The following is a 72,089-nucleotide window of genomic DNA, read 5'->3' on the forward strand; positions in this document are numbered from 1 at the left end:
TAAAGACAAAGTTCTCCCTAGCCAAGCCAAAGCCGAAGTTGAGGTCCTTGCCAATACAAGCCACTTAGCACCTCCCAGCAAGGATGATACACTAACACTCTCTTCAACCAAAGCCGAGGTCACCACACAAACCTCTACCACGGCCTTGAGAATAGTGGGCAAATGATGTAGGTGCCACATGGCAGGCCCAATGGAGCGCGCACATGTGGCATCCTAGCTGTCCACTCGTAACTAACTCTAGGCAGGTTCAAATATAAATGAGTGGCATCACAATGAGGTAGGACATCTTGGCATTTATTGCTCCCAGCTCTCTAGCTTTCTGGTGACCTCGTCTGAGCTACCTTACTTAGGTCTCATCCGCCCTCTTCACTATGCCTTTGCTAACTTGACCGTCAGAGTCTCCGCCCCTAAGATCATGCTTGGGACCCCTGACGTGCTTCTTCCTCTATAGGCCAGACTTGTAGGCACTCAGCTCTAGCAGCCCTCACTTAGACTCATCAGCCAGCCCTCATCTCTGAAATGAATTTACATTATTGCCCTCGGCCCATTCCATGCAACAACACTTCTCCTGGTTTTTCTATCTAGAAGATACAAAATTAGCTTGTAATTCTTATGGCTTCTCCCGGTTTCTCTGTAATTGGAAATGTTTTCAAGATGTCCATTTCACCTTCCACCTAAAATAAGGCCCTGAAGCTGGTTCATCCCCATAATGGAACGGGCTTAAGGGAATGGATTTCATGAACAACATTGTGAGTTATACACTTGAAGAAGGTATCTCAGTGATGTCTTTAGAAAGCCATCTCCACCGATTACGGTCTGTGTAAAGAGAGGTTCAATATTTGAAATCTTAACCAACGATGGCTTACTGTTGACTTTAATTTAGACTTGATACATGGTACCGTACTCCAGGTGGTTTTGACTCCTAAACAGAAAATACTTCAAGTGGATCTATTCAGGTAGTGTCTTTATCGTCAAACATTATATGCAAGTATATTGGTCACTGAACTTCAGTTATGGAGTTCACATCTGCCCCCCCCACAGGAGGCACCCCAAAAGCGCCTCACATGCTTATCTCAGCATGCAATGAGAAGTCATTGGGAGGCAAATGTGACTTCTCAGTTATGCATCATTTGAATTGTTTTAACCATCATTCTGAATTTCTGATTACTTTAGAATTTAGATATATTGTAAAATCCATGTATCACCCTTCACTTTTATGTGCAATGTCAATGTCAACTTTCACTTCAAGTGCCTTTTCATTCACTCACACCATTAAGGGAGAATAAAGGTTCAGCCCAGCGTCAAAATTTGTAGGCCTAAAATAGTGTTGGGGCAGGTGCCAGTTCGGAATTGATGTCAATTCACAAGGTGGGCGTTGGTGCATAGAATGTGGATTGTTGACATTTTGACTGTTTATAGCTCCATGGAAATCAGAAATCTGCATTGAGTCTATCGGTACTTTTCCATAACATTAACAACATAGTGAATACAATCATATTCACAGTGTGCTTAGCACTGTTGGCTTAAATACTACTGTACTCATTTGACATTAAACGATAACCAACTCAATGGATGAAATGAGGTCTTTGGGTCAAATTGGTAGAGTGCTTGGGAAATGAATAATGTTTATCTCAAGAGGATGGTGGTTCAAATCCACCAAGATCCTTCTTTTTGCAGTCGATTAGAGTTCTCTTATCCACCAAAATTTTCTAAGAGTTCAGTAATTTTCCTCCTTAACACTGATTTCCTTACATGGATAGACAACAAAAAGAAAAGTTATTTTACATATTTTCATAGTTGATGCTCCTTCATCTCCTACCTTCTTCATAAACGATTAAGTACAGGTGATCTGTACAAATATAGACCAAAAACAAAAAGATGGATTTCTTTGCAGAAGTCGGTGAAGCTCAAGTACTGCTGACAAATGCATTGAAAAGTTTCTCATGTTTTGTTATCTGGTGGAATAATTTGGCATCATCCTCCACTATTTGCCTCAGAACGTCATCATCAATGTTCTGGGTTTGTCTGCAAGAAGGATCCTCTACAAGGGCCCCATTGAAAATCATACTTGAGACCCACTCTTTATATATGGTTTTTCCATATTTCTCTTCTTCCCAAGTCCCTGATGCCAAGAGTTGATAAACATAAACTACGCGTTCCTGACCAGGCCTAAATGCCCTTGCAATAGCCTGTTTTGTCTTCGATGGGTTCCACTCAGAATCCAACAAAACAACACGTGAAGCAGCAGTTAAACTAATTCCTTCGGCACAAGCTGTAATAGAAGCAAGGAGTAGCCTTGAGGCCCCACCTGGTTCTTCGAACTGATCCATCACTCTTGCACGTTCAAATAACTCTTGATCACCTTTAAGGACCAAAACCTGTTCACCTGCCTTCCACCCAAAAAACCTCTCAAATATCTCCACAAGAAAATTAATGGGTGCAATATTATGACAGAAAATCAAAACCTTCTCCCTCTTGCTACTGCACCCATGCACAAGGCTCACCACAAATCTCAACTTTGGACCTTTGTTCACGTCAACCCTATTTTCTGCAAGATTTTCTAGTTCCTCCGAACTTAAGTATTTACCTGCACCTGCTACAGTTTTTATCAACCAAGGGTGTATCGACCCCAGTGTGATCAATAGGTCCAGTTCTAGAGGATTTCCCCTGCATGAATCCTTGTAATCCTGTAGTTTAGATAGAACCTTTTGTTGTATGGATGTTGGTTTCAATGACAAAGTATAAGTTTGCAAATCAGGAAGCCCATCCAATTTCCCACCTTCATAGACATCAATAAACCCTTTTGTAATGCTCATCAACATATCAAGACCATGTTTCCTAACCTCTGCCACTCTTGAGTTGATTTTCTTTGCAATATTCTCTATGAACATGCTTCTTGCTTTGCTCTCTTCCAAAGAACTTACATTCTTCTTCCCTTTACGATTTTTAAATTTTGAATCAAACTCCTCTAATACCTCAGAAATAAAACTTGGTCTTGCCAAGCAGAGGGTGTTGAAGTATTCCACAAAATTATTCTGGAACAATGTCCCAGAAAGTAAAATTCTGAAGCCAGTGTTCACTCTCATCAATGATTTCCTTAATCTTGATCCGGTGTTTCTTGGGTTATGCCCTTCATCAAGGATAAGAATTCCTGGACTTTCTCTTAAGATTCTACCCATGCATCTCCTGTATTCATGCTTTGAGTCTTCTCGGGTCAAGGAGAGAAATGAAGTGTAACCCATGAGAAGAATACTTGGATGTTCATGCCATTTTTGTATTTTCTCCAGGCAATCAATTGCATGCATCACCACCTGGTTAGCTCTACGACCACCAACAGATTCTCTGCATCGCTGACTACGGATCTCATTTATGTAGTTCCGCCGAACGTGGATCTGGTGAACTGGAAATGATACATCCCACTTCTTAAACTCTTTACACCAGGTGTACAGAGTGGTCTTTGGAGCAAGGATCAAAGGCTTTTTTCCGGGGAACAACTTCAGGTAGCTTTCAAGGAATGATATTATGAGCAGGGTTTTTCCAGCCCCTGGTGAATGAGAGATTATGCAACCACCTGTTCTTCTTAATGTGGGTTGCATATCTGCCGGTATTAAAGATCCTGCAATATTTCTCCACAGAAATTCAAATCCTTTCTTTTGGTGGAAATGTAATTTCATTTTGAGGTCTGGTACCAAGGCCCAGACATTATCATTCCTTTCTGAAAATGATATGTCCCTAGAAGAAACAGTAGCTTGGAAAAGATCCAGGTTGCCATGTTTGGTCAGTGTTGTCCCTGATTTGTCTCCATTGTGCAGCTCCTTGCTCGTGATCCAACCTGTTCTTTGCAACTACAAGAAATTTTGAAAAAGTAAACGAAAATTAAAACCACAATTTAATCAAAGATAAATATCAAGATATACACTGGTCACTATGTCTGCATGAGTACAATTGACAAGTTTTGGGAAGAGGCCACAGTTTGATGGCCCCAACAAGGAAACCCTTGCAACAGTTTACCAAAGCATATAATTCTAATACTAATTTTTGGAGTGCCATTTAAGATATTGCAACACTCAAGAAAAAAAATTGCAGAGAAATAAATTGGCAATTTGCTAGAAGATCCACCGGATCTTGTTAGGCCCCATTCCATTTCCCTGCACGTACAACCAATAAAGATGTACTTTAAGGGATCACTGTAAGGGAACTTTGAATTATCAATTATAATAAGTAAAATACATTGGGATTTTTTATCACAAAGTTGACTTACAAAGGGAGGTGATATATCTCTTATTTCAGTGCTCACAAAGCCACACAATTGACATATAATCCCAATTTGTTCATCCATCTTATATTCATGTTGGCATGATTGTCCATCTCTGCTCAAGTTTGGAACCTCACTGGACAATTCAATATGTGAACCCTGGCATTTTTCAACCATAAAGGATCAGTTCATAAAAAAGAGTAGAAAGTATATTAAGACAAGTAAGGATCATATTCTCTGATCCTTCATGATATGAAGGTCTGGGAAACACCATCTGGTTTTGGGTTCTCTGCCAACATATCCAACTCACTATCTGCCTTCTTGTGCACTCAATAAAGGCTTTAACATTGCATACTAAACTAACATCTTGTTTTTAAAACCAAATCCTGTCCACGCCTTGGTTCTTCATCATAGAAAAAATAAAAAATTAGCAGGCGTTTCATCAGGGATCAGGAAAACTAATGTACAGCTAAGCTAAGATAATTCAGCAAGGAAGGCATCACAATAAAATAATGAAAAATATGTAGAAAAGCGAATGCATATGTGCTTCTATGCATGAACGCTGAAGCATTTTTATTTATTACTTTTTTATTGGAAATGGTAGATTTCATTCAATGATTAATTTAAGTACAACTGTCAAGCACCCAAAATAAGAGGTGCTGCAAAGGAGTCCACTATTATAATGCAGCCCAACAGAGTTCTTCCCTAGTAGTCCCTTGTTTGGATAAGCCAGCTAAACTATTGTCTAACCTTCTAACCCATCGAAAGATTACACCAATCTCCCTTGTTAGACACCTGATTTTCTTCACAACCTGTCTGTAGGTCCAGATTCCCAAGTTATTTGCTTGCATCCACCCTATTACCAACATGGAGTCCCCCTCTTCAATCTGTTGGAGAAGGGCCAAAGCTTTAGTTCTTAGTGAATATCCCACCTATTGGTTCAGAATATAAAGCCAAGTATCTTCTTTCTTCATCTCTTTAGACTCCTCCTATGCCCGATGGTCCTGGGTTACCAAGTGAACTACCATCAAATTTCTACTTAACCCTTTGCTGTGCTGATAGGGCCCAACTCTCCTGAATTGCAGGTTTTGAAGTTGGAACACACAAGTGCACTCCATCCCCTGATAATATCATCAATTGAGAACTCCCTCCTTGAACAAGTCTAAGTGTTTTGTGTGTGTCTGTGTGTGCCTATGTACATGAGTTTATCTATGTGTGTGCATGAGAGAGAGAGAGAGAGCAAGAGTGAAACAGTTGCAAGACAAGGAGGAATCCTAATAACAAATCTAATAGCATTTGCAAGTTGAACTCCACATGGTTAAATAAATAAAAACATGAAGAGTTAGCTAATCCTGTCAAACAAGTGGGGTCATTCTAAATATTGCTTTATAAAGATTGAATTAAATTTTATTTATAGAAGTAGCCATGAGGTAATAATAACAAAACAGCAGAAACATTAATGAATATATTTTTATCTTGCATCAACTAAATAGCCAATAAGTCAGGAATTCAGAAACATGATAAGAATTAAGGCAGCATACCTGATTCTCTGCTAGAAAATGAAATGTTGCCATTGAAAGCTCCATTTCTTCCCACATAACTTTAAGCTCTGGCTCTTCCACTTGATCAATTGTTATAGATGTCAAGTTACAGAACCACCTCTTGCTTGAAAGATTTACTGCTTTAATTGCTTCCCACTGATCAACAACAGGCAGGTGTTCCCTCTTGGTCTCAGATTCTATGTTCTTCATGCACCTTTCGATCATTTCTTTGTACTCACTGGTACTTAAGAATATTTTCCTCCTACTGGCTGCTTTACAAAACTTCTTCCCATGTGAGACCGTTGCCTTCCATCTATTTTCAACCTCCCTACGTCTCTTATCAGGTACATCATTTCGCTTTCTGCTATGATGCCTACTTATGATCTTAGAAATCTCTTTTACATGATTAGCATGGGTTTTCTTACAAAGATGGTTCCTTTCATACAGCTCAGGTTCAATTTTGACAGTAACAGGCGTAGGAATACCAGGGAAAGCACAGGGGATTGAAACATCATGGTTAGTTGATGAAGAATTTTCCTCTCCAGTTGTTCTCTCTGGCACTTTCTTGAAGCATGAAACACCTGTTGACAAGCCCTTGTTTTCTACATGTCTTTTATATGCAGCAGCAGTTTTATGCATCTGGTAATTCTCAACAAGTGGTTTCCCACTTTGCTTTCTATTAAACATGCCTGACTTGACCTCCCTTGTCATGTTTTTGGCCACCAGAAACTTCTGATCTACATCATCCCTATTAGCATGCAACATATTTTCAACAGCAACCTGCTCAAAGTGGGAACATACTGAATGACTTTTACCAGCTTCACACGATATATTGGGCAATATTTCTTCTTCTTTCAATCCAGTTTTTTTGCTTGTTTCTGCTTTAAATGAACAAGGCTTTGCCTTTGAAAAATCACAATGGCTGACAAAACGCTCAGGCTGCACATGTCTGCGTTTGGAACGCCGCAAATCCAGGAAATTGTAAAATGGAAAAGGCTTATCTTCTTTCATATCATGAACAAGATCCACATCCATAGGATCATTTAAAACAAATGTATTTACAGGAACCACAGGGGAAAAGTTCATATTACTGGGCTTCATAACTTCATTATCGATTTGGAAGTTTATGGTCTTTACATTGTTCAAGGAAGTTGGAGGACACATGTCATGATCACTATCAAGAAGTTGATAGACCATTTTATTTTGCACTGTTTTGACATCAAACCCAAGTCCTTTCCAAATGGACGCAACCAGTAGCCATGATATATCAGAAGAGAACTGACCGCGATGTAGTATAGCTCTATGCATGAAGGAGCAGTCTTCAGAGTATCTCCAACGATAGTAGACATCTTCTGAAGGTTTTCTCTGAAGTTTTTGTAAGATACCAATATTTTCAAGTTTTACTTCTCTGATTTCTTCCCCAAGTGTCATCTTCGCCATGCTGTGAGGTTCTTGGGCTCTATAGCATATTACATAAAACCGGCATGCACAACCAGAGTCATGGGGTTTCCTCTCAATTGAACTTATCTTAGCATCAACATGTTCCTGCATAAGAAAAATATTTTCTTTAAATTAAACATCATTCTAAGACCAACCCTCTGTTCAATGGGTTGATCATCTGGACCAATATTATGGCATCAAAACCATTATTGAAATCAAGCACATATAAAGAAAGATGTAAACCATGTTCCATATCCAAATAAAATTCACAAATGCGCAGGTGAAAATAAAAATAAGAATTAATTAGTCATCATTGAACAATATAGCACTCAGTAATGTTTATTAGCTATTTAGTTATGACAGATGACTGGTTGCAATATTTTGCCACTTCCCTACTTGTTGCTAGCACCGAATGACAATGTTAGTTTATTAGTTATATTTTAGTTAATTCTTTAAATATCTTGATGCTACTAGAAATAAATGTGATCATATAATTCATTGGTAATGTCTACAGCAACAATATCTCAAATACCAGCCAAAGATAGTGGAAAACAGTGCTAGAAACATGGACATCCAATTTAGTGCTTTATTTGACAAGGAGAATTTGAAAGCTGAGAAATTAAAAAATCATTCGATTTCAATTTTCTTTGAGCAATCCAAAGTACCATAGGAAGGACTGAATCAATTTTATGATTTTTTAGTACATAACAAAATAAACAAGAAAACATGACCAGGAAGCACTACCATAAGATTAACTAGACTAATCTAAATGTTAATATTTGGAAAAGGCAGATTGTAAAACTTGAAACCATTACTCTTGAGATATAGAAACAATTGGCTTCAGCAAACTATGGGATCAGTTTTGATATTACATACTGCAGAAAGCCTCTCCACAGCATTCATCCTCTGCTCACTAAGAATGTAGAACATGGAGTACATGTAAAATCATAAAGGTCAAACTATGCTGCATAAAAGTAATACGAGACAAACATACCAAGTGTATACCTCCTTCATCTGCAGCTTTATCAGAATGTGATGGAAGTATACATACATCTAGACCAGGCCTCAAGAAGCATGTGCAATCAGAAAGGCATGCTCTTCTAGATCGTATGCGAAGGTTACTGATAGAGATTGTATCTTCTATCTCATAAGCATGATTCTTAAAATGCATTGCCATACTTCCATCCCGGATTCTTAAATGCTCTACAGTCTTCCATGATCCATGACAAAATGCTTCAAAAGCTGTAAGATCATACTATTTCAGCAATGACATTGATATATAATAATCCTGAACTAAAAATGACACTGATTTACAACTTTTTCATGAACTGGATGTGTAGATAGGGTTTGGGGGAACTAAATCTTGGAAAGAGTAGAAGTTATTACTAAGAATCAAGGTTTTTAAAACTGAACCGGACAGGGAACTGTTCTGGGGACCAGTTCCCAGATCGAATGGTCCGACCGTCTGGTCTGAACGGATGGCCCATTCTGACAAAAAAATAAAAAAATAAAAAAATAAACAAAAAACAGCCAAAAACCATTGTCTGGGTCGACGGCGCCCAGGTCAGCAGTTCACTGACCAAATCAATGGTTTTTTGGCCAAAAAGCAGTTTTGGGGTGAAATGGAGGTGACCAATTCCTCGTTTTTCCGGTCTGACCATCTGGTCCGGTCCGGTTTTGAAAACACTGCTAAGAATTTACATTTGAAATTTGAAAACAAAAATAGATTTGAAAAAAGACATCTTAAAATTGAGAATCATCCCAGATTCAAACTGGTCTTCGACCATGTCAACTAATTGAGACCCTCAAGGTTTTCCTTGCAAATACCTTAATATATTAATCAAATGGTAAAATCCTGGGCTGACAAGCATCAGAACGCAAGTTTGAGTCAGAGAGCAGCCACTTTGTGCAATAAAATGCCAAATATTTGGACCATATCTGGTCTACCCCTCCCAAGACCCCAGATAGCTGAAACCAATATTTGGTAATAGCCTTTTTAAGTCCAAGCAGTGAGTTCTTACTAGGTTATATCAAGCAGGGCACAGTCAGTGATTTAGGTTATGTTTGGCATGCTTTCAGAGAATTAATTTTGATAAATTGTGTGACTAATTATCATATTTAACGTTCTCTTATCAGTAAAATCACTTTTAAGTTTGGATTAATAAAACTTGTTGGAGTCAATTCTTTTCTGAGCTCAAAAACTCACTCTAAGGTCCTATTTGCTTTTCGGTAAGTTACTTACCCGGGTAAATGCAGTTACCTTTCTTCTTGGGAAACAATTACAAGTGCATTTATCCATGTTCTTTAATTTCTCATGTAAATAAGGTAATAACCATTTTAGCCATAAAAATCCATTATTAAAAGGGGCATTTTTGTCCCTTTCAAGTGTTGGCAACTTCTCTCTAGGTGAGAAAGTTATTTACCTGGTAAGTGATAACCAGGAAACTAAACTTTCCATGATCCCCACATAAACCTGAAAAAATAACAGGGGATTCTTGGTAATGGGAACCAAAATCCCATTGACCAACTTCCCCCTCTCAAAATCCAGAAAAAGTACACCCCCTACGATTTGATTCTTTGAAGCTGAAAATTTTAGTTTCAAAAGAAAAAAGAATAATTTTTTACTCAGAACCCATTCTTCTGCCAGAGTCAGGAAGATTAAGGTACTATTCAAACACGTTTGAATCATAAGTCCATGATAATCAAAGAAGTTTTGTGCTTACAACATGCATGTATCTATCAATCTGGGACCTGCATGTAGATGTAACCCAGCAAATTATCATTGTCAGGCAATGAAGACAGTATTAGAACTTAAAGCTACGAAACCAGAACCAGAGCCGCACATCATATAACAAATGAACTTCGTGATAGAGCTTGAGTTAAGATGCTTACGATATTCACCGATTGGATGCCAGGATTGATACAAACGCCTCCTCACCATGGCTGTGAGAAAGCAAGTGCGAGTCCTCCTCCCACAGATTGAAGCTGGGTAAACAGTAACTCTCAATTCATTAGCACAGAGGAACATAACATATAATGAAGCAGAAGCACCATTACTGAATAATCTAAGTTCACCACCCAGATGGTTGAAGTTAAATATTTCGCTAAAATCGCCTTTTTTTTTTTCTTTTTGAGTAGCAAAATGGAGTGTAGTTTAAATAGCATCACCATAAAGAGCGTACGTTAGCAACACATAATGGGGCATGCATTCTAACTCCTCAGTCACCAAGAAAATAAAATTTTTCCCAAAAATAAAACAAAGGAAATGAGAAATCAGAAAACACAAACCAAATGCCAGTGGAAGGTATGACGAAGTTGTAGTGCCAGAGAAAAGCACAGATATGTTGATAAACGATAGAAAGAGACGAAATTAAGGGGACAGAGAAAGAAAACTGAAAAATGTGAGCAAATGCAGATGATGAATGGTTGAAGCAGAGACGCCTGAAACTGCTCTTTCGGTTTCAGATGAACGAACGTCAGTCAGATGCCGGCGATCTTCCAGCTGGGAAACAGTTCCCGGTGCTGTTCTGTGCTGCTGTTGCTGTCTGTGGAGGAGATATCAATTTCCCCTGGATTCTCGGATTTCATTTGATTTTCTTGCTCTACTTTTTGTTCATGCATGAAGTAAAAGGCGGGCCCGGAAAATGCTGTAGTAATCAATGTACGGATGGAAGTTTTCTGATGAATCTGATCACTGAATCCTTCCTGACGAGGTTGAAAGTTCCCCTTGTGGCTGTCGCACAGATTCTCCGTTCTCCTCTCATTAGAACCGTTGGATTGAGACATGATCGAGAACTAGATGGCATGAGAAATTGAACATATCAACATAAGGTTCCAATGCAATGGTGTTTACATATAACTTATGGTTATTAGTGAGCAACGAAACACAGCCTATCAAAATTCATCCGTTTGACTGTTTTATCAGTGAACTTTGAAGAACTGACCGGCCGGGGTCCACGTAAAGTGTATAAGACCAAAAATGAAGCCGCGGGTGTTAAGCCAGGTTTGATGCTTGGGAGTGGTTATGTTAAAAATAAGTGATTATTCGGATAATAATCATTTGACGCCCAGTTTTTTAAAGTTTTTATTTTAAAAAATAAGCTGGTAAGGGCAAATTTTGAATCTTAATATCAATAAAAATATAATTTTTAAAATAAGATAATTTTTTATAAAATATATGAAGAAAGAGCAAAAATACTGTTCATTTTCTTCTTCCTCCAAACTACTTTCGCCTTCGGTGCTTTGTGAGTGGGAGGGAGAGAAAAAGAAGATGATGAACACCTCTAACAACGCCAATCCGCCGCCCACCTCCGCCCACAAACACTACTTTCGCTTTACAAATGTTACAAACAGGGCACATCTCCTGCGAATTGCTCGGGATAATGGAAAATTAATAAACAGGGGATGTTCTTGTCTCTTTAAAAGTCTGAAGCACCAACCACGAAAAGTGTAGTTTCTTCCAAGTTCCAGTGCTGGATCCTAATGTCTCGTGAATTCGGCAACGGTAACCTTCGAGGAACGAGCAAATCAGTCACTCTATAGCATAAACTCTGAAGTAGATTCATATGGGGAAAATGAATAACTGGTCTGGAACAAAATGAACCAAGGTAACTCGATCAGAACTCTTGGAATTCACATTTATAGACCGTCTTTCTGTGTAGATGAGAGATGATGAGGACCCACACCACCAAGGGATCTAGAAATATTGTCATTCTTTATACTTGCCTCAATATAGGCAAACTTGATTTAAAACTTTCCCTTTGGGTTAAGCCTCCAAATGAGTTTGTCTTATTGATCACTCAAGGGAATAAAAATAGCCATAATCTTTTTCCACATTGAATGGGGAACTAGGATCCTAATCAGAGGCTCCTTTCAAATTTTCCTCCAATGGTCTATTGTATCACTGACTCTAAGATCTTTATTACCAATTAGACTATTCTCTATTAACTCTTGGATGGGCTCCTCAGTGGCCCATCTATCAATCCAAAATCTGGTAGAGGAGTCATTACAAATAAGTCGACCCTTTCCTCTTTTAATTAATTCTCTTGTAGAAATAATGCCTTTCCACGCCCATGAGTGGCTTTTCTTTGGATTGATATCCCAAAAATCACTATTCCTTAGATATTTTTTGGTCACAACTTGCACCCATAAATTATCTCTCATTTAGGATTTTCCAACCTAATTTTGTCAAGCATGCCTTGTTGGTCCATTCTAAATTCTTGATACCAAGCCCACCCCAGTGTTTGGGAGTGCAAACATAGTTCCAATTGATAAGGTGAAGAAGATTTTTTTCCTTATTATTTGTCCATAGAAAATTCCTTTGCATTTTATCTATTCATCAAGGACACCCTTAGGAATTTTGACAACCCTCATTAAATATTTGGGAATTATGCTAGTAGATGCTTTGATGAGGGTGACTTTGCCCGCAAGGGAGAGGGAGTTTTTTCCATCCAGCAAGTTTGTTACTAATTTTTTCATTTAGAGAACTACAAGTCTCCTTACAATATTTATTTTTAAAGATAGGGGCTCCCAAGTAAATATTGTTTTTACTCCCTAGAGGAATCTTGAGAATTTAAGACAAAATCTTTTGAATTCTAGGGTGGATATTCTTTGAAAACAAAATACTTGATTTTGTGAAATTAGGGGTTTGTCCAAATGCTTTAGCAAAATTATTAAATATATCCCTAATTTTGATACATGCCATGATGTTGGATTTTGTAAAAATAATGCAATCACTCGCAAATTGTAAATTTGGTATGGGTGGGCGGCCATATTTAAATGTTTTACAACCAATGTTACTACTCGTAGTGGAGGCTTTTTTAAGCAATTCTTAGTAAGAACTTCAACACACAATACAAAAAAAGAAAAAAAAATCAGGAAAAGAGTGGGTCCCCTTGTCTGATTCCCTGAGATGGGATTATTTCCCTCATAGGAACTCCATTACTAAAATTTGGTTTGACAATGATTTAATACACTCCATCACCCCATCCACCCATTTGCCGTGGAAGTCATACTGGAGGAGAAATTTCTCAATGAATTTTTATTCAAGTCTTCATATGCCTTTTCCATATTAATTTTACAAGCAATCATTCTCAATTTGCCCTTTTTCTTTATCATGGAATGCATAATTTCATGGACAATTAGGATATTATTAGTGATTTGCCTTTTAGGGATAAACACACTTTGGAAAGGAGAAATAATGTCACCTAGGAAAGGTTTTATTTTGTTAACCAGAATCTTAGAAATTAATTTGTAGATCACATTGCACAAGTTTATCAGTCTGATGTTGTTGGCTGAATTTGGCTTTTGGCTTTTAGAGATAAGGAGTTTTATTCATTTACACTAAATGAAAGAAAGCCTTGACCACATTGCAAATTGTGTGTCCAATAATGAGCTAGAATTTTTTTGAAGAAAAGTACGTTGAGCCCATATGGACCTAGGTCCTTGACCTTTGAGGTCCTTTAGAGAGAGGAGAGTGGAAAAAATTTCCTCATTAGTGATTTTCCCAACAATAGACAGGTTTTGTTCATTAGTTATGCAAGGGTGAATAACTCCAACAAACTCGTCAATACCCTTAGTACCTTCAAATTTAAATCTATCCTCAAATTTATCCCTTAGGCGCTCTACTATTTTCTATTTTCTCTTGGTTGTCTATACATTCACCCAAATCATTTTTTATTCTAGTGATTTTGTTTTCCGTCTTCTAATTGTAGCTATTGTGTGAAAGAAGCTATTATTTTTGTCTCCTAGATTAATCCAATCAATCATTGCTTTGGGCTCAATAGGTTTCCTCATGAGCCAATATGGCATTTAAACATTTTTGAAGTGCACTTTCTGAATTGATTAAGGCTATATTAGAGTGGTCGTTCAAAAGTTTCAGTTGGATCTCCCCCAACTGATTAATGATGTTCTACTTTAGTTTGAATATATTGCCAAAAGATTTTCTATTCCACGCCTTAATTTCTTGAACAAGCAGGTTTCTTTCCTTTATAAGTTAAATCACTTTCAATCCATTAAAGCTGATGTTCCAGGTACTCTGAATTACCTCCTTAAGACCCGGGTTTAGGCAGCACATAGCTTCAAATCAAAATGATTTTGGGCCTAGGAAGGTCACTTATTTTGTTTGGAGGAGTGGTCAGAACCAAAAAGTGGAGGTTTGTTAAGGTAAAAATAAAAGGTAAATATATAAGTTAACATTGTATAATTGAATCTAATTTTTATGATTTGCACTAAATGCAAGAGAAGTATCTATCAACAATAGACTACAATAATTTGAAATATACTTTTCTTCACTTTGTACTAAAAATCAGTAAAAAGCATCAAACAATCAAATACCTTTAAAAAATATGCTCAGTCTAGGATCATAAAGTTTAGTAAAAAATTACATTTTATAATATTTTAAGAAGTTGGGAAAAGGTTGGGTTTGGTTTGGTTAGGGTTGAATGATTTTAGGTTGGGTTAGGGTCAGGATTAACTAGATTGGGTTAAAGTTAGGGTTGGGAGAGGGTTCAGAACCTCAAGTTCGGTTAGGGTTGACCATAAGGTCCTCAATCCATTCTAACTATGCCCAAATTGCACACTAAGTTTTAAGAATATTAAAAAGGAGATAATAGGGTGCAATTCGAGTACCAAATTTGAAGAAATTACCATGGTGTTTGGGATCATCGAGTTCAATATAGGCAAGTGTGCAGAGAGGCTAATCAAATGTTGCAAAGGCTGCAAGTTCTTTCCCAATGGATCTTTATTTCTTAATCTTTCTAAACTTATTTTGGATTTGGACCTCATTTGTTTGAGTGATTGTTGGAGACATGCTAACTGCGACTTGTGTAGCATCTTCGAGTTCTATAAAAAAAAATATCATTTTCTCAAAAAAATAGTAAACAAAAAACATTGTCATTTAAAAAAAAAAATCCTGTCTATATTAGAAAATGTCATTTTTAGTGTTTTCCTTTTCACACATCATTTCTGGTATGATGGCTGATGTGGTTCCATTTTATGAGAAAACACCAATGGAACTAAATACACCATAAAAAAAAAAGGGTAAATTACAAAGACCCCTGTATTATGAGGTCTGTGACAAAGACCCCCTTCTACTTTATTTTGCAACAAAAACCCCCTGTACTATGGTACATCAGATTCTTTCGCATTTCTCTTTGTCCTTCTCTCTCTCCCCTGATTTCTCTTCTTTCCCTTCCCTTTTCTCTTCTCCTTCGTTAACGCCCAGGCTACTTTCAATAATAGCAGCCCAATTCCAGGAGCGTGAGCAAGAAGCTTCTTCACAAAAGTTCTATCCCTCTTGCATTCATCCTTAGAACCACAAAATCCCCAGCTGTCACAGTGTCTTTAAACCACACCAGAAAATCATATCCATCATCTGACAACGGGGTCAAATCTCAAACACGACTAGCAGTGACCTTATTCTCAGCCAAGCCTGGGTGGTAAACAAAACTAATACCAAGTTTCTTCACATAGGAAGAGAGGACAGATGTATCATGGTCGACAATGTAAACATTAATGGTTCGAGACTGTGCAGGGATAGAGAGTCGTTGATAATTTTGGATTTTATGGATTCCCCTACTCCTACATCAATGTAGATTAAGTTGTTCCTAGAAGAGATAACCATGAAACTCGATAAATAGGAAATATTTCTATAAGCTCCTATTGCATTTTCATCGGTGATAGGCTCTAAGCATTCATGAAAGGCTTGTTGTTCGTAACAGAAGGGCATTCATCAAGGAGTTGGTAGTTTTTCTAGGAATTGGCACCCTCAAATCTTTTCTTGAATACGACCAGTGTAAAGGAACTGATTCTGCACACTTGGATGACATTGGAACTTTTCAGGAAGGAGGAAATAGGGGTAGCCGATTTTATAAGACCACTAGTGATATCCATGAGCACAAATCCAACGCCACCTGGTCTTAAAACACGTTCAATCTCCAGCACGAGAAGAGCAGGTACAGATACCCTATCAAGATCTCTGGAAAAAACAAAATCGAAAGAATTGTCCTTGAACTCCAGCTCGTAATTAGTAAAACTTTTCCTCATCAGAGAGAAAAACAAGTCTCTTTCGACACCAAGAGCAACCGGGAACCCTAATTTCCGTAGAGCAGAAACAGCCAAATCTGATCCTTCCCCAACACAGAGAGCTTTCGCACCATATTTCAACAATTTCTTCCCATTCAGCTCTCTAAACGGATCAAGTGTGAAATTTACCACTCTCTACACAGATTAGTTTGGGTGAGTTGATTAAGATCTGGAGAGAGAACGGCCGAGAGATTTCTTGGGAAGGTTGATGCTGGTGGCTCGTTTGTTGTCGCAAGTAATGCAGGTCCATATGGAAGGGTCGTTGCCTGACCAGTCTGAAGAGCGCCCAGAAAGCGAGGTGGACCATAGCATTATCGGGCGACGGCTATAGAGACGAGATTGAAGACGGAGAAGAGAAGAAAAGGAAGATGAGAAATGGGTATATTCCGTCCTTTCATTTAGAAAGAAATAAGAAAGGACAACGAGGGAGGGGAAAAGAAGAAGAAAGAGAAAACAATAGGTTAAATAGGTTTTAAGAGAAATAATAATAAAAAATAAAACAAAATAAGTTTAGTAGGATATTTTGATAATTTAATGCACGATCATAACACAAGGGGGTCTTTGTTATAGATCCCATAATAACGGGGGCTCATTGTAATTTATCCTAAAAACATGTTTTCTCAAAAAATCGAAAAATGATGTTTTTTTAATAGAAAACCAATGGTCCCCAAAACCCCTACCCGTACATACAGTTACATTCAAAATTTAACAAGGTTAAAATACAAAGACCTTTCTTTAATTTTCTGACAATTATAAAAACTTCCCTTATAATTTTATTTTAACAAAAACCTTCCTTAAACTTTTAAAAAAATTGACAAAAATAAAAAACCTCCCTTCCATTATTAATCCAAAAAAAAACGTTTACCAATGTATAATTTTTTTTATAAATACCCATTTTACCCTATTGTAAATCTGTGCGTGAATTTCTCCACTTTAGCATCCAACTCCGTTTACATTTCACGCAGCTTTCTTCTCTAGTTATTGAAAATCTCTTGTTTTTACGAAAACTTGTAAAGCATTTCCTTATCCTTGTCACTTCGTTACGAAAACCTCCCCGTAGTTAATGAAATTTATCTGAAGTTTTTACTTAGGAGATGGGCTCTAATCAATTCAAAAGTTTACTATTCATCTTCTTTGTTGAAAGAGCGGCGGCGAATAGACTTTCCAACACCAAGTAACAGTAGCGACCCCCTCCAACTCTCCCTTTCCTTCTCTGTCCCTCTACTTTTTTTTTTTTCCTTTTCTTTCTTCTTCTTCGTCCCACTCCCTGCCACTGTCACCATCCCTGTTTTGTCCCACTCGCCACCACTGTCATCGCCGCTGTTTCGTCCCACTCCCCATCATTCCCTTTTTATTTTGTATAATTTTACTAATTAACAGGACACAGAATCAAGTTAATGTTATTTTCGCAAGAAACAAAATATTATTCTCTGCGCTTGCAGCCAATAAACCCCTTCAAATATAATTTTGCACATTTTAAAGATATTTTCTCCAACACCTCTCTTCTTGGACTTGCATCATTATGATGAACTCCATAATCGGATTGGTGGAGGAAAAATAAAGATCACTGTAATCAACTATAAAAGCTGCTGCAATTCCATTAATGGATTCTTCAAAGATACTTTATTGTAATCAAGTACAAAAGCCCCATCAATGCCATGGTCCCACAAGACCCCTCTTCCTCGTCACAGGTTTTTTTGAAGATTTATTTATTTGGATCTTCATTTTCCAAGTCACTCAACCGCTCCAATAGGTTCTAGCTTCAGATTCTACATTGACGCCATTTCAGACTTTTGCTGCTTTAAATCCCCTCTCCATGCCATGCCAGGTGATGAAGGAAGATTTGGCCCGAGCTCACTGTTACGCGATACGTGGCAGAAATAACAGCTCGGCGAAAGGGGCAAAGCCTAAGGCGGGAACAAGGGGATACCAGCGGTCTGAATTCCCTACGGGGGGCCCGAATTCACCCTTGGCCCAAAACCAAAGTAATCCGAATTGGCCAACTTTGTAACAACTCGGGATACACCTCACCGAACTGACCCACCTTGTAACAGTTCGGGATACACCTCGCTGAACTGGCCAACTTTGTAACAGCTTGGGATACACCTCGCCGAACTAGCCACCTTGTAACAGTTCGGGATACACCTCGCCGAACTGACCTGCCCTATAGATACCTCCGAGCTTAAGACTTCGCCTCGCTCAGCACTCTGCATCACCTTCTGGGCACCAAACCAAACAAGTCGTACCATGCCTGACACTGAGGAAGTCCGTGCCCGAGGGCGCCGCACCTGACTGACTTAGGATCTGACGTTTGGCGGCCGCACTCTAAACGACCACCTGCCACCGCCATCTCCAGTTAGAGAGACGGTTAGGCAGTGACAGTTCTGTCCCAACAGAAAGGACGACGGCCGAATTGACAAGCACAAGGGTAATCATACCCGACCTGACAAGGGCCTCGGGGCGAGTGCACGAAGTGATTATAAGAGCCCCCTGCCCCCAACAAACAAGGTGTGCAAACTTTGCGCTATCCGGTATTATCTTGCTTTTAAAGGATTATAACTTGAGCTTCGGAGCCTCTACACCGGGTTCCCCCCGGAGCTTCCTCATCTCCTCCGTTTCAGGTTCCCTGCTACCCCGTTCAGAAGCAAGGTCGTGGACAGCTAAGACCGGCCGGATCGCGCTCCATCAATTGGCGCCGTCTGTGGGAACGCTTCAAAAAGCCTCCCTCCAAACTTCCATAATCCCTTTTCTTCAAAAAACCCAACACTCGTGGCCTCCTCCAGCAACACCGGACGTGGCACGGAGACAAACACCACCGGGGAACAACTTCAAGTCCCCGTGGTGTGCGTTGGACAATTCACCATCCCCCTTTCGGTGGATGGGATCCCCAGCTTGAACGCGCCACAAGTAGTGGCGCCCGTAAACCTTCCTGCCACAAGCATCCCCTTTCCTCTCCCCATTGAGACAACCTTTACTGAACCGACTGTCGTCCCCCTGGCAGCCAGCCAAAACCGGTTGGACGTCCTGATGCAGTGCATGCGAGCAATACAAGCCCAAATGCAACAGTTCCAGCAGCACCAACTTCACCAGCACCAAGTACTGCACAACATCTCCCAGTATCACTATCAACAGCAGTTCCCCCAACCGCCACTGAACCAACCACTACTTCCACCTCGCCACCCCACTCCGAGGCCGATCAAGGCCTCCCCGCAGGATGGACGCCCCCACCAGGCGAAGGCCTCTCGGCCCCAGAACCCCCCTAACAGCCAGGCCTCGTCCCTAGGCCGAAGAGAGAAAAATATCATCCCCGCCTTGCAACCCGCAGGTGGGTCGGGAACCTCGCCCGCGAGGTTGGCACCCCGGCGCTCCAAGCCCGAGTTCCCGCTCACCGAAAACCGATTCGGCCCCCACCAGGCGAAGGCCTCCCGGCCCTAGAAACCCCCTAACAGCCAAGCCTCGTCCCTAGGCCAAAGAGAGAAAAATATCATCCCCGCCTTGCAACCCGCAGGCGGGTCGGGAACCTCGCCCGCGAGGTCGACACCCCGACGCTCCAAGCCCGAGTTCCCGCTCACCGAAAACCGATTCGGCGCCCTGGCGGCAGACTACCAGTACTCTGGGCCCATCGAGCTCGGTAACACGGAGGCCAGCAGCGCCAGTACAAGGCCCGCTCAACAACGAATGCGCCGGCGAAGTCGCCGAATCGCCACCCGTGCCTTGTCAGAACTCAGAGGCAAAGAGACGAGCTCGGACGAGGTAGGAGCTGCCCCGATTCTCTCGAATCCTTCCCCCTTCGCGTCAAAACTCCTGGCGGTCCCCTTACCCAGAGATTTCAAGCTCCCACCTCTAGACAAGTACGACGGGTCCTTCGACCCCAACGACCACATTGACGCCTTTCAGTCCCAAATGCACCTCGCCAGGGCCAGCGAATCGTGCATGTGCGTGCCCTTTACCACCACCCTTTGGGGGGTAGCCCGCACTTGGTACAGGAACCTGGCCCCCGGGTCGATAAAGTGCTGGGCCCAGTTCATGTAGGTCTTCACCGCACACTTTGTCACCAGCCAACGGTGCCCCAGAACAGAGGAAAAGCATCTTCGGAGTAGTCCAAAGAAAAGGAGAATCCATCTAGGGTTACATCAAGCGATTCAACGAAGCATGCTTGCAGATACCGCGGTTGGACCCCGTAGTGCAGCTCACGGCAGCCAAAAGAGGGGTGACGCACAAAGAATTCAAATGGCACATGGTGGCTAACCAGCCCGCAACCATGGCCGAATTCCTCAAGCTCGCGGATAAGTTCATGAGGACAGAGGAAGAAATCAACCAACGAACCGAAGGCGGGAATGAGAAAAGAAAGAGAGAAGGCGAGCTCTCCAACCCGGTCGACAGAAAGAACCCGACTCGGGAGCCAAAGCCGAACCAGTCGTTCCGGGCTCCCCTAGTAGTTCTGACGGACTAAACGCCGTTAAACACAAGGTGGACCGAGATCTTGATGACGATCAAAGGGGCTCATCCATCGCGGATACTTGAGAAACTTTGTACAGCACAACAATAATAACAATAAGGCAGGTCGGAAAGGGGAGCACGAAAAGGATGGCCCCGAGTCTAGCAACAGACCTGCCGAACCGTTGCAGCGGCAGTCTCCGGAAGAGAGGCTAGTTCGGGGAACCATCCATGTAATTGTGGGAGGTTCGGTGGTAGCGGGGTGTACCTCGGTAGTGGCTCGGACTTCAGTTCGCGAAGCGGCCCTCGAAGAACAGAACCCCCCAAAGAGACCAAAGACCGAAGAACCAATCTTCTTCACAGAGGACGACGCGCGAGGGGTCTGCTACCCCTATGATGAAGCGCTTGTCATTAAACTAAGGATCAGCGACTTCGAGGTCAGACGTGTACTCGTAGATTCGGGCAGCTCAGCGGACATCCTCTTTAAATCAATCAGCATTTGATCAGATGCAGTTACAGAGGAGCGAGCTGAAGCCCGCGAACACTCCCCTGGTGGGTTTCAGCAGAGAGGAAGTCAGGCCCCTCGGAAAAATAACAGTACCTGTGGAAGTCGGCACATGGCCTTGTGCAGTCAGACTCAACCATGATTTCCTGGTAGTCGCGACCCCCTCCCCATACAATGCCATAATAGGGCGGCCAATCACGCATATCCTACGGGCGGCGGTCTCCACCTACTATTTGGCCATGAAGTTCCCTACGGACTTCTGTGTAGGGGTAGCGCGGGGCGACCAGCTCGAGTCCCGCAAGTGTTATGTTGCCGCCCTGAAGGGAAAAACCAAAGCGGCCGACGACCTCGAACTGGAGCGGCCTGCGGAGCAAGGTGAGGAACGAGCTTCGCCCACGGAGGAAACGGTCGCAATCCCGACTTCGGCTATGGACCCAGCTCGCACACTTCAGATCAGAGCTTCCATCGAGGATCCCCTACGAACCGAACTGGTGAGTTTTTTACTTCAAAATTTAGATATTTTTTCCTGGTCCGCGGCCGACATTAGCCCCGGCCTGATAACTCACAAACTTAATACTAACCCTGTAGTCAGACCCGTTAGACAGAAGAAACGCAACTTAGCCCCAGAACGCTGGAGGGCGATCGACGAAGAGGTCGAGAAGCTCCTCGCAGCAAACTTCATAAGGGAAGTCCATTACCCGAGTTGGGTGGCCAACCCGGTGTTGGTAAAAAAGGCAAACGGCAAGTGGCACATGTGCGTCGACTACACCGACCTGAACCAAGCTTGCCCGAAAGATTGCTTCCCCCTCCCCAGAATTGATCGCCTAGTGGGCCGGACCTCGGGAAATGAGTTGCTAAGCTTCCTGGATGCCTACTCGGGCTACAACCAAGTCAGGATGGACCCATCCGATGAGGAAAAAACCAGCTTCATAACTGAGTTCGGCCTATATTGCTACAAGGTCATGCCCTTCGGACTAAAAAATGCCGGGGCGACTTTCCAAAGACTTGTAAATAGGCTATTTCGGCCCCTGATTGGCACGAAGATAGAGTGCTATGTAGATGACATGGTCGTCAAGACTCAGTTTTCACAAGACTTAGATTTTGTCTTCCAAATCCTGCGTCAGTTTAGCATGAAATTGAACCCCAACAAATGTGTCTTCGGCGTCACCTCGGGCAAATTCCTAGGGTACATCGTCAATCGGCGCGGTATTGAGGCCAACCCGGACAAAATAAAAGCCATTCTAGATATGAGACCACCTCGGAAAGTAAAAGAGGTTCAGAGGCTAAACGACCGCATAGCCGCTCTAAGCCGCTTCATGTCCAAATCAGCAGACCGCTGCCTACCCTTCTTCAAGGCAATCAAAGGAAAAGGGTTCGAGTGGACCCAGGACTGCCAGCTCACGTTTGACGAGCTAAAAGGTTACCTCGCTAGTGTGCCGACCTTAGCCCGGCCCGAGGTGGGCGAGGTCTTAGAACTGTACCTCTCGGAAAGCGACGAGGTGGTTAGTTTGGTACTAATAAAAGAAACAGATCGGGTCCAACGACCCATCTATTATGTTAGTAAAATTTTGTAGGGAGCAGAGACAAGGTACCTGCAAATAGAAAAACTAGCATACACCCTAGTGACAGCAGCTCGGAAACTCCACCCATACTTCCAGGCTCACACCGTCATCATCCTGACTGACAAACCTCTGAGACAAGTTTTACTCAAACCCGAGGTTTCCGATCGACTGATGAAATGGGCCATCGAACTCAGCGAGTACGACCCCTAGTACAAACCAAGAACCACTATTAAGGCCCAAGCTTTGGCAGATTTTATCGCCAAGTGCACTTTTAGCCACGAAGCCCCACAGGTCGAACCCGAGGTCCCCGGTTCGGGCGAACCCGGAGCTCCTGAGCCAATAGAGTCTGAACCCCGTGAAGTAGCAGCTAGTGTGGCATCTCTCCTGGTCAGGCGAAGCGCGAACTGGGATGAGGAGCCCTGGATCCTTCACGTAGATGGTTCCTCGAACTGGCAAGGCAGCGGAGCTGGAATAGTCTTGTGCGACCTGGGCGGCACAAAATTAGAATACGCACTACGCTTTGAGTTCGCGGCATCCAACAACGAGGCAGAGTACGAAGCACTGATAGCTGGGCTGGACCTAGCGCGAAAGGTAAAGGCAAAACACTTGGTCATCTGCAGCGATTCTCAGCTCGTGGTCAACCAAGTTACAGGCGAGTATGAAGCACGCGAGCTCTCCATGATCGCATATTTGGCCAAAGTAAAAGAAGCCCTGCCCAACTTCCAGTCACACTTCATCAGGCAAATCCCGAGGTCATAGAACACTGAGGCTGACACCCTGTCCCGGTTAGCCAGTACAAGTCACAATAACATGAGAACTGTTTACATAGAGGACTTACCTCGGTCTAGTATTCTCGGGGGGACAGAGGAGGTCGCTCCCGTCTTGGAAGCAGAGCCGAGCTGGATCGACCCACTCGCGAGCTTCTTGATAGACGGAACCCTCCCTGCAGAATGCAATGCGACCAAGAGGGTGCAGTGCCAGGCAGCCAAATACGTCATAATAGACGAACGGTTATACCGACAGTCCTACACGCTCCCCTACTTGCGTTGCCTGCGACCTGCCGAAGCCGAGTTCGTACTCCACGACACTCATGAAGGCCTGTGCGGCGGACACTTGGGGGGCAGAGCACTCACCCAAAAAGCACTTCGACAAGGATACTACTGGCCAACGATGAAGGCAGAAGCTGTCGAGCTCGTCAGAAAATGCGACAAGTGTCAGAAGCACGCCAATATCCACCATCAACCTGCCTCCGACCTCAAATACCTCACCAGCCCGTGGCCCTTTGCACAATGGGGCATCGACCTCCTGGGGCCATTCCCACCAGCAACAGGTGGAAGAAAATTCCTAGTTGTTGCAGTAGATTACTTTACGAAGTGGATAGAAGCCGAACCTCTAGCAACTGTTACGGCTCGAAACATACAGAACATCTTTTGGAAGAACATAGTATGTCGCTTCGGGTTACCTCGAGTACTAATCTCCGACAACGACAAGTAGTTCGAGGATATCAAGTTCCAAGAGTGGTGCCAGAACATGGGGATTCGGCAAAACTTCACATCAGTCGCGCACCCGCAAGCAAACGGTCAGACGGAAGTAATGAACAGAGCCATCCTGCGCGGATTGAAAGCACGTCTGGATCGAGCTAAGGGATTGTGGGCCGAAGAGCTACCTAGTGTCTTATGGGCTCACCGAACTACAGAAAAAACTACCACGGGAGAAACCCCCTTCAGCCTCACCTACGGCATTGAAGCAGTGATCCCGGCGGAAATCGAAGTACCAACATTGCGACTAGAAACATACGACAATCGGACGAACGGAGACGAGTTACGTACCAACCTTGACCTATTGGACGAGGTAAGGGACCTCGCGCACATCCGAACAGCGGCATACCATCAGCAGGTAGCTCGCTACTACAATAGCAGAGTAAAGCAACGAAGCTTCCGAGTCGGCGACCTAGTCCTTCGTAAGATTATGGTGCCCGAACCCGGCGTGGGCAAACTTGGACCAAACTGGGAAGGGCCCTATAAAGTAAAAAGAGCGCTCGGGGGGGCATACGAACTCGAAACCTTGAAAGGCAAACAAATACCTCGAGCGTTGAACATCGTGAACTTAAGGCGATACTACCTATAAACCACCAAGCGAAGTGGACGAAATCAGGTCCTATGGGCCACGATGCAAGCCAAGAGGAACCTCGGCGTAAACAAGCAAAGAAGTCGAGCATATTATCAGCTCGGCAAAAAATCAGTTCGCTACAAAAAAAGCCTTCGCGGCAGAACAGGTCGCGAAAGTATAATAACCCGGACAAAGAGGCATCGACAAAGAATCAGTTCGGGGAAAAAGAACACTTGGGCAAAAAGACTATCTATTCCGTTGCAAGAAACAGGAGTACATTGGCCATCAGAAATTACTTACAAAAAAAAAAAGTTACATGCCCGGAGCTACTTCTTCGCCATCAGAAGGCACTTCAACAACACCCAAAGGCCCTGCCTCTCCTTCAGAGTCCGGCTCGCCATCGGTAGCATTGGCCATCTCCTGAGTTATACGCAAAGTGGATATGACACTAACATCGAGGTCGGGGTACGTATTCCGGATCATCCACCTACTCAATTTGAACCCCCTCCTGTAAGAATCCACCATCAGATCGTCAAAACGCGGAGAGGCAATGTAGTCCTCAATTGCCTTCTTCTTGGCGTCTTCAATGCCTTGGGAAAAAATCTGTGTTCTCTCCCTGATGTCCTCCTGAAGATATTCGACTTGATGCTGCAAATCCAACTTCAAGTCCGCCATATGCTTGACAACTACCCCCATGGCCTCGGCGTCATGCTGAGACCTTGCCTGCCTAGCCATCGCGACACGAGCAACCTCTTCGGCAGCGTAAGCGGCCGCCTCAGCAGCCCGGGTATTTGCCTCTGCAGCACGGAAAGCTTCTTCAGCAGCATGAGCGGCAGCCTCAGCAGCTCGCGCCTGTCGCGAGCTCCTCTCCACTTGGGCCGCTAAGGCATGAATTGAAGAATTCACCTACCAAAAGAAACAAGTGAGCAATAACAGTAGAAGCGACAGAAAATGAAAAAGGCAGACGGAATCTAACTTACCACCATGGCATGTGTTACGGCGCGGCAGGCGACCTGATTAAAGGGAAGATCGGTCCACGTCGCGACCTCCTTAGGGAAAGTAGCCTCCCCACTCTTTTGAAGAGCGTAGTTCGGCGTCAACACGCTCCTAAACTCCCCTTGAGCTCCCGAGCCCGAGGGCCCAGCCCGCGTATGAGTGGACCCGGAGTGAGCAGGAGCACTTGAGTATGCAGGAGCGCCCGTATGAGTGGTCTCAGCATAAGGTGCCCCGGCAGTTTCGTGCATCGGTGGAGTCACCTCGGGCTCCCTGGGCAGATCCTCCGGCGTGTGGTCTGGAACTTGGGAATCCTCATCCAGGGGCAGCTCGGTATGAGTTCGCTTAGCGACCCGCTTCCTCCTCTTCATACCTTGGAACAGACTCCCCCCACGAGTTCTCTCCGCGTACATCACACTTGTAGAAACGAGTTCGACATTAGAAAAAATGAAAAGAACAAAGCAAGCAAGAAACCGCATAGCTAGAAACCTACCCGAACTCAGGCCGGCCGCAATAAGCTTGGCCTCCGTTAAGTAGTGGTGGCACTTTAAACCTTGCCGTGCCCATTGCCGGAGGCCCTTCATCGTCTCTTTATCGAGAGTCACGCCCAAATCAGGAGCGGCCTCACCCCACCCAGTCTGAAAGGGCCATCCTTGTGCACTTCGCACGCCGAAGTAGTCCCGCTTCCACGCCGGGACCTTATTAGGAAGATCGTGCAGAAGCTTAAAACCCTGGTGAGGAGAAAGGTAATATGTCCGTCTTCCCCCAGGAAGAGAACCCGCCTGTCTCTTGAGCATCAAGATAGAGGAGAATATCTCTAAGTCCAAGGGGAAGTTCTGCTCGCAAAAAAGGGAAACTGTCCCCACCAGGTTCCGAATAGAGTTCGGATGAAGTTGACCAATGGTGACACCGAAGTGGTTTATGACTTCGACGAGAAGGGGATGGAAAGGAAGTCGCAACCCCGCAGTGAGCTGCTCTCGAAAAATCACGATCTCATCAGGACCGTGTTCCCAAGGAAAGCTACCCGAAGGAATAAAATATGTATACCCCCCAGGAAGGTTGTAAGACATAAGTATGGATTGAAGCCCCTCAGGCTTCATGGTCGAAGGACCAAACCTGTCTAGCATCTGACCTCGGCGGGAGGTAGACGCCAAACTGCCCGAAGCGGCTCGGCCTACTGGTTCATAGTCCTCAAGTTCCACCTCAGGATCATTGAGGCAGTCGGGGGACATGGCTCGGTTGGTGGAACCTACGTCGGCCCTACTTGAAGAATTGTCTGAGCTATCAAAGTTAGACATTGGGGAAAAGATGAATTCAGGAAAGTACTCACCGAAAGAAAGTTTGAAGGCTCCAGAGACTAGAACAAACCAAAGAACCGTGAAGGCTATATAACCAGCCTTGACGCGAGCTAGAAAGTTGGACACGAGCCCAGTAGACAAACCGCAGAAGTGACAAATCGACTGGGGTCCCCCACTATTTATAGCTACAGTAACCAAGAATCGATCGTGCAGATCGAAGACGATCCGACGACCCACGTTTTCACTGACCGCACGTTCCATAAGGCCGAGACGTGATTGGCGCACGTCTTTCCGAAAAAAGTGAAACGTCAGTGCACGTCTTTTTGAAACCGACGTCGCTTCGACACTCGTCTTTCCGAAACTGATGTGCCGCACGTCTCCCTGACAGCCGCCCGCGCACGTACAGTAGTGGCACGCCTTTTTGAATGACCCGCTGTCACGTCCCAGCGGCGTGAATTTTTGAAATTTAAAACGCGCGCTGTCACAACCATCAGCATTCATGAGTAGGCACGTTTCCAACCTTCTCGGAAACTGAAGAACCCTGGCAAAAGCAACTCGCGCAATCAAGATTCGAAGGACGGGACAAATCCACCTACTACCTCACGAAACTCCCCGCACCATGGCAAGACCCTTGGCGCGAGGAGTGGGGGGCAATTGATGAAGGAAGATTTGGCCCGACCTCACTGTTACGCGACACGTGGCATAAACAACAGCTCGGCGAAAGGGGCCAAGCCTAAGGCGGGAACAAGGGGACACCAGCGGACCGAACTCCCTACGGGGGCCCGAACTCACCCTTGGCCCAAAACCAGAGTAATCCGAACTGGCCAACTTTGTAACAGCTCGGGATACACCTCGTCGAACTGACCCACCTTGTAACAGCTCGGGATACACCTCTCCGAACTAGCCAACTTTGTAACAGCTCGGGATACACCTCGCCGAACTGGCCAACTTTGTAATAGCTCGGGATACACCTCGCCGAACTGGCCACCTTGTAACAGTTCGGGATACACCTCGCCGAACTGACCTGCCCTATAGATACCTCCGAGCTCAAGACTTCGCCTCGCTCAGCACTCCGCATCACCTTCTGAGCACCAAACCAAACAAGTCGTACCATGCCTGACACTGAGGAAGTTCGTGCCCGAGGGCACCGCACTTGACTGAATTAGGATCTGACGTTTGGCGACCGCACTCTAAACAGCCACCTGCCACCGCCATCTCCGGTTAGAGAGACAATTAGGCAGTGACGGTTCTGTCCTAGCAAAAAGGACGACGACCGAATTGACAAGCACAAGGGTAATCATACCCGACCTGACAAGGGCCTCGGGGCGAGTGCACGAAGTGATTGTAAGAGCCCCCTGCCCCCAACAAACAAGGTATGCAAACTTTGCGCTATCTAGTATTATCTTGCTTTTGAATGATTATAACTTGAGCTTCGGAGCCTCTACACCGGGTTCCTCCCGGAGCTTCCTCATCTCCTCCATTTCAGGTTCCCTGCTACCCCGTTCAGAAGCAAGGTCGTGGACAGCTAAGACCGGCCGGATCGCGCTCCATCACCAGGCATCTCTTCCTCTTCTCTCTCCAACTTTAATGGCTGAAATCGCAAAACTCTAAAAAACCAAAACCAAGAAGATTAACACCTATTCCTGTTTTGCTTTAGATTCAAAGGTCGAATCTTCGACCCCAACTGACACGAAACCAATAGAAACTAACAGTGGTGATTGTGGTCAGAGAAGAAAGTGCTGGCTCTTCTGGTCAAGTCCGTCATTAGCTTCAACCTTCTTCAGATATTATTATTGCCTGATCTCTCCATTATCTAATCTAACCATCTTACCCTGAATCTGAAAAAGGCATGCAACCAGGATGAGAGCAATGTCGATGCTCTTTAATGGCAGCCTTGCATTGGCGGTGAATTAGTGGCTTAATTCCCCCGAGACCAGCATAGAAAAGCTCATTTTCCTTTCGTTCGCCCGCTTGTCCAAACTATCAACAACTGAAGGTGGTGCATCAAGCATCCCCATCGATATCCTCAAAACCCCATGGCGTATATATTCTATAAACGTTTTCAAGTCCAATATACAAGTTACAACGAAGGATGACTTTGTGATGGTGATACGATGCACCAACAAGAGAAGGGGGAAAAGGGTAGGGATGAGGGAGGGTGCAAATACATGTATGGTTGGAGCCTAGAGATGAGGGAGGGCACTTCATTGAAGACCACATTATGTTTTTCGTGAAGAGCACCGACGGGAAAGATTTTGGTGGCGTTGGATTTCTTCATTCAGAACACATGAAATGGTAAAATGGGTATTGAAAGAATAATGTATCAATTAACCGTTTTCCATCTAACCTATTAACGGAAAGGAGGTTTGTGTTCAGTTTTTAAAAAATTCAAAGAAGGTTTTATTAAAATAAAACTTGAGGGGAGGTTTTTATGATTAAAAGAGAGGCTTTTATATTTTATCCCTTTAACAAAACCCTCAACATTACCAGAGCAAGCTGCATCCTGAAGCCAATGGATCTGCTGCACCTTGTAGCTGAAGGCAAAATGTTTTGTTCAGTAATATATGGTGGGACTATCAACTTCAGAGTCCAGAGTTCGGATCTGCTTTCACAAATACGTCTCACACCGACCTCATAACATGTTTTCGCCGTATATCTAGAGCATCTCTGTGCTTGAAATTTTTTCATAAGGAAATGTTGTATATGCATGGTGAAACATGCTGTGAGATCGGTATGAGGCGCGCTGTTCAACGCAGCAAATCTTGAGTCTGACTTGAGACGAGGGAAGGTAAAGGCAGCCTGACAGGATCGTCGGCCTTGCTCTCAATTACGAGTTACCATTGCAAAACCAGTGAGAATTCCAAATCCTCGGTCAAAAGACATCGTTTCGCTTGATGGGCCATTACAGGGAGATCATGGGCCGGGGGCCTGATCTACATGAGCGAGACTTTTCAATTGCGGGCCGGGCCAGCATTGACCACCTCCTCTCGTCAGACAAGAGGAAAATTCCCAAGTGTGCAATTGCAATTGGACTTTTCGTCTGCAAGTGAAGAAAATGAATGATTGTTGATTGATTACTGAATATTGAAATAAAATTTCTATTCTACTTCTCGGACGCTTTTGATTCCTCAGGCTTTATTAGATTCTTCTATTTTATTTCCCTCACAATCCTGATCTCTGTTCTGTTTGTGTTCCTCGTCGTCCTCGTCTCTCTTGCCGATGGCATAGCGCTAAAATCCCGACGACCCTCTCTCTCTCTCTCTTGCTTTCCATCTTACTCTCTGCGATCTAATCTAAGTTGGGGTATTTGATTGAAACGTGGAGGTTAGAAAGAGATCGTCGAAAGTAGTTGATTAACAAAGAAGTTGGGGTATTTGCTTTCCATCTTACCTGCGGCTCCTTTCTCGACTAAGCGCGTTAAGGTCTGTTTCTTGTAACCTGTTGTTACTCTTGGTTTTCAGTTCAAGATTTTCCAGAGAAGATATACAAAAGGTCTCAGCGAGCTTGCTAGGGTTTCTCCGGAGGTTTTAAGATCAGCAACCGCTAGAGATCGAAGCCCAGAATTTGGAGCCACTTAGAGTTCCTATAAATATATATCTGATCTGATCAGAGATTATGCGTATTTGTATAGAGAACGAGGGAAAGGAAAGGAAGATGAATGGATTTTCCCGGGAATTTTAGGGTTTTTTAAGCTGGATTGTCTTGGTGGAGCCTTTTATCTTGTTTAGTGTTTTGCTTTCTATGCAATTCGTTGGAATAGGAAGATGTATAGCAATTTCAAGGAGCAGGCTATAGAATACGTGAAGCAGGCGGTTCACGAAGATAATGCGGGGAATTACAGCAAGGCCTTTCCCCTTTATATGAATGCCTTGGAGTACTTCAAGACCCACTTGAAGTATGAGAAGAATCCTAAGATTAAGGAAGCAATTACTCAGAAATTCACTGAGTACTTGAGGCGGGCTGAGGAGATCCGGGCTGTTCTTGATGAGGGAGGAGCTGGCCCTGGTTCGAATGGTGATTCTGCCGTTGCCACAAGGCCGAAGACAAAGTCCAAGGATGGAGATGGGGGAGATGGAGAGGATCCCGAGCAAGCAAAGCTCAGAGCAGGCCTTAATTCAGCTATTATAAGAGAGAAGCCAAATGTCAAGTGGAATGATGTTGCCGGACTTGAAAGCGCTAAGCAGGCATTGCAGGAGGCAGTTATATTGCCTGTGAAGTACCCGCAATTTTTTACAGGTTAGTACTTAATTAAGTTAATTGAGCATCTGGTTTTTGACCCAACTAAAAACTCAAATATTTTCTATTAGTTTTGCAGCAGATTGATATGAGGTTCCAGAAATTGTTTGTTTTTCTTTTACAGATAAGAGTAGTCTAGTAGTCTCATCAGCAGTTTAATTGTATAAAGCCCATGGTGATGGCAACACTAAATCAAACATATATATATTGTGTATTATGAACAGTGAAAACCCTACTTTTTTTTCTCTGACCTACTATTATTAAATACTCATGTTGTATGCTTTGGAAGGGAAGTTGTCGCCCAGGCTACCATGAAGAATTATAGTGTTGTCTACTTGTCTATAATGTTTAAGTCATGCAGATAAATTTTAAATCTTATGGTGGTGAAACAGAATCATAAAATACTTTGTTTGACCTTCCCCTCTTCCCCCCTTCATAAGTAGGGAAGGCATTAGGAGGAAAATCACTACAATATCTAATTTAATTCCATGGTATACAAATTATGAATAATATTTGAGGATTGACAACAGAGAGGCCTTCATTTTGTAAAAAAATGTTTCATATTATTGGTAGTGGAAAGAGACTTGGAAAGTTGTACCATTATCAAATCATTCCTCTTTAATATTTTAAAAGTTTCATTCTGAAAGTTTTGTAAAAATCTGCAATATACCTAAATATTACCATGTAGTCTTGCAATTAAAGTCTTACTTAATCAGATGTTCTCTTTAGGCAAGAGACGACCTTGGAGGGCATTTCTCTTATATGGTCCACCTGGAACTGGAAAGTCTTACTTAGCAAAAGCTGTTGCAACAGAAGCAGACTCTACCTTTTTCAGGTAATTTATTCATTATCACAATAAAGTCTCTTTTGTTTGGTTCCTTAGAGAAAAGAAAACAAATCATCAACTTTTTCTTTATGATAGATGGTTAAATCTTCTATAGGTTAGAATGAGAGGATTTACAAGTTTAACATACTGAGTTGTTGAGTTAACATGTAATTTACAAAATAAGAAACTCTAAAATGTTTTTCACAGTCTCTAATGCCAGGAAACCATTTCAAAAAGAATTCTACTGGTCGACCGCTTCAGATTCTTTTCAAATAAAAACCCAATCAAAGGAAAAAGACCTTGCATTCTTACATATGGACCTAACCTAATGATTTTCCCCTTAAATATCCTCTATCTTGTCCACTCCACATCTCCAAAAAAAAACTGCATATGTCTCTACTCTGTTGCACATCTTTGACAGTCAGGAACTTTCCTGATTGACATTTGTATTTCGTGGCACAAAATACTCTGGCATCTGTTAATTTATTAACTTGTGTTTTCCCATCCAAATGTTTTAGAATTTATAATTGTTTTTTTTTTTTTTCCATTCATCATATGATTTTGTGTGAGTGGAAAGGTGGTCAAACACAAATATTTCAGAAAAAGGCTTTGTTTGGGTTGAGTTGTTAATGATTTGAGGTGATGATACACATTCATTTTCTTTTTCTTTCTTTCTTTCTTTTTTTTTTGTAAAAAAAAATTGTTAGGATCAGGTTTCTGATTTTGTCTTTTGTTCCCTGAGTAATTACAGTATGCTACATGACTCAGGGACCTAAAATTTTCTAAGTTAGCAATTATGTTGTGAGTAGGAAAGTTGCATATGACCAGTGATCTTTCTATTCAGTGGATTCTCCTATTGATTTTTTATTTTAACCAGCCAATCAATCAAGTGAAGAAATCAATAGGAGCCTATAGCTTGGTCTCTCATATCTATAACTTTGTTTTCTATTTTAGTTAATTCGAGCTTACTAGTGAAGTCGCAAAGCATGTGGGGGCCTCACTCATTTATTGCTTTTGAAAATTGATACACTAAATGATAATTATCCACTATAAGAGTGTAGCAAAAGAGTGGAGTTCATAAACTGAAGAGAGGAGAGATGGAAAGGCATTACAAATAATAGCAATAAATGTGATATTTTCTTTTGAGGGCAAACTTGTAAGACATGCTTATGTAGATATTCAATTATTATACTAAGAATAAGGTTTGCTTGATGCACTATTTTCTTAAAGGCAAGCACATGGAGGGCATCATAATCTTTGTTATTTTTGAAAATTTATACAGTAAATCATGATTATCCAATATAAAGATGTAGCAAAAGGGTGGAATTTAGAATCTGAAGATAATAGAGATGGAAAGACATTATAAATAATAGCATAAGTATGATATTTTATTTTGAGGGCAAAATTCCAACACAAACTTATGAAAAGAATCAGTTATTGTATTAATAAATAATGTGTATTTTCATTGACCATTTTAAATCAATCTTTAGAAGGCCTTTGAATGAGAGAGCAGTTGTGGGAGGGGTGGATTGACGTAGGTTGGAGGACAAAAAGGCAAGATGGCTAGAAAGGAATTTTGAGGAAGAAGATATCAAGTAGGCGGTCTTTCAATGGATAGATCTAAGGCTCCAGGCCCAAATGGTTTTATAATGGCTTTTTATCAAGACTATTGGGAGGTGCTAAAAGATGATCTATGTGATGTCTTTTAAGAATTTGTAGACAATTACTTAGTAAGCCCTGCAGTCAATGCCATGTTCTTGGCTCTAATCCCTAAGAAGATTGATGCCAACCATCCAAAAGACTTTAGGCCTATTAGTGTTTATAAAATATTGGCTAAGGTGCTCTCTTTGAGTCTTAAAGAAGTCCTTTCTTTTATCATCAGCCAAAATCAAGGGGCTTTCATTCAAAGAAGACAAATAACAGATCAGATTCTAATTGCAAATGAATGTGTGGAGGAGATGAAAAGATCTAGGCAAAGAGACTTTGCTTGCAAATTGACCTTGAAAAGGCCAATGACTTGGGGAGAGATAGTGTAGATGGATACTTGGCTGTGTTAATACCTGCCACTACTCTATCTTGGTTAGTGGTGTGGTGAAGGACTTCTTTCCAGCATGCAGGGGTATTAGGCAAGGGGATCCACTCTCTCCATTCCTCTTTTCTTTAGTAGTTGATGTGTTTAGTAGAATCATTGCTAAAGCCGATAGGGAAGATGCCATTAGGAGTTGGAGAGTAGGGAGGAAGAAGATCCCAGTCACCCATCTTTAGTTTGCAGATGATTTGATGATTTTCTATGAAGGGGGCATTAGTAAGAAGGTATCAAATTTGAAAGAGTTGACAAAGGTTTTGAAAGAATCTCTAATCTGAAAATAAATTTGGAAAAGAGCTGCATAGTGGGTATTAATTTGGAGGATAGGGAGGTCGAGGCTATTGTGGAGTGTCTCGAGTGTTCCATCTCATCTTGGCCTTTGTCCTATTTAGGGCAAACCCTAGGGAGAGTAGGTTCTAGATCCAATGCTAGAAAGTTTGAGAAGAGATTAGCTTTGTGGAAAAAGAATTACATTTCTTTGGGTGGTAGGATCACTTTAATAAAATCTACATTGGCAAACTTACCCACTTACTTTTTGTTTGTCTTTAGGATACCACTTAGGGAAACTAGGAAGCTGGAGAAGTTAATGAAAGATTTCCTTTGGGAGTTGGGGCATGTAAAAAAAGATCATTTGATTAAGTGGGAAATTGTGTGTAGAAGCAAAGAGGAGGGGGATTTGGGGATAAGGAGGGTGGTTCAAAAAAATCTAGCATTGTTAGGGAAATGGCTTTGGCATTATTGATAAAAAAAAAGGCTTTGGCATTGGTCATTGGAAAGTGAGGCTTTGGCATGAAGTGGTGGGGAGCATTCTTGGCATCTCAAAGGATGGGTGGATGCAAGTGTATCAAATTGGGCTAATCTAGTATGCACCGTGGAAGGCCATCCATAACACTCTTCCTCACTTTCTCAGGTTTGTTAGGTATGAAGTTTCTTTTGGTAACTCCGTCCGGTTTTGGGAGGATATTTGGGTGGGAAATACCCCTTTAAAGGACCTTTTCCCTTTTTAGTTCTCCATTTCATCATATAAAAAGAGGTGGTTTCAAAATTTGTCTAACCTTTGGGAACACCCTTGGCTCCAAATTGGGATTTTGGATTTCGTAAGGGGTTAAGAGATGCTGAAATTAACTCTCTATCTACTTTTCTTTACCTCCTTAATCAAGTTTGTTTGGATCTTTCCAAGCCAGACAAAAGGGTGTGGGCTCCTTAGTCCCAAAGGGATTTTTACTTGTTCCTCTTTCTTTAAGTCCATGTCTCAGTCTTCTATTCAACGGGTTTTTCCCTCAAAGGAAATTTGGTGTAAGCCGGTTCCCCCAAAGATTATGGCTTTCTGCTGGGAAGTGTATCGTGGGAAAGTAAACACTTTAGATAACTTACAAAAGAGAAGACCCTTTGTATTTCTCCCAACTGGTGTACCCTTTGTAGAGCTCATGGGGAGGATTGTTACCATCTACTCATATCCTGTCTGTTCTTTGCAGAATTGTGGGCTTGGCTAAACTCTTTGTTTGAGTGTAGTTGGAACTTTCCAGTAGAAGTACGCTTGATCTTTGACCATTCTACTTTCAGTTGGCCTTCAAAAAGAGGAAGATTAATGTGGAGATGTGCTCGAGTAGCCTTGATTTGGATGTTATGGAAAGAAAGGAATGCTAGAATCTTTCAAAAGAAGGAAAGGAGCAACCAAGAATTGAAGGACTGTGTGCTGGCTAAGGCAATACATTGGTTGAAGACATTGGATTTGTTCCATTAGTTCTCTTCCATCAAGAACAGGGTAGTTTTGGCCTTTCGGGGTAGTTTCCTCTGGCTGAAGTCTCACTGAAGCTGAACTTTGATGGGTGCAGTTTGGGCAATTCTGGGCTGTCTGGAATTGGGGGGGGGTGGACTTTTGAGGAGCGAGCTTGGAGAGGTTGTTCTATACTTGAGTCCTTTGGGAATTGGAGATTCTGTTAGGGCAGAATTACTAGCTGCTATACAAGGGGTGCAGTTTGCATACCAATTGGGTGTCGGTGTACAACAACTAATTATTGAAGGGGACTCCAAGGTGAGGGTGGGCTGGTTAATGACACCTGAGGATCCTGTTTGGTGCTATAAGAACGAAGTTAAGAAGATTAATGACTGACAAGAAATATGTCAGTTTCTATTCAGTGGGTGGGGAGATCAGCAAATGCTTTGGCTGATGTGTTAGCCAAGCAAGGGGCAAATAGGGAAGAATTGTTCTGGGCTCAGCTGTGATTTCTGTACTCTTTTCCTAGTTTCTTTGCAATCTGTTAGGAGACGCTGTAGCTCGTGCCTCTCCAAGGGCTGTTATATGAGATTATAAACCTGAATCAGTTCTGATTTAATAAAATTCCATTATTACTCATAAAAAATGTGTATTTAATATGCTATTTCTTAATGGGGAAACATTGAAAGAATCAATAGTTATTTTTGTAAATTGGATAGGTAAAGTTATCTTTGAGTAATCTTTTGTTTTTTTGGTAGAATCCTTGTGAAATCAGGACACAACTAGTTGATGAAATCTCTTTTTTTGTGATGTAGTTTATGAAAAATGTACAAGTGAGGTTTGCATGCACATGGATTTGGTCTGATACACTGACAAATGTAGTATGCTGTTTTCTCCAGTGTTTCTTCATCAGACCTTGTTTCTAAGTGGATGGGTGAAAGTGAAAAGCTAGTGTCAAGCCTTTTCCAGATGGCTCGTGACAGTGCTCCTTCCATCATCTTTATTGATGAGATAGATTCCTTATGTGGTCAGCGTGGTGAAGGCAATGAAAGTGAAGCTTCTCGACGTATAAAAACAGAACTTCTTGTACAAATGCAGGTATTTGTTCCCGAATTGGAATTTGTGAATGCATGATCTTCTTTTCTAACTTACTACATTGTTATTTTATACTAGATATTACAAATGTGGTTGAAATTACATATCCATGGTGTTTGTATGAGTATATTTGAGAAAGGAATTAACACATTCATTATCATCATGAGGTTGATAGGTTGATATGTTCTAATTTATGAATAATGTGATGTAAAATATACTTCATGCCCAACTTTTTTGTACACCTGTACATTCTCCCTGGAGTTGTATTGTTGCATTTTAATTGTGTTCATTTATACAAGAGACGCCATATAATGCTAACTATGAATGCCTTTTAAGTGATCTGTTGAACAAAGCATTGTTTATGATAGTAATATGTCATTTGAGATGGGGATACCAGTTGGGCAACTGAGATTTGAGGTGCTCTGTGGACGGCTAGGATCAAGTATTGGGAAGAATGATGTGTATCACAGGCAGAAATAGGCCTCAATGGTTTTTTCATTCTAATACCTCGAAATGGAATATAGGTTGTCACGTAGATGGCCAAATGGGGGAATTTTTTCAATGAAATTTAGTGGGCTAGTGGATTTTATGTTTTGGAATCTGATGGGAGTGTCTTATTGGTCCCAAAATGGTCAATCAATAGGATTTTAAGCTTGAAGGTTTCAGCCAAATGGAATCATTAAAATGGCATGTAAAAAGGTTTAGTAGTTTATTGTCTAGATTTGAAGGGAAAATTGGTGGTTATCATGTTTGAGTGATTGGGATTTGATGGTAGTATCTGATTTTTATCAGATCTGTGAGATGGTAGATTTAGTCTTATGGTTTGAGACAAATGGAATCATTAAAATGGCATGTAAAAGTTTATCATGCCAGATCATCAATGATGAATTAGTGGAGTTTGAGTGTGAAACTTGGTGGATTGCTGGATTTAGGGGTTTTGAGTTCAACGGAAGGGTTTGGTTGGGTATTCATGTCAAGGGATATTTTGTTTGTTTTATTTCAGTCAATTAGAGGTGTTAAAATGATATGTAGGGTAAGAAAGTGCTTAAATTTTGGAGTTTGGTACTGAAATAAAACAAACAAATGAGTAAAGGCCCTAGTTTGTTTACACTGCATTTTCATTTGTACTAGTGCAAAGATATGGGAGTGCAAATGGATTAAGTGCAAAGTCTGGTTTATTTTTGTTTCAACTTTTACCTCATTATGTTTGTTTGTAGTGCAGATGAACGCAGAATTTGCACTCTGATGCAGTGCAAATGAAACTGCATTGCAGACAATTGGAACCTAAAAGTCAAGCTAATTGGATATACATCTTATTTGATATTGATTATTTTGATATTCCCCCACAATTAAATAACCTTCTTGTCTTATAAGAGACAGTGAAAAGAGTTGCAGCATTTCTGGCAACAATATGCTTGATGGTTCTAATGTTTAGCCATTTTGGAACGATTGGGAAGGGAGACTTCATTAGAGCAGCAGATGCATTTGTCCTTCTCCAGGGCCTAAAATTAGGTTCCTCTCTGGGGTTTGAAAAGAATTAAGATTAAGAATTGAGATCCTACTGGTGTTTCAGGCACTTAATTGAGGTGACACTTGGCCAAGGTATTTATCAGAAGTTTAATATTGTATACAGTTTCTTCTAGGGCTGCAACATGGGCTGGGTTAGCCCAAACCCAGCCCGAAAAACTAGGGTTTGGGTTGAATTATGTACCCAACTTAACCTTGGGTTAGGGTTGAGGCCTTGACCAAACCGACCCAACCCAAACCTGACTTAACTTCATATTTGCATGTATAAATATTATATATATATATATATATATATATATATGCATGTAAGTTCTTGTATATATGCATATTCACTATTCATGCATGTACACATATGCAACTATGCACCCATAAATGTATATCTATATATTTATGTATTTTTTTTTCACTGCGAGTATTAATGTATTTATGTATATACATATTTATCTATTTATGTATCTATCTATACATGCATGCATATATATATATTTGGATAATCAACAGAATTTTATTAATGATAGCATGTATGCATGCATATTGATTGCAAGCCTTTTTTGTTTCAAGGGAATTTTTTTCTAAAACATTGTACTATGTTCTTTTACACATAATAATGCTAATATTGAATTAAAATGAACCCTTAGGATCTAAGAAATAAGTACATTTGACAGAAGGAAGTAGAGAAGTTGGGCCAACCCAAACCCAAACCGAGCCAGACCTGAACCCAACCCAACCTAACCTTGGTTTGGTTAGGGTTGACCTCAACCCAACCTAACCCGGCCTGACTTGCACTCCTAGTTTCTGCCCATATACAAGTTTCCATACAAGAAGATGTCAACAATTGATGGCCACCTAACTTTAGATTTCCTAAACAAGCCTTAAACTTGTCTCACTATAGGAAAATTTGCATTTTGTTGGTTGCACCAAGAATTGAGTAGTTTCCTAGGAAAATAGGGAAAAAAGATTTTTATCATTGATCCGATTGTTAGTTCTCCAAGGGACATACAAAATCAGTAGAATGTTATGCTGCTTGAACTAAATGAGGCAATATACCAAAGAAAGAAAAAAAAAACTAAATGAGATTTAGAACATCTATGATGGATTTAAAATTGGAGACTTTGCAAATATGATCAGCTTATTATTTCAGGTTCACATAGTTCAGTTATAATCTTTTCTTGACCTGAATGTGTGATTGTTGACACTTAGATCCCACTTTTGTTTTTAATTGTTCAGTTCTAATTTGTCTGTATCTTCCTATAGGGTGTTGGACACAATGATCAGAAAGTTCTTGTTCTTGCAGCCACAAATACTCCCTATGCTTTGGATCAGGTAAAGCTGGAAACCTTCTAGGTTACCATCACTGCTCAAACCAGCAACAAGGAATTAAAACATAGGATATTCATGCATTTGTTTCAACTGTGCTATTCATTTCTTTACTTGTTTTTATGATTCTTTCTTCAGAAAGAATAGTCAAGTAAAACCGGGAAATTTCAAGATGCACCAATTGAAACATACAAAATGTGACATTTTACAAATGGATGGAAGCTCATTTATTTTTAAACAATAAAGAATTGTACTGCTGTGGTTGATAGACAGTTTATCACAGGCCATCCGGCGACGATTTGACAAACGAATATACATTCCTCTCCCTGATTTGAAGGCCAGGCAACACATGTTTAAGGTTTAAGATTCTTCCCCCCCACCCCCACCCCACTCCTAATTGTGTTTTTCTCTAACAGTTTGTGAAATGATTATTGCCTCCCCAATTAATTTATTATTCTGCATTGAGTAGGTACATCTAGGAGATACCCCTAACAATTTGACTGAAAGTGACTTTGAAATGCTAGCCCGTAGGACTGAAGGGTTCTCAGGTTCAGATATTTCTGTTTGTGTAAGTACAGGAGCTGTCTCTACATCAATGCTTATTAGTGGTATTCTTGCCTGCTTAAGTGGTGCTATCTGTTCCCAATTTTACTACCTTGACAGGTCAGGGATGTGCTCTTTGAACCTGTTCGTAAAACCCAGGATGCCATGTATTTTGTAAAGACATCTGATGACACATGGGTCCCATGTGGACCAAAGCAACCAGGAGCTATTCAGATTACCATGCAGGAACTTGAAGCAAAAGGCCTTGCTTCGAAGGTATGAATTAGTGAGTGAAATGCTAAAAAAATGGAGGTATTCCTTTTTTTTGGCTTGATTTAGTATTCCAAAGTAATTTAATATCCACTGGAAATCCCACGTGCAGATTCTTCCCCCACCAATCACAAGAACAGATTTTGAGAAAGTGCTTGCAAGACAGAAGCCTACAGTGAGCAAAGCTGACCTTGAAGTGCACGAGAGATTCACAAAAGAATTTGGAGAAGAGGGTTGATGGATTTGGAACAAAACACTTGCTAGCTATGAGGACGGGTGCTATAATTTGTAACTCGTTGCTACTGTTGGGACTTAAAGAAACATTCATCTTTATAGCTTTGTCAACTAAGGAAGGTGCATAAAATTCCCTTCCTTTACTGCATGAGTGGGAAAATGCTTGTCATACTTGGATTTGATATTCTCTCTAAAATTTGTCTTTCAATCCGGAAATAGAATTATGACTACCGGTGTTATAGTCATTCTTGTCATAACAAATCAATGCTGTATTGGCCAATACGTATCGTTTCGGGACCCTTCCGATATGCCCCTACAGTGGGTGTATCGGGGTCTAACCGGTTCAGGGGATGGAGGGGTTATAGATCAGCTCCCCTGAACCAGTCTTGAAAAAAAAAAAGTAGAAAAACAAGTATTGAAATGCCCGATATGCCCCTATCGGCGTATTGGGCGTATCTGTATTTTGAACCTTGCAAGCATTACCTTCAAGGGCTTGAACCACCTTTTTGTTCAACTTCAATGCATCTACCTATTCAGTCCCTTATGAACTTTGACTTTGTGGTTTATACGAATTGCATTGGGATAAATTATGAGATAGTTGGGGTGAGTTAGAGAGACTGGTCAGTGCAAGGCCCGTTCGAACACCATTAGTTCGAATAGCCTTTACAGCTGTGCATCGGGAATATTTCTGCACTTCTGTGCTTTATTTCATGGGGGATATTCCTAATGCAAAGTTATAATGGGTGTTTGAAAGAGACCCAACTATTGCCTATTTCCTAATAGATGTGTTCTTTGTAAAAGCTGATGGGGAATTTGGCTACTACCTCATGGTCTCTTGTAAGGTTGCTAAATCTGTTTCGGAGTGAGTTTTCTCCCGTTTTGGGTGTTCTTGGTATCCTCCAGAGATTGTCCAATGTTTGTTTTTCCCTTCTTTTTTTAGTTGGCCTAAGGAGCGAGTGAAGATTGTGGAGGTGTATTAGGGCAGCGATTTGCTGGTCTTTGTGGGAAGAAAGAAATTCACGCATATTTTTTGACAAGGAAAAAACTTTGGAAGATTTATTAGATCGAATCCTTATAAGAGCGGTCCACTGGCTAAAATCTTTGGAGTTGTTTTTAGATTGTCCTATGGATGATTTGCTAAGAAACTGGAAAGAGATTTCTTTCACTGCAAGATGCAAGAGGACTCTTTGTCCGTTTTGGTCCCCTCTCCCCTCGGGCTTTTCAAAGCTGAATTTTGATGGTAGCATTGTAAGGAATCTAGGGCCGTCTGGGATTGGAGGAGTCTTCAGGAATGAGGAAGGGATTGTTATTGCTTTTTTCTCTGGCCCTATTGGAGAAGGTCTCTCTTAGGGTTGAGATCCTTGCAGTGCTTGAAGGAATTCGAAGAGTAAAAGATCTAAATATTAGCCGTTTGATTCTGGAAGGTGACTCGAAGGTGGATTAATTGGTTGAAGACAGAGGACAGTGGTTTGTGGAACTTTAACAATGAGAAAAAACAGTTCTTATGGCTGGGTAGGGACATAGAGATTCAGTACAACTGGGTGAAGAGGAGTGCCAACTCATTTACGGACGGATTGGCCAAAGAGAAACTGTTTTTTGGACTAGTTTTTATTTTCTTTGCTTTCCCCGAGTTTTCTGTTTTTTGGGGAGTTAAGTTATTTTATTTCCCTTTATATTCATTTCCCTGTATTCTCTTAATTTAATGAAATTGATGTTATTGATAAAAAAAAAAGAAAAAAAATAATGGGTGTTTGAATGGGCTTTGCACCACCTGAATCCGGTTTCGAGTTAGGATGGCCTACACACAATAACCCTACCCGTGGCTCATTACAACTGTACATTGAGAACATCTTACATGTTTGTATGTTACCATTCATGGGGGATGTTGCTAATGTACAGTTGTAGTATCATTGAGGTGGCATTGATGTGATGAGCAGGTAGAAAAGAAATGAGTTCACATCAGCCCCTCATAAGGAGGCGCCCCACAATATCTCACAGCACATCGGTGGGGAGCCCCTTGTGGGGGACTGATGTGAAGTCAAAAGAAATGGGGTTTTTATTGTTCAATCGATCACATCATTTTTATGAATTTGTACAGTTGGCAACAGTGGCAGGTGGGGGATGGAATATCCTGTCACAATTTAAGGGCGGACGTCTATGATTTGGCTTGAAGGGTCGTCGTCTCAAGTCTGAACCAAGGATTATCATATCCTGGGCTTGACTTTGATACGGGAATGTGGTACTCTTATTTAAAAGTGGTAAATAAAGAGGTGGGGTTTCATCAAAATGAGGGGTTTTGATTGGTCTTTCCGCCACCATAGATTTTTCCTTCGTTTTTAACTGGTCGAAGTCTCATTAAAGATCACAAGTCGAATCAAGTATTACACCAGCGAAGAATTCCCTCTTTCTAAGCAATATGTATAAAGAGAGTATGGTATGGTTTCAGACCCACCATATTTTTTTTGGAATTAATCACTATTTTACAATCGGAGATGGTTACTCTTTTAAGTGAACAGTATAACATTACATCAACAGTCTAAACAATTACACAATTCTTTTTTTATAAAAATGATAATAGCGGGATTTAAAATCACAAGTAAACAGTATAAAATGGTTTTCAAAACTGGATCGGATCGGACAGTTGAATTGGAAAAACCGAGAACCAGTCAGGTGACTGGTTCTGTTTTTCCCAAAAACTGGATTTTTCCCTCAAAACCATTGATTTTGGTCAATGAACCATTGAACTGAATAATTAACCATTCAAACAATTGGACCGTTCGACCCGGTAGCCGAACCCCTGACCGGTTCAGTCACCGGGTCAGTTTTAAAATCACACCTTAATCATACAATTCTTTTATTATAGGGACGATGATAGTGGGATTTAAAATCACACCACATTTGGACAATTCATTCAGTGGACCCACCGTATTTTGGGTCCTCTAATTCTGAAGGCCAGAACCACAAACGAACAAGCATATGCCATATTGTACAAAATGAGAAAAAAAAACAAAATCACATCCTGATCACCAATGAATGGTCCTGATTCAGTGTTGGTGTTGAAGGATTTTGAAAATTCCAACTCCAAAATCCGAAACAAGGCATCAGCACTCAACTGATAACAGGTACCTAGTATCGGGAAAACTTGTAACCAACGATCAGTATCATAAAACTGTTGATCAATTAGGTGATTGTTTATTAAATTCAGGGGGTGGGATTGACTCAATGCCCTTCCGGCAGTATAGATTTTTTCCTAACTTTTTTATTCTTGACATGTTGGTTTGCCCCTTTTTTTGGGTGGGGGTGGAACTTGAGTTGAGGGTGGGCGAAGGCAGGATTTGATCCCAGCTCGGGAACCACTTACCAATGTAAATAGAAGTCGATGAAGGCGATATTTGGGAGTGTTTTTTACTCTAAACATGGGAAAACACCCGAAGTGCTTTTTTAAAAAGCACTTTTTAAGCGTTTGGATGGACACTTTTTGCACGGGCTTTTTGTTGAGAAAGCCTTTATTTCTGTGATATTATTTGGTCATAAATGGCCTCATGTCTAGACTGCCATCTCAAGAGTCCGATCACCAACGCTTACCCATAATACACTGCTCCCCATGAATTAGGAACATCTCTCCCTGCATAATACTATGCAGAGGATGAGATGTTCTCTATTTGTGGCTCCGATAAACATGGGCAGAGTTCTTGTGGGCAGGAGATACAGACTCCCATCTCTCAATGTCTGAAATTGAAACATTGTTAAGCACTATTAAATAAATGAAAGTTTATTTTATGATTATAAATGAAACACGCTTTAATAATTTATTTGTCAATAGTACACAAAGGACATTAGAACTGCATCCCGTCAGAGTTAAAATGGACTCTGCTCACATTTATTACAGCCATACATGGAGAACATCTCATCCTCTACATAGTATTATGCAGGGGGAGATGTTCCCAATTCACGGAGAGTAGTGTGTTGTGGGTAGAGGTGGGCAAAGTTTTTGTGGACAGGAGATCCGGAGTCGTACCTAAAACCAAAATTGACCTATTAATATTCCAGTTTTAATCAAATCCAATCCACCAAATTCATATTAGATTAGGATAATTATAAATCACTAATAAATTAAGTTTAAAAAGATTAAGAAAAATTTGTTTGTATTCGATAACTTGCTGAATAATGTACAGAAGCCCAAAGGCTTAGTGAAAATATGGGCCAATTGAGAAGTGGAGCTCACATGAAGTCCAGTTCAATGTGTTACATACATTCATGTAATAGGTATTGTAGCCATTGAATTTCGCAAGATGCACTGGCCATAGAGTGGAATTCCGCTTCGGCAGTGAGAATATCCATGGGAAGAGAAGATGGTCGACAATCAAATGGGTAGGCCCATGTCAGTGAGGATATCCATGGCATATTTTCGTTGAGAGAAAAAATACCTTATATATATATATATATATGTAATCAGAAGAAATACAATCAGGAAATCCATGGCACCAAGGCCAGAATCATTTCTTACTGCTCAGAAATACAATCAGAAGAAAGAGTATCAAGTAAGAAAGCTGGAGGAGATCTCCAGGTATGAACAATACTAAGAGCATGTTTGGCTACCACATAGGCAGTCTTGTTTCCATGTCTTGAAATCCAATGAACTGAGCAGTGAGGGAGTGAAGACATTGAGTTTGCAATCAGAAATCAAGGACTTGATACGCCAAGGGATAGGGCAATCATCCTCAAGCAAACTCTTTGTAACGAGTTGAGAGTCTCCCACTAAAATGATAGAATGAGCACCCGACTTTAAGGGAAAGTCGAATAGCAGCAAGAGCATCTTGGGCTTCCAATTCCACAAGAGAGCAAATAGAAATTTTAATAGCTCTTCCAATACAGAAATCCCCCAAAGAGTGTTGGAGGGAGATTCAAAATTTCAAGAATCTCTTTCCTCCCTCCCTTATATTTTGAGTTTTGTCTTTTCCTCTTCCTTCGCTTGAATAAATGGGAAGACTCCTTGTCCCATATTGTTTCGGAAAGGAGTAGAAGTGGAATATATCTATAGTTTTGCTCTCTTTATGGGTAGGGACCCATAGGAGGAAAGCATTATAGATATTCCCATGCATGTGAGGGGGGTAGAGGGTGCTTTTCAACATGTATGTCTAGCCGGGTTGGGGCATGGGAGTGGGTGTAGGCCCATAGGAGGAAAGCACTATAACTATTCCCATACATGTGAGGGGGGAGGGGTTTGGGGTGCTTTTCACACGCACGCAGTGAGCTAGGTCAGGGTGTGGGTGCACGTATGTGTATGTGTACACGTGTGCTACATCAGATGTTTTTGCTTTGGACCGATTTAAGCATTTGAATTTTAAATTTCAAATTTATTTTTTATTTTTTAAACCATTTATTTTCTAGTTCGTGTCCCTTCCTTTCTGTGTTTCTTTGAACAGGTGCACTATTTTGAAGAGACGTCTGTTTGAAGGGACACCTCTATGTCCACTCGGGTGACTGAGAATAACACTCTATAAAAGGAGTGTTGGTTGACCCAGATTTACACACCAACTCAATATTCGATAGTCCTCTCTTCTCTATCAATTTGAGCATCATTCTTTGTGGTTCGCGGAGGTCTGGAAAGCAGGTGTACGTCTACCAATGGCCTATGGGCTGTTTTATCTTGGCGACCAATTTGTAATCACCCGGCTGCACTGTAGGGGGCAAATGCAGTTTTAAGGAGAGTGACCAAGTGGCACGACTCAACCCTCATTCTCTCTTCAAGTTCTCGATTTCATAGTTCTATAACACTTCACTCCTACAAGTTCTCGGTTTGGAAAGCGATTGCCGATAAGTTCCATTCTGCATTGCTTACTATTTTCCAACAATCTTAAAACCACATTTATGGAACCTATCTCTTGTAACCCCTTCATAAGGAACTAGATACTCTCAATAGTTCCCAATTTCTCTAAGATTGAACCTTTCAATGGAAACTACAAGCGTTGGAGACAATGCCTTTTGTTTGCCATATATGTGAGGGGGGGGGGTTGGGGTGCTTTTCACACACGTGCGTTGAGCTATGTCGGGGCGTGGGTGCGCGTATGTGTATGTGTACACGCACGCTACACCGGATGTTTTTGCTTTTGACCGATTTAAGTGTTTGACTTTTAAATTTCAAATTTATTTTTTATTTTTTAAACCATTTATTTTCTAGTTCGTGTCCTTTCCTTTTTGTGTCTCTTTGAACATGTGCACTATTTTGAAGAGACGTCTGTCTGAAGGGACACCTCTATGTCCACTCGGGTGATTGAGAATACTCTATAAAAGGAGTGTTGGTTAACCCAGATTTACACACCAACTCAATATTCGACAGTCCTCTCTTCTCTGTCAATTTGAGCATCATTCTTTGTGGTTCACAAAGGTCTGGTAAGCGGATGCACGTCTACCAATAGCCTATGGGTTGTTTTATCTTGGCGACCGATTTGCAATCACCCAACTGCACCGTAGGGGGAAAATGCAGTTTTAAGGAGAGTGACCAAGTGGCACAACTCAACCCTCATTCTCTCTTCAAGTTCTCGATTTCATAGTTCTATAACACTTCACTCCTACAAGTTCTTGGCTTGGAAAGCGATTACCGATAAGTTCCATTCTGCATTGCTTATTCCAACAATCTTAAAACCACATTTATGTAACCTATCTCTTCTAACCCCTTCATGAGGAACCAAATACTATCAATAGTTCCCAATTTCTCTAAGATTGAACCTTTCAATGGAAACTACAAGCATTGGAGACAACGCCTTTTGTTTGCCTTAGAATAGTTAGGGGTAGCCTTTGCTTTGACTGAATCGAACCCATTAAACGTGGAGGAGCCAACCCGTTCTATTGTTGTAAAACATTGGATTATGACCAACCACCTCTACACTAACCGTATTCTCAACTGCCTATCCAATGAACTATACAATGTCTATTCTTCCTATAACTTTGTTTATGAAATTTGGAATGCATTGGACAATAAGTATGCTTTGAAAAATAATGGAAATAAAAAATATGTAATTGCCAATTTCCTGCATTTCATTATGAAAGAAGACATGGACGTGTCTGCCCAAATAGATGAGTTTTAGGTGCTTATGGGAGAACTAGAAAAGGAAGGCATAATACTACCAGATGAATTCATTGCTAGTTTGCTCATAGAGAAATTGCCATATACATGGAATAATTTCAAGACAAGCATAAAGCATAAGAGGAAGGATACTAATTTGGATCAAGTAGTGGTCCAAATCAAAATACAAGAAAAGAACAGAAAGAAAGATGAAGATCAAATTTCTAAAACCAATCTAGTTGAGGAATCGACTACAAAATTCAAAAAAAAAATGAAAGTGAAAAATGACAAAAAATTCAAGAAACAAGAAAATAAAGGAAAATGCTATGTATGTGGCAAACCCAGGCATTACAAGAAAGGTTGCCAGTACTAAAAGAAGAAAGACTCTAGGAAACCGAAAGTCAATTTGACTGAGGATGTCATTGCGACCATGGTAACTGAGGCAAACTTAGTTGATAAGCCGAAGGAGTGGGTATTGGACACTGGTGCTACTAACCACATATGTGGGAACCACGACTTCTTCTATGAGTACAACTCAGTCTGAGGGAGAGCAAGTTTTCATGGAAAACTTACAAACTTCGAAGGTCATCGACAAAGGAAATGTGCTCTTGAAACTAACTTTAGGAAAAATTATAATGCTGAATGATGTGTTGCATGTTCCAGAGATCCGACAAAACTTGGTATCGGGAGCACTCTTCAACAAAGTAGGATTGGAGCTCACATTTGAAGCAAATAAGGCTGTTTTAACTAAAAATAATGTATTTATTGGAAAATGTTACAATGCTGGTGGACTATTTATATTGAATGTTTCTAATATTATCATGAATAAGAATACTTCTTGTTCTACTTATTGTTGAATCTTTTGATATTTGGCATAGTAGATTATGACATCATAATGCTCCTTATTTAAAACGATTATGTAAATTAGGAGCTTTGGATATTCCTATTAGTTTTATAAATAAAAAATGCCTAGTATGTAGAAGCAAAATTCACTAAGAAATCTCATTAAAGTGTACAAAGAGAAACTGGATTGTTACAACTTATACATAGTGATCTAGGATACCTTAAATATCATGAATCTAGAGGAGGAAAAATATATTATATAACTTTTACAGATGACTTTTCTAGATATACAAAAATAGTTCTACTTAAATAAAAAAATGATGCTGATCATGCTTTTATAAACTACAAAACTGAAGTAGAAAATTAGTTAGGTAAGAAAATAAAAAGACTTAGAACAGATAGAGGGACTGAATATGATGGAGAAACCATTAGGAAATTATTTGAAGAAAATGAAATCATACATGAAACCAGAGTCCCCTATCAACCTAAATCTAATGGAATTGTAGAAAGACTTAATAGAACACTAAAAGAAATGATGAATGCAATGCTAATTAGTTTAGGTGCACCTATAAATTTGTAGGGGAAGCAATCCGAACGGCTTTCCATTTATATAATTAAATACCACCCGAGAAGAAAAGGACAAATACCTTTTGAACTATGACATAACAGAAAACCTACTTTGAACTACCTAAAACTTTGGGGCTGCCTAGCAAAGGTTGGAATACCTGAACCTAAGGCTCCATTTAGTTTGTGGGAAGGTTTGGGTGGGATGGGATGGGATGGGAATGTGTAAAAATTTACACTTCCATTGTTTGGTTTTATATATGGGAAAATAATGGTAAAAGCACTGTGACAAGCTACTTCTTTGCTGTGGGGTGTTCTCTTTCACCAAGAGGAAGACAAATAGTAGTTCGCCAGTGAAAAGTGAAGACGATGAACAGTGTCGCTAGTCATCATTGGAAAGTGAATAGTGCCACCGGAGATAGTAGTTCGAACTAACAGGTAGCAACAAACTGTTTGGACTAAAGAGAAACCTAATTTTCCTATTCGGAAGAAGAAAAAGGAGGAAGGGGAGTGACTATTCATCATCTCCTACCTTCGGATTGATAGGTAACAGTAGACCGAACCCCCATTTTTCTCCATTTCTAAATCTTACTCACATATTCCCTTACTCCCTCCATCATCTTCTTTGTTCGTTAGTCCTCTATTGAACGCCTCTATTGGCGGTGAGGAAATAAGTACACCAGAGTAGATCGTGTTTCTCGTATTGTTTTCAACATAAACCCAACACATGCGAAGCTATGGTCAGTAAGCTTGGTTTTCTTAATTGAATCTCTTCAAACCAACCACAAAATATTGTTCTTGTCTAATAAGAGGTACTACTCTGCTCGACTCGCCAATTGAGTTTAGTCCAGACACATGAGGTATTACTCTGCTCGATTCGCCTTAAACTTAGGAAGAGCTACTAGAGCCGTTGGTGAAATCTCATCGAACCAGCTCCTACTTCTGGGTTCGAACGAGGAAGGGGAGGTAGCAGATTGCTGATGGTAACGAGGAAGGCATTGGTTCTCTCCCTCCTCTGTTTGTCGTCGTTAGTTGCCTTCTTTGTTCATTGTCGATGGTAACAATGCTTTCTCAAAATTTTCCACCAGGGTCGCACGGTTTTGGTGCAACCCCAAATCCATGATTTTGGGATCTAACATCCCAAAATGATTTTGGAATATTCCCTTTTTCTTATCCCCATCCCACAAACCAAACGGAGCCTAAAAGAAATAAATTGGGACCGAAAACCTATGACTATGTGTTCATTGGATATGCACAAAACAATGCAACTTATCGGTTCATTGTAATTAAAACAATTGATAATATTGTAGAAAACAATAAAATAATAGTCCCGAGATGCAGAATTCTTTGAGCACATTTTTCCATGGAGAAGAGAAACAATAAATAGGGAACCCTCCCAAATCCAAAACAAAAACCAAGAACAATTGAATGCTCAAGGAATCAATACTTCACTTAGTCAAGACAACACCGATTCTAGGAATAAAGAATCAGACTTAAGAAGTAAAAGACAAAGGAAAGAAATAAACTTGGGTGACAAAATGTTCACATTTTTGGTGGACAAGGACCCAATAACCTATTAGGAAACCGTAACCTCACCTAATGCAGTATTTTGAAAAGAAGCCATAAAATGTGAAATAGACTCCTTAGTCACTATTCACACTTGGGAACTTGTAGATCTCCCACTTGAAACTAAGGCATTGGATTGTAAATAGTTTTTTAAGAAAAAATTAAAACCAGATGGTACAGTAGAAAAATTAAAAGCCAAATTACTTTCTAAAGGGTTCAAACAAAAGAAAGATATATATTTCTTTGACCCTTGCTCCCCGGCTACAAGGTTCACCACAATTATAGTCTTGTTTGCTATAGCATCAATTTACAAACTAGTAATTCATCAAATGGATGCAAAAGCAACTTTCTTGAATGGGGAATTAGAGGAAAAAATATATATGAAACAACCTAAAGGTTTTATAATGCCAGGACAATAAAATGAAGTATGTAGATTAATTAAGTTTCCGCATGGCTTAAAACAAGGTTCCAAACAATGCTGTGAAAAATTTGATAATGTGTTAGTAACTAATGGATATAATAGAAACGATTCTGATAGATGCATCTATATCAAATTTATAGATGATAAAGGAGTCATGATCTGTTTATAATTGATGATATGCTAACAATGGGAATAAGTCTAGAGGTAGTAAAAAAACACACAACAATTCCTAATGTCCAAATTTGATACCAAGGACTTGGGTGAGGTTGATGTAATCTTGGGGATTAAAATCCATAAACAACAAGGAAACTTTATTCTCTCCCATTTACACTATGTAGAGAGTATTCTTAAAAAATTTGGACACTGACTATAAACCTGTTAAAACACCTCTTGATTGTAGTTGAAGGGATGAGAGATCCATCGTATGGATGCCCAAATCTTGCGGAATAAGGTGGGCGAATTTGAAAAATTTCTCTCCCTTTCAACTAGGAATCGAATTCCCTATTTAGAAAATCATATTTTCAAGGATCAATCTTGAATCATAAACTAAACCAGATCTGAACCAAAAGGAGTAGGAGAGAGGTATACCTGATACGTAGAAATATTATCTCCCAACGAAGGTGTTCACGCCCAAGGAAGGATCCAAAGACTACTCCCACTGAAGATGGCACAGTGTAGGATGGAGCAGAATCAACAGTGTTCTTCTCCAAGAACTCTGTCCTTCGCAAGAAACAACAGGATGGCACGTGAGCACAGCTTCCAATCAATTCTTTTACAAAAGAATTGATGTCAAGATCGAATCTTGACTTCTCCCACATAATTGGAGATCGAACTGGATGTCTGGCGGCTACAGGAATGAGTCAGCAAGAAAGATTTTCGCAGGGATTGCAGAAATCTTTCTGCTGTAATTTCAACTCTGAAGAGGACGTGAGTATGTCTCTCTAAAGGCTGCCGCCCCTTCCTTCTTTTGTAATCCGAAAAGATCAGCTCCTAATCCAATTAGGAGCCGCTGATCCAAATCATATTTGGATTAGACATCCTTTTAGATGATAAGGATAAACCCTTATCTTATCTGTAGATTAGATCAGCCCTCTCCTAATCTCATTAGGAGGTTTCTAGATTTGAATCATATTCAGATCTGGACTCTCTGAGTGGATAGGGTTAAGACCCTATCCTATCTGCTGATCCATCCCAGAATTCGCCTATATTTAACTCATTAAATAAGTCCAGTTCGAAATGGGCTTTAGGCCCATTAAGTTTATGTGCTCACTTAACCTTCCTAATTGCTGCCCAGTTGGGCTTCCTTGTATGGCATGGGACCCAAGCATTGATCTACACATCAGCCACATGGGTTCGGCCCAGCCTTTGTTACAAGGCCTGGCTGAATACACTGTTATGGACAGTGCACCCCTTGATACCCATCAAATGGGCTCTATGGGCCCAACACTTACCCTAAGTGGTCCCTAGGCCAAGCCACCTTGTAACACCCAAGGACTATGGGCAAATGCAAGATTAGCCCATCAGGTATTATCCTTAATGGTCTTACACTTAACCTCTCAGCCCATAATGATCAAACACTGCCTGACAGGAGAGGACCTCACCCTTGGTTGCAAGGAACAGCGTTGCACTCTCTACTTATATGAATCCCAGGAATTAAAACATTTTTGCAAACATTTTAGAAACCATAATATATATACTTTTATATCTCATATAAAATATAATTTGTAAAACAAATCTCAACGATTGAAATCGGCTGCCGGCAGTCTTGGTTTCCATCAGTGAGAGTGCATCCCCGATCATTACCTTTGTCTAACAAAGGGGTTGATCATGTCACTCTGATCACCCACTCAGATGAATTCTCAGACTGTTCTAACATACCCAGGTTTTGGCCCCCACTAAGGATCTCACTGATTGGTACATCAAAGACAGTCCAATCCGATACCTAGTGTAGTATAATAATCGAGTCAAGGGGTTGGGTGTAACTTTTCAGTTTTGCCCATCAATCTCCAAGGTCTAGGGCAATACTGAAATTTGGTCCAGTTCAAAGATTTAATTAATCCTACACTGAATGTGCCTAGGGTCTCACCCTGGTAGCTGAGACAGGTCACCCCAACCGACTTGGTGGCACAACAGTGTCAGCCTTATCAGGATAGGTCTCCCTAGACCGACCTACTGGCTGTGAACATTCTAAACTAACACGAGTCTCATTAAGTGCCCAGTTTAAGGGTATTACACAGAAACATACCAAGGGAACATGAATCAAATATGCACTTTTATTCATTTACAATAAACTCATAAAGTACATCATTCTGATTGAAGCTAAGGGCATACAAAACTGTCCAACAGTAGTGTTCACTTAAAGAAACATGTAAGAAAACTTACTTAAAAAAAAGGAATATACAAGTATAATTGGATCAATGTCTTACTTAATGAACCACACAAGACTAGATATAGCTATAGCTATGGAAAAATTAAGTCAGCATACTCATAATCTTGGAAATGATCATTAGGAAGTTCTAGTAAGGTTGTTAAAATATTTAAAGGGAACTATAAATTTTTGTTTACATTACTCATGTTTTTCTCCTTTTTAGAAGGCTTTACTGATGTGAATTAGATTTCAGATTCAAAGGATAATACTTTCACCAGTGTATATGTTTTTACCTTAGGTGGGGGAGCAGTATCATGAAAATCGATAAAACAGTCGTGTAATACAAGCTCAACAATAGAGGCTGAATTTATTGCACTAGAATTGGTGGGATTTGAGGCAAAGTGGCTAAGGAACTTATTGGCAGATATACCACTTTGGCTATGACTGGTTTTGTCTATATCTCTTCATTGTGATATCCAAGTAGAAATAGCCAGAGTTAAGAACCATACTTATAATGGTAAAAAAAAGCATATTCACTTAAGGCATAACCTGTTAAGACAATACCTTAGAAAATGTACAATCGCTCTGGATTTTGTAAGGTCTGAAAAGAACATTGCAGATTCGTTGACCAAATCACAAACTTTTGAGGTGGTTTATGAGGCATCGATAGGAATGGGTTTAAAGCCCGTTACATAAGTCATTAGTGATGGACACCCAACCTATGTGAAAGGAGATCCCTGAATTAGGTTGAATCGGTAAAAATGAGTCGTTAGATGACTTGGGAAAGCACTATCATTTTGTGTCCCATTTCAGATGCCGAGGTAAGATAGTGCTCATTGTAATTTGAGGAGGTTGAGCATGGGGTTCTTTATCAATTAATAATAGTGTGTACAATGCACACTAAATAATTGACCTAAGTGAGTGTGAAGTGTGGCCGCTTCTAAGAGAGATCTAGGGTTGACTTTCTAAAACACTCATGATTCCAAGAGGGGAACAAGGCCGAAATGTTCCAATTGAGTTGGTTGGAAGGTTAGCTAGTTACGACAAAGAGAAAAGGTTGAAGGAGTCTGACTCGACTCGTACTTTGTAACATAACCAATCATACTTAAGTGTTGATTGAAGTCCAAAAGACATCACCATGAATACTTTTTTCACTGTGATGCTTTGATTGTTTGATCTTCTTGTAATTTTGAATCTTGTAGGGGATTGTTAGAGTGAGATTCTCCTCCCTCCATTGTATTTTGAATTTTGTCTTTTCCTCTTCCCTCTCTTGAGTGCATGGGAAGACTCCTTGTCTCACATTGCTTGGGAAAGGAGTAGAGGTGGAGTATATCTATAGTTTTGCTCTCTTTATTGGTAGTGACTCATGGGAGGAAAGCATTATAGATATTCTCATGCACGTGAGGGGGGTTAGGGGTGCTTTTAACATGCGTGCTACATTGGATGTTTTTGCTTTTGACTAATTTAAGCATTTCACTTCTAAATTTCAAATTTATTTTTTATTTTTTAAACCATTTCTTTTCTGGTTCGTGTTCCTTCCTCTCTATGTCTTTTCGAGTAGGTGCATTATTCTGAAGATATGTCTATTTGAAAGGACACCTCTGTGTCCATTTGGGTGATTGAGAACACTCTATAAAAGGAGTGCTGCTCAACCTAGATTTATACACCAATTCAACATTCGACAATCCTCTCTTCTCTTTCAATCTGAGCATCATTCTTTGTGGTTCGCGGAGGTCTGGTAAGCGAGTGCACGTCTACCAATGGCCTGTGGACTGTTTTATCTTGGTGACCGATTTGCAATCACCCGACTGCATCGTAGGTGGCAAATGCAGTTTTAAGGAGAGTGACCAAGTGACACGTATCAACCCTCTTTCTCTCTACTAGTTCTTGGTTTCATAGTTCTGCAACACTTCACTCCTACAAGTTCTTGATTTGGAAAGTGATTACCGATAAGTTCCATTCTTCCTTCTTTATTATTTTCCAACAAAGAGTCCTGAATAACTATACCAAGACCTTCATGAAAATTATTTAAGGCACCACCAAAATTGATTTTAACATGAGGAGGCATAATCCAAGACATTCCACCAAAAAGCATAGGGAGATGATCTGTTTTGAAGGACAGTTATTCTGAATGCCCTGTGAACTCAGAAGTTTTATGTCGAGAGTAATGTCTAATGGTAACCAAGGATCATACACAACATCCACAGACCAGCCATTACCAACGAGCCATCAGCAACCTTTGCAAAATAGATCCTTGCATTGAAGCATACTCTTCCAAATATGAGTGCAACGAGAATGTGACTCTACCGGTTGGATAAAAATTTTTAGTGTGATGGAGGTATTTAGATGCCAAAGACCTTAGCTCATAAGTGATCTCGTTTAGTAAAAAAAACACAACATATATTGTTTCATTTTTACAAGGGCGAAATTCAACTACCCAAATTCTTTAAAACCCAAACCACCCATACACTTTGGTTGGCAACAAGAAGACCAACTTTTAAGGTAGATGTGGCATTGATTAATGGAGTGACCCCACCAAAACTTATGAGCAAGAGATGTGAAATGAGTACAACAATGTGTTTTAGGAAAGAGCTTAGTAGACATTATGTAACTACAATGAGCACTATCCTGCACTGTTCTAAAGAGGCTCCTGTCTGAAAGGACACATCTGTGTCCATTTGGGTCTGAGAGCACTCAAAGAAGAGTGCTAATTGACTCCGTCAACACACAACATTTTCGATAGTCTTCTTCTTTGTTCTCTCTATGAAATCTGAGCATCATCTTTTCTGTGGTTGGCGGAGGTCTGGTAAGCGAGTGCACGCCTATAGTGGCCTGTGGGCTGTTTTATGTTGGTGACCGCTTTGCGATCACCTGGCTGCACCATAGGGGGCAAATGCAGTTTTAAGGAGAGTGGCCAAGTGGCATGACTCGGCCCTCCTTCTCCCTGCAATTCTCAGTTCCGAGTTTTTGCAACATCACAACAGTGCAACTTCAGTTTGGAAAGCGATTATTGATAGGTTCCGTTCTATCTCTGCTTACTATTTTTACAACAATCTTAAAACCACATTTTTGGAACCTATCTCTGTTAACCCCTTCATGAGGAATCGGATACTGTCAATAGTTCTTCATTTCTTTATGATTGAACCTTTTAATGGAACCAACTACAAGCATTGGAGACAACACCTACTATTTTCCTTAGAGCAATTAGGGGTAGCTTTTGCCTTGACCGAACCAAAGCCACTAAACGTGGAGGAACCAGCCTGTTCTGTTGCTGTAGAACACTGGACTACAGCCGACCACCTCTGCACCAACCATATCCTAAATTGCTTGTCCAATGAACTGTACAATGTTTATTCTTCCTACATTTATGCCTATAAAATTTAGAATGCATTGGGCACTAAGTATGCTCTAGAAAATGCCGGGAATTAGAAATATATAATTGCCAACTTCCTGCACTTCACCATGAAAGAAGACATGGATGTGTCTACCCAAATAGATGAGTTCAAAGTTCTTGTGGGGGAACTAACAAAGGAAGGCATGGTACTGCCAAATGAATTCATTGCCGGTTCTCTCATAGAGAAACTACCACATACATGGAATGATTTCAAGACTATTATGAAGCATAAGTGGAAGGATGCTATTTTGGACTAAGTAGTGGTTCGAATTAAGATAGAAGAAAAGAACAAAAAGAAAGATGAGGACCAGTTTTCCAAAACCAATTTGGTAGAGGAAAAGATTGCAAAATTCAAAAAGAACTTGAATGTGAAAAATGATAAGAAATTCAAGAAGCAACAAAAGAAAGGAAATTGCTATGTACGTGGCAAACCCAAACATTACAAGGACTACCGGAACTGAAAGAATGACTCTGGGAAACCAAAAGTCTATTTGACTGAGGATGTTATCGCAGCCATGGTAATTAAGGTGAACTTTGTTGATAAGCCAAAGGAGTGGGTACTAGACACTAGTGCTACCAAGCACATATGGGGACCACAGTTCCTTCTATGAGTATACAACTTATACTGAAAGAGAGCAAGTCTTCATGGGAAACTCACAAATTTCGAAGGTTATTGGCAAATGAAAGGTGCTCTTGAAACTAACTTCAGGAAAAATTCTAATGTTGAATGATGTGTTGCATGTACCGGAGATCCGATAGAACTTGGTATCAGAAGCACTCCTCAACAAAATAGGGCTGAAACTCACATTTGAAGTAGACAAGGCTGTGTTGACTAAAAATAATGTATTTATTGGAAAATGATACAATGCAGGAGGATTGTTTGTACGAAATATTTCCGATATTATTATGAATAAAACTGCTTCTTCTGCTTATATTGTTGAATATTTTGATATTTGGCATGCTAGACTAGGACATTGTAGTGCTCCTTATTTAAAACGGATATATAAACTAGGAGGTTTGAATGTTCCTATTAATTTTACAAATGAAAGATGCCAAGTATGTGTAGAAGCTAAATTTACTAAGAAACCTCATAAAAGTGTACAAAGAGAAATTGAATTTTTACAACTTATACATAGTGATCTAGGAGACTTTAAGAAACCTCATAAAAGTGTACAAAGAGAAATTGAATTTTTACAACTTATACATAGTGATCTAGGAGACTTTAAATGTCATGAAACTAGGGGAGGAAAAAGATATTATATTACATTTACAGATGACTTCTCTAGATATGCAAAAGTATTTCTACTTAGATCAAAAGATGATGCTAATCAAGTTTTCATAAACTACAAAACCGAAGTAGAAAATTAGTTAGGAAAGAAAATAAAAAGACTTAGAACAGATAGATGATCTGAGTATGATGGACAAACCATTAGAAAATTCTTTGAAGAAAATGGAATCATATATGAAACCACAACTCTCTATCAACCTGAATCTAATGAAGTTGTAGAAAGACTAAATAGAACATTAAAAGAAATGATGAATGCAATACTGATTAGTTTAGGTGCACCTTTGAATTTGTGGGGGAAAGCAATCCTAACATCTTGTCACCTGTATAATAAAATACCACCCAAGAAGAAAGGACAAATACCCTTTGAACCTTGGCATAACAGAAAACCTAGTTTGAACTATCTAAAAATTTGGGGCTACCTAGCAAAGGTTGGAATATCCAAACATAAAAGAAAGAAATTATGACCGAAAACCTGTGACTGTGTTCATTGGATATGCACAAAACAGTGTGGCTTATCGGTTCCTCGTAATTAAAACAATAGAAAATATTATCAAAAACAACAAAATAACAGTGTCCCTTGATGTAGTGTTCTTTGATCACATCTTTCCTTGGAGAAAAGAAACAATAAATAGGGAACCTTCCCAACACCAAATTAGAAAGCAAGAACAAGTGGATGCTCAAGGAGTCAGTACTTCACCTTGGCAAGAACCGGATTTAAGGAGAAGTAAAAGACAAAGAAAAGAAACAAACTTGGTGACAGAATGTTCACATTTCTGGTGGACAATGACCTAGTAACCTATAAGGGAGATGTAACTTCACCTGATGCAATATTTTGGAAAGAAGCCATAAAAAGTAAAATAGACTCTTTAGTCACTAATCACACTTGGGAACTTGTAGATCTCCCACCTGGAACTAAGGCACCAGATTGTAAGTGGATTTTTAAGAAAAAACTAAAACCAGATAGAATAATAGATAAATTCCAAGCCAAATTAGTTGTTAAGGGGTTTAGACAAAAGAAAGATGTAGACTTCTTTGACACCTACTGCCCGGTTACAAGATTAACAATAATTAGGGTTTTGCTTGCTATAACATCCATTTACAAACTAGTAGTTGATCCAATGATGTGAAAACAACTTTTTTGAATGAGGAATTAGAGGAAGAAATTTACATTAAGCAACTTGAAGGTTTCATAATGCCAGGACAAGAAAATAAAGTATGTAAATTAACTAAGTCTCTGTATGGCTTAAAACAAGCTCCTAAACAATGGCATGAAAAATTTGATAATGTGTTAGTAACTAATAGATATAGCAGAAATGATTCTGATTGATGTGTTTATAGCATATTTGAAAATAATAAAAGAGTCATGATCTGTCTATTTGTTGATGATATACTCATAATGGGAACTAGTCTAGAGGTAGTAAAAGAAAGAAAACAATTTATAACATCCAAATTTGATACCAAGGACTTGGGTGAGGCTGATGTAATCTTGGGGATTAAAATCCATAAACAATAAGGAGACTTTATGCTCTCCCAATCAAATTATGTAGAGAGTATCCTTAGGAAATTTGGACACTATGATTGTAAACTGGTTAAAACACCTCTTGACTATAGTATTCACTTAAGGAAACATGTAGGAGAACCTGTTTCGCAAAAGGAGTATGCAAGTATAATTGGATCTGTATCTTATTTAATGATCTGTACAAGACCAGACATAGCTATAGCTGTGGGAAAATTAAGTCAGTATACTCATAATCTCGGAAATAAACATTTGAAAACTTTAGTAAGATTATTAAAATATTTAAAAGGAATCATAAATTTTGGTTTACACTACTTAGGTTTTTCCTCCTGTTTTAGAGGGCTTTACTGATGTGAATTGGATTTCAATTCAAAGGATAGTACTTCCACCAGTGGATATGTGTTTACTCTAGGTGGAGGAGCAGTATAATGGAAATCGGTAAAGCAGTCATGTAATACAAGTTCAACAATGGAGGCAGAGTTCATTGCATTAGAATTGGCAGGGTCCAAGGGAGAGTGGCTAATGAACTTGCTAGTAGATATACCACTTTGGCCGCTACCGGTTCCGTCCATATCTCTCCATTGTGATAGCCAAGCATCAATAGCCAGAGCCAAGAACCATCCGCTTAAGGCATAACCTGGTAAGACAATACCTCAACGAAGGTACAATCGCTTTGGATTTTGTAAGGTCTAAAAAGAACCTTGCAGATTCATTTACCAAACCACAATCTTCTAAGGTGGTTTATGAGACATTGGTAGGAATGAGGCTGAAGCCCGTTACAATGTCATTAGTAATGGACACCCAACCTATGTGAAAGGAGATTCCTATAATTAGGTTGAATGGGTAAAAATGAGTCGCTAGAAGACTTGGGAAAGCACTATCAATTTGTGTTCCATTTCAGATGCCGAGGTAAGATAATGCTCATTGTAATTTGAGGAGGTTGAGCATGAGGTTCTTAATCAATTAATAATAGTGTGTGCAGTGCACACTAAATAATTGACCTGAGTGAGTGTGAAGTGTGGCCGCTTCTAAGAGAGATCTAGGGCTGGCCCTCTAAAACACTCATGATTCCAAGAGGGGAACAAGGCTGAAATGTTCCAAAAAAAAAAAAACCTCTAAAGAAAATGGTAAATTGAGTTGATTGGAAGGTTAGCTAGTTACGACAAAGAGAAAAGATTGAAGGATTCTAATTCCACTCATACTCTGTAACATAGCCAGTCATACCTAAGTATTGGTTAAAGCCCAAAAGACATCACCATGAATACTTTTGTCACCGTGAAGCTTTGATTGTTCGACCTTCTTGTAATTTTGAATCTTGTAGGAGATTGTTGGAAGGGGATTCAAAATTTCAAGAATCTATCTCCTCCCTCTTGTTTTTAACTCTTCCCACCATTGAGTGAATGGGAAGACTCCTTGTCTCACATTGCTTGGGAAAGGAGTGGAAGTTGACTATATTTGTAGCTTTGCTCTCTCTCTCTCTCTCTCTCTCTCTCTCTCTCTATGGCTAGGAACCCATAGGAGGAGAGCATTCTAGATATTCCATGCATGTGAAGAAGGGGTTGGGGGTGCTTTTCACACGCGTGTGCCGAGCTGAGCCGAGCCAGGCCAGGCTGGTTCGAATTAGGGCGTGGGCGCAGGTGTAGGTGCATGTACGTGTACATGCGATGCATCGAATCATTTTGTTTTAACTGAATTAAACTTTTTCAATTTTTAAAATTTTCTCTTCATTTTTGAATTCAATTTTAAATAAAAAATGTTTTCTCCCATTCGTGTCTCTTCTTCCTGCTTGTGCCTCTTCGAACTGGTGCACTATTCTGAAGAGGCTCCTATCTGAAATGTCCATTCGGGTTTGAGAGCACTCTTTAAGAAGAGTGTTGGCCGACCTAGTCAGTACACAACATTTTCGATAGTCTTCTTCTCTATTTTCTCCGTGAAAATCTTGGCGATCGTCGACCGTTTTGCGATCACCCGACTGCACCATAGGGGGCAAATGCGGTTTTAAAGAGAGTGACCAAGTGGCACGACTCAACCCTCCTCCTTGCAATTCTCAGTTCTGAGTTTCTGCAACAACATCACAGGAGTGCAACTTTGGTTTGAAAAGCTATTACTGATAAGTTCCATTCTGTCTCTATTTACTATTTTTACAACAATACTTTTACTAAAGCAAATAGATGATTTGTTGTCCCGACTAGGAAGAAAAAGAATCCAACACCGATTTTAAATGAATGATCTCTTTCATGCATGGAGTGGCACCCACAAATTAAGATGTCATCAGCATACTTAACATGATTAAGAGTCATAAACCACTCTCAAAGAACCATTGAACCTAAAAGCTTAAGCTGTTAAGTGAGGTCCTTGAATAGGTTTTATTCTCTAACATGACTCTCACACGAAAACTCATTGGGATTGAAGCATGGACAGTACAGGCCCACCCATACATTTTGTTGAAACTTAATTAATTATAATGGGGTGATGAAAATCTAACACTAGACCACTTGGTTAAAGTGGCTCTGATACCATCTCAAAGAACCATTGAACCTAAAAGCTTAAATTGTTAAGTGATGTCCTTGAATAGGTTTTATCAACAGCCACCAGCACCTAGACGAACTTCATGCATTTGTTTCAAGTGGAGATCATAAAGCAACATTCAAGATAGAACATTAAGAGCCAAGATGAACAAATAGGGCGATAGCGGACAATGGGGCAGTTATTATCTTATCCACAATCTTGTAATTTACATTAGTGAGACCAATGGGTCTATAATCATGCATTGATAGTTTCAGAACAGTCTTTCTTACGTATGAGCACAATGTTGGTGCCATTGATTTTGTTGATGAGAGTTGGATCAATAAAACAAGTTTGAATAAAAGAAACTGCACTTCAGACCAATTTTTGGTAAAAGATATATAGCAGGGATACCATCAGGGCCCGGGGATTTAGTGGGATCAATTGCAAAATTAAAGAGCATTTTGAATTTCTTTTACGTACGGTAGGTATACCACACATATATAGGAATTCATTGTCAGCAGGAGCAATAGACAAAGGAGCAAGTTCATGCTTTGGAAATTTGATAAATCTGGTGGTGCAGTGGAAGTGAATAGATTGGCATAATAATCTCGAATGAGAATTTCAATAGCATGCATGTCATCATAAGTCCAAAGTCCATGTTCATCTTTCAAGCAACAAATTGTATTTTTTCATTTCCTATTGGGTGCAAATAAATGAAAAAAAAATTTACTATTACGATCGCCTGCCTGAAGGCAGTTACATCGAGATCGTTGATGCTAATAAGCCTCCTCCATTTCCAGAAGATGTTCAAGATCAGAGATCAACTTCTTTTCTTCAGAAGAATGAAATACCATTAGCACGACCATGAGACTGTAAGGTAGCAATTTGGTCAAGCAATTGTAGCCGTTTGTGTTTGAGGTTGCCAACTTTATCTTGAGCCCACCAGTACGTGAAGTTTTTGAATACAAGCATTGGACTTAGAAAGAAAATCAATAGAATCAAGGTTCCAGGACTCTCTCACTCGGTCTTTGAATCCATCAATTTGCAGCCAATTAGATTCAAATCTACACGACGACAGTTGCTTTGAATAGTACCTTTTTGTGTAATATTAAAGAATTAGCGGAGTATGATTAGAACTAACTGCAGGCAAGTGTTTAACCCATGAATGAAGAGAAAAAGGCCAGCCAAGGTGGAGTAACCAAAACCTTATCCAACCTCTCTTGAATCAGATACCCATGTCGACAGTTAGACCAAGTGAAGTGGGGATCATGATAACTAAGATCCAGAGGATCATAATCAGAAATAAGAGAATTTAACCCAACAGTTTGACGCAGAGTAACGGGTCTACCTCATTCTTTATCTGAAATAGAGGAGAATTAATTTAAATCTCCCATAATAAATTAATCCAAGGGTGCACGCACAGACGAATGGGCCAAACTTCGAATCTCAGACCAAACAATGTGACGCTTAGAGCTAATTGGATGTCCATAAGTACAAAATATGCTCCAACCAAAGTGTGCAGGTTGATTGACAATGTCAGCAATAATGAGATGTGAAGATGAGTGAGAAATGGAAACTGAAATTCCATGCTCCAACCAAAGCGTGAAGGTTGATTGACGAACGTGTACGTTTTTTGAAATTGTGCTTATGTTTCGTAGAAGAGGCAACTGAGGAGCTAGGAGCCTCGATCAGTTTCTCCTTCAAAAGTTGAACAAGTGAATGCAAATGCTTTGTCAGTGATAGACAGACCTCCACAGAAGGGAATGCGTTAGATTGGACAATACTTAATTGAGAGATGGCAATCAAGGAAGGGAGGCTTTCGGTCTATGTAAACACTTGCCTGATTTGGCGGGTATACTATCGACAAGTTTGGTTATAGACCCACCTTCCTGATGTGAAGATCCATGATATCAGTAGCAGCAGTATAATTGGACTTGTCGCTGACAGAGATCAGCGGAGAGTGAGTAGTAGGTGCCAATATATCCTCATCCATATCCATAGAATTCAAAGTTAAAGACACGTCAGCATGTGATGAAGAATTATTAATAGGATGGAAAGAATTATTGTCAAAACTAATGGAAGAATGAGAATTCATGAGAAAGAACTCGCCTCCTTTGGCAGAATTGCAACCAGTTTTAAAGAGATAAAATTGTAGAAGAGAGAAAATAAAAAAAAATAAAATAAAAGAATTGTTGTATTGTTTGACCTGTCGACCAAGTTGTGATGGGTACAGTATATTTACACAAAGATCAAAGAATAAATAGAGAAATTAAGAATAGAATAGGCAGTTGCCAATGTACAAAGATTCATAATTAATTCTTCTTTCTAATTCAGTGGTTGCCAAATCTGTGTGAGAGCCTTCATTGGTAATAGGAGGAGAACTCTCATTGGCAGATGCTAAAGATCCTTTATTAGTAACTGCTATTCTGGACTAAGAGCCTCCATTGGTAACTGCCAGTCTTGTGGAGTTACCTTCTAGAGAGCTTTCCTTAATATGCCCCCTTAAGCGAAACGGGATGGGAAGCATGTGAATCTTGAATTGGAGAAAATCAAACCAAACTGGAGCAAGAGGTTTAGTAAAGATGTCGACTAGTTAATCATCAGTAGAGATATATCGAACATCCTGATTTTTACGGTGAATATGATCACACAAAAAATAAAAATCCACTTCGATGTGCTTGATACAAGCATGAAACACCAGATGCATTACCAGGTACGTGGCACCAATATTATCACAGTAAAGACTAAAGCCACAGTAATTTGGTTGTGGAGTTAGCTAATGAGCGAAATTCGGCTTATGTGCTAGAACGGGTAATGGTGGGCTATTTCTTCATGCTCCAAGAGATTAAATGAAATCCAAGAAAAATACCATAACAGCCAGTAGATCGGCGATTATCAGGGCAACCAGCCCAATCAGCATCTGAAAAAGCAACTAAATACCTAGGAGATATTGATGCAAAAAATAGTCCATGCTCAATTGTTCCTTTGATCATTGGTCGGGTTTTGAAGGAATTGACAGGCTTTGTTCACCACAAATGCCACATTTGGACGTGTAAGTGTAACATAATGTAGGGCTCTGACAATGCTGCAATACTGAGTAGGATCAAGGAGCGGGTCTCCATGAAATTTAGACAATCTAGACGTGGGAGCCATAGGCATGGACAAGGGTTTAGAGCCTGCCAAATTAGTTTTCTATAGGAGACCCAAAATGTAACGCCTCTAAGAAAGAAATAGTCCAGTCTTGTCATGATGAGTGTATACTCCAAGAAAATAGTGTAAAGATCTGAAGTCCTTAAGAGAGAAACTCTGAGACAAATCCAAAATGAGTTGAGAAACATGAGCCGCAGAAGAACCAATAACAATAATATCATCAACATAAACCAAAATATATAGAGAAATATTATTTTTGGTGTAGATGAAGAGAGAGGGATCACATTGAGAGCTTCTGAAGCCAAGCTCATGAAGTCTTCTAATGAGTCGAGAGAACCAAGCCCAAGGGGCTTGACAAAAACCATAGAGAGCCTTTTTAAACTTGCAGACATAATCTGGACGTGTTTGATCCTCAAAACCCTAGGGTTGTTTCACATAAATATTTCTTGAATAAATCCATTCAAGAAGGCATTATGAACATATAGCTGCTTAATGCCCCACCCTTGTGAGGTGGCCAAAGATAAAACTGTACGGACAATGGCTGTCTTAACAACAAGGCTGAAAGTATCAGTGAAGTCAACACTAGAAACTTGAGAGAAACCTTGAGCTACTAGTCTGGCTTTGTATTGTTCCACAGAACCATCAAGTTTTCTCTTAATTTTGTACACCCACTTAGAGCCAACAGCATTCATGGAAGAGTCATAAGGAACAAGCTGCCACGTACCATTCTGTATGAGAGCATAAAATTCAAATGCCATAGCAGTGTGCCAGTGTGGAGAATTGGATGCCTGAGAGTAAGAAATTGGTTCTGCATCATTCGGACTACCATCTACAAGTAGCCCTTCAGGTAAGGGATACCTTGTGACAGTCTGCACATGGTGGGAACTCATGGAACGAGTAGTCATAAAATGTGTCCGTATAGCCGGAGTAGGAACAACAGGTGTGGTGTCGAGAATATTTTGAATCAATCGCGTTCTGATTATCATCATGAGACAAAGACTCATTAGTATCACTAGAAGATGAACTTGTAGTTATACCTTGTTTAAGAGACGGAAGGTCATGAAAGGTGATATCATTCTACTACGCATCAGTGACTGAAGGAACAGGTAGCAGGTGACCAATGCCGTATTCAGAGTTTTAGAAAAATTTCTCTCTTGAGGGAGTCTCGAAAACCATGTCTCATAAAAAATCACATGTCTTGCAATAGTTTCTTGTGAAGTAATCGGATTATAGCACTTGTACCCTTTATGAGAGGAACTATATCCAATAAAAATGCATCTAACAAATTTATACTCCATCTTGTGCTTGTTATATGGCCGAATGAAAGGATAGCAAACACAGGCAAAACTTTGTAATATAGAATAATTAGGTTTTTGACCAAACAATTTTTCATAAGGAGAGAGATTACCAAGTGTTGGAGTAGGCAACCTGTTAATGAGAAACACTACAATTTCTACTGCTTTCACCCAGAAGGATTTGGGAAGAGAGGAGGATGCCAGTAGAGAGAGAGTGGACTCAATAATATTCCGGTGCTTCCTTTCAGCATTTCCATTCTACTCAAGAGTATGAGGACAACTGACCCTGTGTGAAATTCCTTCACTATCCAAGAAGGGGGATAATTTTCGAAACTCTCCTCCCCAAAAACTTTGAAACATCTAAATTTTAGTGGGAAATAGATTTTCAACATGTCTCTTAAATTTAACAAAAGCATCAAACACCTTTGATTTCCTTTCAAGTGGATAAATCCAAGAAAACTTTGAATATGCATCCATAAATAAAACATAATATTTATAGCCTTTTGTAGACAAAACTAGGGCATGTCCCCACACATCTGAATAAATTAACTCTAGAGGTTGAGAGACTTTACTAGAAGAAATTGGCAAATTTAAACGATGTGCTTTGCCTAATTGACAAGCCTCACAAATAAACTGATCATTTACATGTCCTGAATAAGGTAAACCAAATTTAGAAATTACTAATTTAACTGTTTTCAATGATGTATATCCTAAGCGATGATGCCAATCCTGGAAAGAGGCACTTTCTCCAACAAGTGCTTTAGTTTATTTTTCTCTATCACCAATGGCTCCGGGGAACTGATAAAGTCCATCTCTACTAGGTCCACTGAGTAAAATTCTCCCCATACGATCCTTCAATAAAAATAAATCTGGGTGAAATTCAATAACCAAATTATTATCTCTGATAAATTTGCTAACAGAGATCAAATTCTTTGTTAGGGAAGGAACATGATAAATATTTTTCAGATTAAACTGATAATTATCATAATTTAATGAAGAAGAACCAATACTCTTAATTGTCAAACCTTCACCATTACCAGCTTTCACTTGGTCCGTACAAAAAAATTCAGACTTGTTTTGTAAGTTATTAGCATCTGGAGTCATGTAATGAGTTGCTCTACTATCAGAGTACCAAGCAGGATCGAAATTAGTTGTTGAGCCATTGTAGGAAGACATACCACTATGAAACACAACCGCAGGATCTAGAGAAGTATGGTTATTTTCTCCTTGGTACAAGATGTCGTACCGTTTGTAGCACTTGAGTGCAATGTGGCCAAGCTTGTTACTTACCTGGCAGATAATTGTATTACCTCTACCTCGACCTTGTCCTCGTCCAGACTGATTGCCACACCTCTTGCCTCTGCTGCGGCCATAGTTCCCTTTGCTATTCTAAAACTGAGAATTATTATTGTTATTCTTGTCATTATTATTGTTATTTGTAGCTATATTGGCATTGGGAGCTTCACTGGAAACATTGCGCTAAACAAGCCAAGATTCATGGTTAAGTAGTAGACCAAGAACATCATTGATGCCTAAATGATCAACATCAGTTCTATCTATAATAGCAGTGATGAGAGATTAATATTGGCTTCCTAGTCCAGATAGGATGTAAAGAACAAGGTCTTCCTTAGCTATTGGTTTAGAAACAACAAATAGATTGTCTGCAATAGTTTTTGCTTTCTAAACATACTCACTTATGGACAGATTGCCTTTCTTAAGATTTTATAGCTTCCACCTTAGTTGTAGCACCCTAGGTCGTGAGTGAGAAGAAAACAATCTTTCTAGGGCACTCCAAACTTCGGTTGCAGTAGACAGTCCAACAATTTGGGCTAATATGCCCTTTGTCAGAGATGCAACAAGCCAACTTAAAACAAGTTGGTCCAACTGTACCATGAAGAATAGTTTGGGTTAAGAATTTTCTTACTACCATAATTGGGATATGGAATTTTCTCTAGTGGTGCCTTGGCTGAACCATCAATCAAGCCCATCGATTTGTAGGCCCTGAGAACTGGCAGAAGTTGAGCCCTCCATAGAAGAAAATTTTCTCCATTTAGTTTGATGATGAGATACGGAGAAATGTTGGAAATGGAATTCATGGCTACTGTTGTAGTCATGTTTTGAAGACCATAAGAGTTGGAGCTCATAGCTTCAAACAAATCAGCACTGTGAGATGCCATAGGCTCTGATACCAAGATAAAATTGTAGAAGAGAGAAAATAAAAAAAAATAAAAGAATTGTTGTATCGCTTTACTTGTCGACCAGGCTGAGATGGGTATAACATATATACACAAAGATTAAAGAATAAATAGATAAACTAAGAATAGAATAGGTAGTTGCCTATATACAAAGATTTCTAATTAATTCATCTTTCTAATTTAGTGGTTGCCAAATCTGTGTGAGAGCCTTCATTGGTAACTGGAGGAGATCTCTCATTGGCAGTTGCTAAAAATCCTTTATTAGCAGCTGCTATTCTGGACTGAGAGCCTCCACTGGTAACTTCCAGTCTTGTGGAGTTACCTTCTGGAGAGCTTTCCTTAATATAAAGGATGTAATTCCGCCTTCCATGTTTTGTGCTATGGACAAAGCACAACCATCTGTAACTGAAGGTGTAACATGGTGACCATTCTGGTTTGATGACTTGGTAGCAAAAGCGTTTGTGGGAGCGGTGTAGAGAGTCATCGGAAACTAATGCCGGTGCCGGAGAAGCTTGCACCACCGTGTTGGACACCAGAGATTCCATAGAGGCAGGAAACTCACTACCATTTGCCATTGCCAGAGGAGTAGGAGATTCTTGTTATGGTCATGAGAGGAACCAGAGCGAGGAGTGAAAACTTATCTAATATCAGTGGTAATACGATCAGTATTTAGAGACTACAACGTCAACTTGGAATCAGCACCAACACAATTCTCAATAGCAAGTTGGAGACGGTGATGTAGAAGGAAACCAGGAGCCTCATGAGCAAGACGGGCACAGAAGGTGCAGTGGTGTGGAAGGCGCTCATATTGAACCTTGATTGGGGTAGTTTCACCATTGAGGAGAGTGTACGGAACCTCCTGAACAAGAGGGTCAAAGATATTCATGGACACATGAATTGAAGTTGGATGAATTGATTCTACTTTTCCACCTCATGAGACGCTGGTTGATAGGGCCGACCTAGTTTACCTCCTAATCTTAAAGCAACATATTGATGCTCAAATAATCAACTGGCAGTCTAATGAGTAGTGAGATGCACTCAGAAATCAGAAGTTGCAAACTCAGAAATCGTAAAGTAAGCAAGCTAGAGAATTCCTATAGAGTGTCATCAACAGCCATAATTATAAATGAGAAATGAAAAGGAGCTAGGTAGGGAAGCCTGTGCGAAGATAGGAGATGACAAATTAGGAAATGTATATACAAGAATTGAATTCACATTAAAAAATAAAAACCTAGCTTTTGTACAACAAGCAACCTTAATGCCTAAAAAATATTTTAAGTGGCCAAATCATTGAGGTCGAACCAAGAATGAAGGGAGAGCTTGAGTGCTTCAATGAGATTAATGTTAGTACCAGCAATGGTTATGTCATCTACATAAATCATAACAATTATCAAAGAGGAGTTTTCCACTTTATTAAAAAGAGATTAGTCAACAGTTGATTGAGTATAACTAGTTGGCAATAATGAATAGGAAATCTTAGCAAACCAATTGCCAGATGCCTATTTCAAATCATAAATGGACTTGTGAACCTGACATCTAGACCTCATGCTCTCCCTAAGTGGAAAAACTCAGAAGAATGTACAGAGAGAGAGAGAGAGAGAGAATGTCAGTCATTGCTATATTAGGGAAGGGTAAAGGAAGTATTACAAAGGAGTCATTGCTAGTATTAGTGGATTGCTAGGAATGAAATGAAAAAATGTTTTTAAGAAAAACTACATCTTTATTGGTAAAGACATAATGAGAATCAAGGTCATATAATTTGTATACCTTTTGGTCACGTGTGTAACCAATGAAAAGGCATTGATGAGCATGAGAAGTAGAAATTTGTTGTGATTGAGATGACCTTGGGAAGTAAAACAAAGGCATCCAAAAACTTGTAAATGATCAGAGGGACACTTGCTAAACAACATTTAATGAGGTAAGCTACTGGGAGAACACACTCCCTAGAAAGAGATGGGTACGTGCCCTTGAAAACAAAGAGCATTAGCAAATACACAATAATATGGCGATGTTTATGTTTGACTATACTGTTTTTCCGTGGTGTAGAGATGCAACTAAGGTGATGTATCCATTGGATTTAAAAAATTGTTATGTTGAATGGTAAAAGAATTCAGATCTGCTATCAGTTCGGATTGCACCAATGAGGGCGTATGAAATTATGTTGCAACATAGGAATGAAAATAGCATAATAAGTCATGAGTTTCAGATTTAAACTTCATAATAAGGAAGACCCATGTGCATTTAGAATAATCATCGACAATAGTAAGAAAATAATGGACTTCAGAAAAAGAAGAAATGGAGCACGGGTCCCAAACATCACAATGAATTAACTGAAACAGTTTATGGTAGTAATAGTATGTAATGGAAAATGTAATTCCGTTTTCTTTGCTAGTGGGCAAACTTCACAAACATGAGAATTATGGCTAGATGAGGACTTCAAATAATGAGACTTAATGGTGTTAAGTCAACCTGAAGGGTGTCCTAAGAGATCAAAAGATGATCTAGTGGAGAGGAGAAAGGTAGGTGAGGGTGGTAGAACGAAATAATAGATGTCAGAGTCTGGTTTAGGTTTGTCAGTCCAGAAGAGAAAGAGAACCACAAGAAATCAATATCAATTTGTCCATAAGGAAAAAGTGTCATGCCTGCATCATAGCTTTCGTCAAGAGATTAGCAAGTTGGAGGCCAGAGGACATGTGGGGAAGAGAAATAGTGCCAACTTGATGAAGATCACAAATGAAGTGGCAATCAACTTCAATGTGTTTTGTGCAATCATTGAAAATAGGATTGGAAGCAATCTTGATTGCACTAACATTATCTGTAAAGAGGGGAACTGACGGTGG

At 40.3% G+C, this 72,089-nt stretch overlaps 2 protein-coding genes across 7 annotated transcripts; one reads left to right on the forward strand and one right to left on the reverse strand.

The window, feature by feature from the left end:
• Window positions 1–1,625: 1,625 nt before the first annotated feature.
• On the reverse strand, window positions 1,626–11,031 carry LOC148871157 (SNF2 domain-containing protein CLASSY 1-like). 6 transcript variants are annotated; one of them, XM_088967906.1, is made up of 6 exons: window positions 10,129–11,031; window positions 9,960–9,987; window positions 8,242–8,478; window positions 5,797–7,341; window positions 4,262–4,414; window positions 1,626–3,845 (listed from the first exon to the last, which is right to left on the reverse strand). In XM_088967906.1, the coding sequence occupies exons 3-6, from the start codon at window positions 8,287–8,289 to the stop codon at window positions 1,908–1,910; spliced, it is 3,684 nt and encodes a 1,227-aa protein (XP_088824032.1). In that variant the 5' UTR covers window positions 8,290–8,478; window positions 9,960–9,987; window positions 10,129–11,031; the 3' UTR covers window positions 1,626–1,907. The 6 variants fall into 6 exon arrangements, with proteins under 6 accessions (XP_088824032.1, XP_088824029.1, XP_088824031.1 ...); XM_088967903.1 differs by lacking the exon at window positions 9,960–9,987 and having other exon boundaries at window positions 8,231–8,478; window positions 10,129–10,221; window positions 10,525–10,835; XM_088967905.1 differs by having other exon boundaries at window positions 8,231–8,478; window positions 10,129–10,221.
• Window positions 11,032–29,691: 18,660 nt separating this feature from the next.
• Window positions 29,692–41,320, forward strand: LOC148871158 (protein SUPPRESSOR OF K(+) TRANSPORT GROWTH DEFECT 1). The gene is made up of 8 exons (XM_088969274.1): window positions 29,692–31,460; window positions 32,190–32,295; window positions 36,989–37,187; window positions 39,966–40,034; window positions 40,312–40,386; window positions 40,498–40,596; window positions 40,692–40,847; window positions 40,954–41,320. The coding sequence occupies exons 1-8, from the start codon at window positions 30,989–30,991 to the stop codon at window positions 41,077–41,079; spliced, it is 1,302 nt and encodes a 433-aa protein (XP_088825400.1). The 5' UTR covers window positions 29,692–30,988; the 3' UTR covers window positions 41,080–41,320.
• Window positions 41,321–72,089: the final 30,769 nt, after the last annotated feature.

The sequence above is a fragment of the Nelumbo lutea genome, chromosome 2 (genome assembly GCF_056320005.1).
Source record: "Nelumbo lutea isolate HS-2025 chromosome 2, American lotus-T2T, whole genome shotgun sequence".
NCBI classification, from domain to species: domain Eukaryota; kingdom Viridiplantae; phylum Streptophyta; class Magnoliopsida; order Proteales; family Nelumbonaceae; genus Nelumbo; species Nelumbo lutea.

Bases quoted from the DNA above. Each gene is read 5' to 3' on its own strand.
- LOC148871157 (XM_088967902.1), bottom strand. From the start codon at position 10,264: ATGTTCCTCTGTGCTAATGAATTGAGAGTTACTGTTTACCCAGCTTCA. The intron at 8,479-10,128 runs GTAAGCATCTTA...ATGATCTTACAG, and splicing joins GCATCCAATCGGTGAATATC to CTTTTGAAGCATTTTGTCAT. The intron at 7,342-8,230 runs GTATGTTTGTCT...TTTCTTATGCAG, and splicing joins ATGAAGGAGGTATACACTTG to GAACATGTTGATGCTAAGAT.
- LOC148871158 (XM_088969274.1), top strand. From the start codon at position 30,989: ATGTATAGCAATTTCAAGGAGCAGGCTATAGAATACGTGAAGCAGGCG. The intron at 31,461-32,189 runs GTTAGTACTTAA...TGTTCTCTTTAG, and splicing joins GTACCCGCAATTTTTTACAG to GCAAGAGACGACCTTGGAGG. The intron at 32,296-36,988 runs GTAATTTATTCA...TGTTTTCTCCAG, and splicing joins GCAGACTCTACCTTTTTCAG to TGTTTCTTCATCAGACCTTG.